The 60,948-nt window shown below is 38.9% G+C and overlaps 3 protein-coding genes across 4 annotated transcripts; 1 reads left to right on the top strand and 2 right to left on the bottom strand.

Annotated features, from left to right (window-relative positions):
• Nucleotides 1–3,572: 3,572 nt before the first annotated feature.
• B4GALT6 (beta-1,4-galactosyltransferase 6) lies at nt 3,573–34,182 on the top strand. Of its 2 annotated transcripts, XM_032124237.1 has the most exons (10): nt 4,159–4,218; nt 4,719–4,812; nt 19,664–19,780; nt 20,140–20,253; nt 24,380–24,504; nt 25,000–25,116; nt 25,930–26,117; nt 28,319–28,441; nt 29,226–29,327; nt 30,581–34,182. In XM_032124237.1, exons 3-10 carry the CDS (start codon nt 19,681–19,683, stop codon nt 30,726–30,728), a joined length of 1,017 nt encoding a protein of 338 aa, XP_031980128.1. In that variant the 5' UTR covers nt 4,159–4,218; nt 4,719–4,812; nt 19,664–19,680; the 3' UTR covers nt 30,729–34,182. The 2 variants fall into 2 exon arrangements, with proteins under 2 accessions (XP_031980121.1, XP_031980128.1); XM_032124230.1 differs by lacking the exon at nt 4,719–4,812 and having other exon boundaries at nt 3,573–4,218.
• Nucleotides 34,183–35,232: 1,050 nt separating this feature from the next.
• Nucleotides 35,233–42,252, bottom strand: LOC116451118 (transthyretin-like). Its single transcript, XM_032124252.1, has 4 exons — nt 42,108–42,252; nt 40,278–40,408; nt 37,585–37,720; nt 35,233–35,864 (listed from the first exon to the last, which is right to left on the bottom strand). Exons 1-4 carry the CDS (start codon nt 42,174–42,176, stop codon nt 35,757–35,759), a joined length of 444 nt encoding a protein of 147 aa, XP_031980143.1. The 5' UTR covers nt 42,177–42,252; the 3' UTR covers nt 35,233–35,756.
• Nucleotides 42,253–44,254: 2,002 nt separating this feature from the next.
• TTR (transthyretin) lies at nt 44,255–52,147 on the bottom strand. Its single transcript, XM_032124244.1, has 4 exons — nt 51,971–52,147; nt 51,060–51,199; nt 46,391–46,526; nt 44,255–44,546 (listed from the first exon to the last, which is right to left on the bottom strand). The coding sequence occupies exons 1-4, from the start codon at nt 52,037–52,039 to the stop codon at nt 44,439–44,441; spliced, it is 453 nt and encodes a 150-aa protein (XP_031980135.1). The 5' UTR covers nt 52,040–52,147; the 3' UTR covers nt 44,255–44,438.
• Between the last annotated feature and the right edge of the window lie 8,801 nt (nt 52,148–60,948).

The raw sequence follows: 60,948 nt of genomic DNA, 5'->3' as shown, positions 1-60,948 counted from the left end.
AACTCTTAGAAAAGTGCACCTAACAGTCCAAGTGATTAAACCAAATTTAATGTTGATGGAGACATGGCATCTGCCTTTACTTATGCAGAGACAGGCCTGGGTAGGGCACCACTTTATGTTCCTCCACACAAAACTTAAGGCCAGTCTTAAGATTTCTTGTACCATGGATCTCACTCCTGTGTCTGACAAGATTCTGTGAGTTGTCATCGTATTGATCTTCCAATATCCTTCCCTATGTTTACAGCATAGAAACAGTTATAAAACTGTATCAAAAACTCTAATAAAAGTGGAATGTGGGAGAATCAGGTGCCAATTAATACTCAGTTATTCCAGTTAGCAGAGTAAATCAATAGCTTTAATACATAAAAATAAAGTAGCAATAACGCTGCATCACATATAAAATAAATTTTACTTTAATGTGATATAGCAACAAGACATAGAGATACAGTAGATTTTTCCTTAATAAACCCAAGTTCATGTCCTATATTACTGCCAGCTAAAGCTTTAACTTTAAATCATATATGTAAATAACAGTTCACTGTTGTATTTCTGTAACTAGTTTTGCACTCTGCTCAATAAAATAAATGACATATATCAAGTTACATAGCTGTTACTGGCAATTCAGAAACAATTTTGTGACAAAATATATCACACAGACTATCCCTCTATCTGATGCTGTAGTGGTTTAACCTCACCCAACCACCAAGCCAAGGATGCTCTCTCATCCTCCCCCCAGCAGGATCGGGGGGAGAATCGGAAGAGTAGAAGCCAGAAAATTCCTGGGCTGAGATAGACAGTTTAGTAGGGAAAGCAAACACCATGCACACAAGCAAAGCAAAAAAAGGGAATTTATTCACTGCTTCCCATGGGCAGGCAGGGGTTCAGTCATCTCCAGGGCAGCAGGGCTCCATCATGTAAAGGTTACTCGGGAAGACAAACACCATCACCCCAAATGCCCCTCACTTTCTCCTTCTTCCCTTAACTTTGTATACTGGGTATGATGTCATGTGGTCTGACATATCCCTTTGGTCAACTGGGGTCACCTGTCCCAGCTGTCTCCTCCCAAGCTCCCATGTCCCCTCACCGTGGTAGCAGTATGAAAAGTAGAAAAGGCCTTGGTTCTGTGTAAACCCTCCTCAGCAATAACTAACACATCTCTATATTATCAACCCCGTGTTTAGCACAAATCCAAAACACAGCCCTGTACCAGCTACTGTGAAGAAAATTAACTCCACCCCGGCCAAAACCAGCACAGATACCCATTGCAATAATATCCATCAAAATATACCTGACAAGTCTCTGTTTCAGAGCTGAAGGAATAGAATTTCTCTCTCTTCTATGAAAACCCTTACTCAGAAATCCTTGTCTATGCTCTGCATCAAAGTGATCATCAGAGAAGCTCATGATGTGGCTATAGATTGTTATCGTGTGTACTGTTTTTCACTGCACAAAGAAATTTTCAGCATCCAGCAAGATTTTGACTAAGTAAGCATTTGATTTTGTTATTACTATCAGTTATTTGCATCACTACTTCACTGATTAACCAACCATTTTGCATTTCTAGCCCTGACGTTTACATGTCAACTGACTCGAGCTTTTTACATTTGTGGTACAAAAATACTGATATGTTAGCCTGCAGGGTGTTTGGAAGCAGTTTGCCTGTGACTGAAGGAAGTGATATGGTTACCTCGTCAGTTTAAAGGATAAACTCTACTTGACCATGAGCTGTGCTGGGTGAACAAAACAATTTGTCTCTGTTATTACTGAAACAAGACGAAGAGCATGTAGTGACAGGACAAGGGGGAATGGCCTCAAACTGAAAGAGAGCAGGTTTAGATCAGATATTAGAAAAAAGTCATTTGAGTGTGGTGGGGCACTGGAAGAGGTTGTGCACTGAAGTTGTGAATGCTCCATCCCTGGAAGTGTTCAAGGCCAGGCTGGATGGGGCTCTGAGCAACCTGGTCTGGTGAAAGGTGTCTCTGCCCATGCCAGGGCGGTTGAAACAAGATGGTCTTTAAGGTCCCTTCCAACCAAAACCATTCTATGGTTCTTTCATGATTACTGAAACAAGATGAAGCTATCAGTAATATCTATTGCATAAAAACCATAGTGCAAGTATAGCAACTGAGACAGAATTGTATTGTGGGGAGTGGGGCAATTCTGTGTCTCCATTCTTTTTGCCCTGTGTCTGACTGAACTCCACACACATCAACAACACAGACCTGGATTCTTGTGCAAATGGATCCCGCTGCCACATCAAGTGTGCCCAGGCATGATCTGGCCTGCTGCCAACTCCTTGGCACACATTGCTGTGACAGCATTCTCCAGTGGAACAGAGCGATTACTGGCTTAACCCTATCACCCAGCAACTTGTGGCAGCCAAGTTCATTGCCAAAGCAAGAAAGAGCAGCGAATTGATGTGGAGCTAAGGTTGCCGGCTTTTAAAAAATACCTTTTTAAAGCAACGGCCTTGGGAGTGAACTGGTAATGGAGTGTGTAGATCACCATATCTGAATTCAGCAAATCCTAAAGCACAAGTGTAGCCAAACCTTCAGGCAATGCCTCCTATCCTGCTCTATGGAGAACTGTTGGGTAACAGAAAGACGGAATCACATAACTGTTAGTGTTTGAAGGGACCTTCTTCCAAGGCAGGGTCGCCTAGAGCAGGTTACACAGGAATACATCCAGGTGGGTTTTGAACAAGTCTCTGGAGAGGGAGACTCCATGACCTCCCTGGGCACCTGTTCCAGTGTTGGGCCACCCTCAGTGTAAAGAGGTTTCTCCTATTTACATGTTGAGGTGAAACTTGTGTTTTAGTTTATGGCCATTACTCCTTGTCCTGCCGCTGGGCACCACTGGGAAGAGCCTGGTACCATTCTATTGAGAGCCACCTTTGAGATGTTTGTATCCCTAATGAGTTCTTCTCAGACTTCTCATCTCTAGACTAAGCAGGCCCAGCTCCCGCAGCCTCTCCTCATACCATGCTTCCAGCCCTGACTCCCGTTTCCAATTGCTCTGCATTAAAACAGCTGGAAGCACAACCGTGGCACAGGGGCAGCGCCGGCTGAGGAGGGGAGGGGAAGGACAGGCACCGGCGCTGGAAAGCGGGCACCGGCGGGGCAGGAAACCGGCCCCGCCGCGACGTGTTCTGAACAAGGCCGAGGTGACTGGGCACGGAAAAGGCACCCACGCCCGCCGGCCGGGCACAGCGGGAGCACCTGGCAAGCGGAGCGCAGCGGGACGCGGAGCCCGGGCGAGCGGCCCCAGCCGCTCCCTGCCCCCTTCCCGCAGCCCGCTGATACCAACGCTCGCGCGCGCCCCAGCCAATCGGCGGCGGCGGGCTCGCTTCTCCCTCGCCTCCCATTGGTCCGCGGCGGCGCGGGGGCGGGGCAGCCACGCGCGCGCCCGCCCGCCCGCCCGCCCGCTGCAGTCCCGCAGTGCCGCCGCCGCCGCGCCGGGGCTCGCGCGCGCCACAACCGCCGCAGCGGCCGCGGGGCTCGGCGGGGCGGCTCCTGCCGGTGCGGGGCGGCTCCTGCCGGTGCGGGGCGGCTCCTCCCGGTGCGGGGCGGCTCCTCCCGGTGCGGAGCGACGTGGGAGCGGCGGGGCCGGGCGGGGCCGGGCCGGGCCGGGCTGGGCGCAACGCGGAGGTGACTCTGCTCGCCCGCAGCGGGGATGCTGCTCCTGCTGCGGCCGCCGCCGCCGCTAGTAAGGGGACAGCAGGCAGGAGAGCGGGTGGCCGGGGCGCCCGGCGGCATGTGAGCAGCGGCGGGAGCGCTCCCCGAGCCCCGCGGCAGCGCTAAGGGGGCCCCTCCCTCCGGCGGCGGTTCTGCCCGCGCGGAGGCGGGCGGGCATCCCCTCTCCAGCCGCCCGCGAGGAGAGCAGGACCGGCCACAAAGCGCCGCCGCCCGCCCTCCTCCGCACGCCGCGGCGCTGCCCCTGCCAGCCCCGCTCCCGGGGAGGGAGGGAGGGAGGGGGCCCCGATCGCCCCCTCGTCACCTTCTCGCCGCCCGATCCATGGGAGGAGCGGGCCGCCTCCCCCTAGGAAGTGCCGCCGCGGCTCGCCGGGACTGAGCGGAGCGGCCGGCGGCCGGCGCGGCGGGAGGATGCCACTGCTGCGGAAGGCGCTGCGCGTCTCCAACCGCTCCATGCTCGCCTTCATCTTCTTCTTCTCCTTTTCCTCATCCTGCCTCTACTTCATCTATGTGGCCCCCGGGATCGGTGAGTCCGGAGCCGCACCCTCGGGGAGTGGGGGTGAAGGCGGTGGTGGGGGGCGCGCCCGCCTCCCCCGGGCTGTCACCTCGGCGGGGAGGGCACGGGCAGCGCCGGGCGAGGGGTGGCTCGGCTGTCGGAACGCGATCCCACCCGCTCAGGAAGGGTCGAGGCGGCCGGCGGGGGCGGCGGTAACGTGCGCGGATGCCGCATCTTTGTTCTGCTGCTTTCAAACGCTCTAGAAGGTTCATCTGCCATCGCGAGGTAGGTGGATGCTGCCCTTGCTTCTCAGGCTGGCAAAGAGAGGCACTAAAGCGGCTCAGCGTTTCGTCGTGTCACAATGGTAGGAACCGGGAAAGAACTGCAAAACTGCTGGAGTCACTTGAATGTATTAATCTTTCAAATTGTTAGTAGCTGCATTAATAATAAAGCCCGTGTGAACAAAAATTAGGAACCAGTTTGAATATTTGTTTTTTACTTCCGTTAGTGGGATCTCTCTCTCTTCACAGGTTTTACAGTTTGGTAACTTCCACTTCTGAAGGAACCACTTCAGAGGGAGACAAACCATTGATTTAGAAGAAGCTTCATAAAAAAACTGTGCAAGTTTGTGTCTAAAACAGGCCAAAAAAATGTGCTGGTTTCCTTAGTTCACTCTTCTGCTGTTACTGGGAGACCGTCAGGCTTTTTCTCAATAGATCATCCTTTTGGAACTGGTTAGCATTACCCCATAGCTAAAGCCAGTGGTATCCTGTATGGTGCTCTGTGGGATTTCACTGTGTCGGGTGTCTTTTGGTTAGGGAATGTTTTCCTTTTTTTCCAGGGAACGTTGCCATGTTTTTCTGCACAACTCCTGTCTTACCAGGTGCTACCTAAATACTTGCAAAATCGTCTCTCTCTTTGTCCTTAGTGCTTAAAACTCTTCTCTGCAGTCATTACTACAAAAAGTCCACACTGATGTGACCACTGAATCTTCAGGAATTGTTTCCTGTTGATTGTGTCTTTATGCTGTTTGGCTCCCTCTTGTTCACCATCTGTTTAACTTGTAAATACTTTCGAGGTGCAATTGCTGCTTCTATACTTAAATAGTTCTATATAGTTCACTTACTGTTTTATAGGTCTCCCGTTACTTATGTACTTCCTACATTATTGACAAGTCTGCCAATTACTCTTCTAGTTCAAATAAATACAAAAAAATATGAGAAAATATATAATGCATTGGAGTTCTGAACTTTCTTGTCTGTCAGTGTTTCCCTGCTGAAAGGGATGTGATGTAGTCTTCCAAGTGAGAATGATGCTGGTGCCCATTTAGACATCTTAGGTCTTTGAGATGCTTGTGCAGGATACATACATAAAGTAGACTTTAATTGCAAGTAACTGGTATATGATTTAAATAGCAGAGTACAGTTTCTACATCTTTGTAAGTGAAACTTATAACATCTTACGTAATGTATGCAGCTGCAGCTTTACTTTGTTATTTAAATGCTTCTTCCCAGTGGGTATCTTCTTAGGAAGTACACTGTCTCACTAAACAAGGTTTATGCAGTATCTTGTTCAGAATCAGAGCCTTTAGTGATGAAACTTTTAATTTCTGACTTCATCTTTCTGCTCAGCTATTGGGAATTACGTGTGTGTTCACTTTCCTTTGTACCAGGAATGAAATTAAATCAACAGTAGGTACCCCAAAACTGTTCTTGGGGTAGGTTAGTTAGGTCTGATCAACCTTGAGGGTTGATCATACTCAACCTAGTCTCTCAAGAATCATACTCAAACTAGTCTCTCTTGCTATCTCAGACACAAATATTGTAGTTGGCCCTTTCAAGATGTGGCTTAACAATGCAAAAATCTTGGGTAGTTACATGAGTTTATGAGATTACAGCTCTTTCCAGCTACTGGTCAATGCTGTGCTGCCCTAACTGTATCCAGTTATGTTGTGAACTCATCCAACTTAAGCCAAAACCCTGCAATATTGAACTTATTCCTTGTCTGTGGCACTTCTTAGGTCCAGCTTGAAACGCTACTGTGCTGTGCTGGTCTGAAGGATCCTGGGGAAGAGAATATAGGAAATGGTAAAGGGAAGGGCAGTAGGAAAGTTTTATGTCTCAGCCTATCAGCCTGCAGATGTGATGCCGATTTCCCAGGAATTTGCTCCTTAAAATGTTACTGTGTGGAATGGAAAGAAAGAAGGTCAGATATTATCTCAAAACCAACAAGCTTCCTGGCAGTATTCATGGTGAAAATATAAGTTGTAAGAACAGAAGATTTTCAAAGCACTCAGGAGCACCCAAGTTTACAGGCAGATGATTCATCTAATAATTCTATGCTGTTTGGTCATGGCACTTGCATACTGTGATAGAATATTTCACTGTACTTGCTCCTTTTTACTGAGTGTAATGAAATTGATGTATCTAAGTCAAGGCTGATTGTGTGTGTGGAGAGGAGGAGGGCTTAAGATTGCCTATTGAAGCTCAGCCACCTTACCTGTTAGCAGCCTTTCATGCAATCATTGGGATCTGTCATAATTTATGTATGCAGATATGTTTTACTGAAGATATTTTAGTTCACCAGAACATTTTCTTGCTCAACAAGCTACAAGGCACAGTGTCAGAGGGGAAGAAATTTCTAATTGTGTTGTAGGGAACTGGAGCTGCTCCCTGGCTGGCTTCTCTTTGTGGTGGTCAGAGGAACTGAAAAGAGAGGGAGAAGTTGGACTCCCAAATGTTTTACGGACCAGCAGTGTACTGGAAGGTGGAAGAGGAAAAATTGAGTGAGTTATGCAGCAGAATGGTTTCTTGAGATGTCAAAGTTGATTGAAATTTTGAATTCTTATGGGCTACTGGAGTGGGATTCCCCCTTACCAAGCAATTCCTGGGTTATCAAAGGGAAAAGATGTCTGCACAAGTAAGCTGTTAGCACTGGAAGTATTCTCAGAGGTCTCTATCACACCTCTGTCCCTCACACTATTTAGAAAATAGAGTTACTGCATTTTTTTTGACAAAATGGCAAATTTTGTAACAAATGCAGTTTAGGTCAACTTGAAATATTGACATTTTGATTAGAGGAAAGAAATCTTAATTACTTATTTTAAGGTATTGAATTATTTCTGTCTAATAATTAAATGTTTTCATTTGCACCGTAATTACAGATATTGCAATAATATCACTGCTTTTTTTGTTGTTTTGTTTGTCTTTGTTTGTTTTTTGAAGAGACCTCTCAAAATGTTAGTTCTTTGGGAAATGGAAGCTTTTATTATTCCATGTATTTCAGAATATGAGGGGAGGAAAAACGCATTTCATGTTTTCGGACATGGTTCTGTGTTTTGAGACTAAGACATATAATATTGCAAATAATATAAAAATATAGGATTTAAGTGGTTGAGAAGAATTCATGCACTATGTTGGGATTGTTCATGGGCCTGCTTTTCCCTTTTCTGTTAAGCACAGGTGATTGGATGTGGTAGAGGTGGTTGCAACCCTACCTCAGCACCCTGCTGGTCTTTTGATAGTCAGAGGAGCTGAAAAAGAAGAGCAGATTGATTTCTAACTATTAAATAGAGAAGACAACTGTTTTTCTAATTTTAGTTTTTCCTGTTTAATTGAATGGATGTTTTGGAGGAAAGCCTTGAGGGATAGGGTGGCAAGTTAAAATAGTCAAAAAAATTTCAAATGTTTAAAATTAAAAAATTTCATTTAAATGTTTAATGATACTTCTGTGTGATAGTCTCAAGTGTTCAGTGAAAGCAGATAAGAGGTGCTGCTTCTCCAGAATGACCTCTTTTGTGACAGTACTTCATTTGGTGCTCCTCTGGTAAAAGCAGAAACTGAAATTTCTGATCTTGCATTAATAGCCTGTGATTCTGAAATTTCATTGAAAGTTGTAAATATTCGTGTATTAGATAAACGCTGAAGAAGCTAGCTGAGAGCAGGAATATTTGGTACCAATATGGGGGTTTTTTTCAGTGTTGTAGATAACAGTAGTAATAAAAGGGACTCAAGTAATCTATGTCTGGTCCTGACAGCTATCCAGAACCCATATGAAGGTTCAAGTTTACAGGTGGAAAGCATCCAAAGATTAGGAGAATGAGACAAATTAACAAGACAGTGATGACTAAGGGAGAGCATTTGCTGGTCTAATTTCACTGCCAAAGCAACCTGAGTATTACAGGAGGCATTTTTTTCTTTTTTCCTTGCTTTTCCCATTTGCTCTCAGCATTATAACTGAAATTACATTGGATGACCTAACAGGTCTCAGAAAATGACCTCTTATTCATCCCTGGGTTATTCCTTTCTGTCTTATTCCAGCAGAGAACCTTTGCCAGACTGGGTGGAAGAGTACCTTAGAGTTCTCCATATTGTAGTCAATTGTGGTCTAGTTTTTCAGCCAGAGGGTTCTTGAGTACTGGAACAAGCTCTCCAGGGAAGAGGTCACAGCATCAAGCTTGACAGAGTTCAAGAAGTGTTTGGGCAACATTCTCAGGCACATGGTGACATTCTTGGGGGGAGTCCTGTGCAGGGTCAGTATGGTCGATGGTCCTGATGGGTCCTTCCCAGCTCAGCATATTTTGTGGTTCTAGCTTGTCTACCTTGGACAAGATGACCTATGCAGTTCAAATAAGAACTGGCTATGAAACAGTGCAGTGATCAAAGAAGATGCAGTCTGCTTTGACATCAGTAACTAAGAATCCTGAATGGTGAAATGAGATTGAGGAGAAAAAAACAGCTAATATTTTCTCTCTTATGGTCTCTTGCTTCTTTTATTAAAACCTTGCTCCTTCTTTGTCAGTCCTAACCAAAAGGCACCTGTGCAGCCTACATAGAACTTGGAAACATCTCTATTGGTTTTAGCTCACAATTCTTATAAATCCATTTCCTGTTCTGTTACTAGGGAGTAGTTTTCCTAATAGGAAAGAATGACTTTTTGAACTTGTGCGGAAATGGAGGAGAGTGCTGAAAATGCTGTCAGCAAGATAACCATTTGCCAGTGCTTCCAGATGCTGAGCCCATAAATATGGGCACAGCCTTTGTGCTGATATTCCTTGTTCCTGGCGTCTGTGGCAGTTGTGGTATTTCTAAAGACTTGTTGTTTGATTATAGAATAATTTAGATTGGCAGGGGCACCTGGAAGTCACCTGATCCAGCCGTCTGCTGAAAGCAGATCTTACTGGATCGAATTGCTCAGAGTCCTGTCCAGTTGAGTTTTGAATAAATCCGGGGATGAAGATTTTGCTGTCTCTCTGGGAAACCTGTTCCAGTGTCAGACAACTGTGAGAAAATTGTAATATGTAATCATAGTATCCCACCTTGTGTTCATTGCCTTGCGTCTTTTCACTGTGTACTTTCAAGTGTTCAGTTTAGTCTTCTCTATACAACAGTACTATATTGCTGAAGACAGCAAAGAAATGCATCCTCCTCTTAGCCATTTCTATTTAAGACTGAACAAACCCATTTCTTTTAGTTTCTGCTTGTACATAATATGCTTGATTTTGGAAGGTTTCCTCTGGGCTTGCTCTGGTATGTTAATGTTTGTGTCTTGGTGGGATCCCCAAACTGGACATGGTACCCTAAATACGGTTTCACCCCAAATACGGTTTCACAAGCTGCTGAAGAGACAGCAGTTGCTCCTATCGTTTTGCTGGTTATACTGTTGCCAATACAGGGCAGGATACTGTTGACTGTGTTTTTGCCACAATGATAGGTGGCTGGTAAATGCCTTGTCTGGGGGTTTTGTATAGAGCCTGTGTGTAGGTCTACTGCAACTCAAGGGCTGCAGTGAAAGAGGACTAAGACAATTTGCTTGTTTCTCCTGCTGTGTGGCAGTATCTGATAAAATTCTGATGAGTTTTGCAGGATGTGGTAGATGTTCATGCTTGAATTTCCCCCCCCCCCCCCCCCCCCCCCTTCCCCCTTTACTGCCTTCTTTTATTCCTTTCTAGGAAATTATTCTCATGGGACTCTTACAAGTTTCTTGAGTAAATGAGACTTGTCTGTCCCATTGTTTCATAATTTCTGCAGGGAAATGTCTGTATTACAGAACTGATTGTTGTTTGGGAGCTATTTTCAGCTATATTCCATTATTAAAGTTCACCTGTTATTAAAGGCTTCATTTGGAGGCAGGAGTATTTTCATTAGCTGCAGAGGTCTTCTTCTTGCTTGCATTGCAGTTTTTCATGTCAGTTCCACGAATTATCATCAAATCCTTTACCTGTGAAATTGTAGCCAACTTTCTGATTAATAGGGACCTTCCTTTTTCTCTTGTGCAAAGGGGAAAATGGGGTTTAAACACTCTCTGCTTGATCTCTGATTTCCAGTGATCAAACGTTCCTCAGCATTCTGAAATGCTTGAGCTCATTGAACCCACTTAACTCGGGCAGTATCATGGGTAAGTTTCCTGCCTTGTTCTGGGAGGTGCAAAGACTTTTCCATTATGTTGGCCCAGCACAGTCATTCCTAGCACCTGATGAGGAATAAATTACTGTAGTCCTGTCATTCATGACTGTCTCTCACTTTTACCAACAAATTAACTTTGAATAAACATTTTTTGTTTGTTTATTTATTTATTTCTATATCTATTTATTTTTTGTTTATTTATTTATTTATATATTTATTTCTGAATCAGTTTTGCATTTTTTTCTGATCGTTTTCCTAAAGCCGTTGGGTGTTAGTACTTATTAGTCAGGGAACTTGCCTGCATAAGATTTCAATCAGTATTCATTTTGTGATGTTCTTAGTCAGAAAACAGAAAAAAACCCAGGTACTTATGGTGTACAGCTAGCTTCACAAGGACAAAGTAATTATGAGACCTCATGTGAAGTGAGTTTTCACTTAAGCCAGCCAGTTATTTGAATGCATTCTTCTTGTGGGTTGAGAAGGAGAGATTGTGTACCCTGGAGACATTTATCTGAACTGTGGTGCTTTACTGACGTGGCCAAAGCTTTAACCATTTCCACATCCGTCTGTGGTGAAAGATAGCTTATCTACTGGCTTTTCATTAATAAGACTATTTCTACAAGTGACTACCTTTGCTTGCTTTTCTATGGCTCTTAGTCCTAGGTAATCTTTTGTACTCAAATTATGCAATGATATTATGGGGAACAGCATGAAATGGTTATGCTTTGTGTGGGATCCAGCGCTAGATCCCCGTGAACACAGTGCAGAGATTGGTTTCAGGACTTTAAAATACAAAAGATGATTTTTTGCAAGGTATTGCCAATGGTCAGTTCACTTTCTTAGATTTGCAGTTGTCCTTCTTTACCTTCAGTTCATTGTGCATTTATTGAATTATTCCACGGCTTACTGTCTAATCAACTAATAGCCTGAGAGGATAAAATAGTATCAAATATGTTGAAAATTATATTGAACATTGTATCCTTTATCATGCTTAAAACTACTGCTAGGGAAAGAAAATTTGATTCAATTTTTTTTTCACTGTGAATGGAGATCCCCTCATTTACTGTCTCCAAATAAACAGTGAACTGACATTTATCCAATTCCTCAGACTTGCAGTCAGAGGACTCATCCATTTGGCATATCCATTGTTGCAGTGAGTATACAGAGGCTGTTTGAAGTATTAAAACAATTTTGAAGCTTCTCTGTTGCAGCTGATTCAGATTTGTCCATCTGCACCATCTGAATGATCACTGTTAGCCTCCAGAAACACTGGTAGCTTTTGTTTTTATCAATAGATTGAGGTGATGTGTCTTTCTAAAATGTTTTTCTTGCAGGGAGGTGTACATATACAGACTCAAATGCAGTCTCACTATCCCTGTGAAATAAATTTGGATTTATTATTATTTTACAAATAGTGCAAAACTGCCATTGAATATACAAAAACAAATCAAGAAAGAATATATTTCAAGGCACAGTTTTTTTTCTTTATTTCATGCTTGTTGTATCTGTTTTAAAGACAACTTCTGATTAATAACAAATGTATAAAAATAAATACAATACTAAGGAAGTTGAACACTTACAATAGTATTTATTGATGTTTGTTGTAAATTTCCATTTTTGAATAGGAACCAGTTTACAGCAGTCTTACATTACTTGGCATATTGTCCTTCACTGCTGAATTGTTTAATGAATCAGTTTCACAGACTAAAGTCACTATCCTGTAGTTGTGGAAATATTCTAGCTCCTAGAATTGTAACTGTGGTGTTTCAGAAGCAATCTTCATCTGACCTCTATTTACTGTATATTTAGATTAATAATAGAATTTAATATTTAACACTTCTGTGTTAATTTGCCATGCATGAACTCTACAAATAATGTATTTCTAACTCTAGTATTGCTGAGAACAATATCACATAACCTTGAGATAAGAAGAGATCCCTGTGGGACTTGTTCTAGAAATGCCCCCATGAGATGATTCCCCGTTTACAATTACTAGTGGAGAACTTGCTGTTAACCTGTTTGAATCCATACCAATTCTTATGCAATATGTTGAATGTGCTCTTCAGAAGTCCTGTGAAGACAAGTGTTGACTAGCAGATGAGTAACTTCAGGGGCAATCGTCATTTGTCAAGACCTATTCTCTGTGAAGCTTGGTTTACTGCATTTGACTCTTGCAGAATCCGTGGATTCCCTACAAAGTATTTCCTATCTGAGTTTTTCAGCAATTTTTTTCCCCAGAAAGATCAGTGTATAATGTTGCTACAACTGCTCTGATGATAGATCTTCTTTTTTTTTTTAAGGTCCGGGCATGTTAACTTTTTGCTAATTGCTTTGAAAATATTCTTGACATAATGCTTTTTCTATGTTTGGGATTTTTTTTTTTGTTGTTTTTTTGTTTTTTTGTTTTTTTGGTTTTTCCTTGGCAGAATAAAAGCTGCATTTTAAAATCAGATCTGTGACCTCCAAGTTTGTTCATCTTTTGTTTGGCATTTAAAAAAATCATTTTTGGTAATAATTAGTACTTTTCTTTGTTTTTAAAGTAATCACATTTCTAACTTCCTAGTCTTGTTCAGAATGTCAGTCATTGACCCAGTTTCAACTTCACTTCTTCTGTTGTGTATTATACTACATTGGTTGCTTCTAAGTGCGTGGCATAGTTTTTTGGCTTTGCTTTGGTGTACGAGTACAGCATGATAACTTAGTAAGTTTCTATATAAAAATGAGTCTTGTGCTTTTCCTGTGAATTTGTGGGATGATAAACTAATGCAGTATTGTGAGAAGTGCTTTGATTTTTATTGTACTGCTTGGAAGGAGCTTGATTCCCTAATGGAGAGGGATCTGTGAATGAGACCATTTTCTTTAAAAAAGGTGCAAATAGTCTTCAAGTGAATATTTAAATAACAGAAAGCTACCTGATATAAAATATGGAACCATTTTTACAGATATTTTTATACTTTTAGAATTAATACATTGCCCCCCCAGGAGTCTAACACATAAAACTATTAATAACTAGTGAGCTATAAAAATTCGAGACAAAAAATGATCCATCTGATATTTTTAGTGTGTCCTCTGAAATACAGGATGATCCCTTTAATGCCCTAATGTGCTTTATCAGAATGAGTTTTAAATAATGCCCTAAACCCAGGACTTTTGATGACTGACATGTGGCTGTGTGTTCGTGATTGCTGATGCAGATTTGGATCAATTCATAGGAAAACTTCATCTGAATTAGTTATGAGCTCTGAGCTCACACTTGCGGTTGCTTGAGATGGAACACTGAGTATGGTATTGATTCCAAGGTGCCCTATATGGATGTGTTGTTTTATATTCCTCCCTGCACTTTCCATCTGATTACCTTGTAAACTGCATGACAGCCTGGATTCTATGTTCCTTGAGTCAGAAGTTCTCTTCCTTACTTATTATGAACCATGTACAGTGAAATAAGAAGCATATGAATAAAATTGCTTCTAGGTGGTTACATGGTTAGATGTTTTCTTTGGTTACGCCTGAAATTTTGCTTTCCCGGTTTGTGCTTTGGCTTGCACTGTGACAGTGATGGTTAGTACAAATGCAGAAAGACAAAAGTAGAAGAAAATCACAGAATAGTTGAGGTTGGAAGGAGTCTCTGGAGGTTATCTGGTCCAACCTCCAAGAAGTGCTCAAGAAGTGCCACCTGGAGCCAGTTGCCCAGGACTGTGTCCAGAAGGCTTTAGAGTATTTCTGAGGATATTCTCTACAACCACTGTGAGCAACCTGTGCCAGTGCTCCATCCCCCTCACAGTATAGAACTGTTTCCTGGTGTTCAGGTGGAACATCCTGTGTTTCAGTGTGTGCCCACTGCCTCTGGTTCTGTCCCTGGGCACCACTGAAAAGTGCCTGGCTCTTTTTTTTGCACCTTCCCTTCAAATACATTGTATACATATATACCCACCCTTTTTACACATTAATGTGGCCCCCTGAACTTTCTCTTAAGGCTGAACAATCCCAGCTCTCTCAGCCTTTCCTCACAGGAGCAATGCTTCAGTCCCTTTGTTTTCTTCATGGCCTGTTGTTGGATGCGCTTCAGGATGTCCATGTTCTCTATTCCACTGTGGAGCTCAGAACTGGACACTATTCCAGGTGTGGCTTCATCACTGCTGAGTGAAGGCTTTGAAGGATCACCTTGACCTGCTGGCAACATTCTTCCTAATGCATCCCATGATGCTGTTGGCCTTCTTTGCAGCACATTGCTGGCTCATGTTCCACTTGATGTCCACCAGGACCTCCAAAGACTCTTCTGTCAAAAAGCTTTCCCATTGGATTCGCTAAGCATATTTTGGTGCACAAGGTTGTTCCTCCCCAGATGCAGAAATTTGCACTGCTCCTTGTGAACTTCATGAAGTTCCTGTCAGCACATTTCTCCAGCCTGCTGAGGTACCTCTGGATGGCAGCATGGCCCTTTGGCATATCAGCTACCATTTTTGTGTCATAAATAAACTTTGTGAGGTTATGTTCTGCCTGTCAACCAGATAACTAATGAAGGTGTTAAAAGAGACTGAACCCACTATTGACCCCTGGTGTACATCACTGGTCACTGACCTCACCCTTTGGGCTTGGTCAGTCAGCTTTTGATCCAGTTCACCGTTTGCTCAGCTAGCCTGTACATCAACAGTTTGTCCATGACGATCTTATGGGATACAGGGTGAAAGGTCTTATTGAAGTCCTGGTAGACAATGCCCCCTGCTCTTTCCTTATCTATCTTTCATCATAGAAGGTTATCCAGTTGGTTGACTGTTCCTGATGATTTTCTTGTCATTCATGTACCTGAAGAATGGTTTCCAGGTTTAGCTGCTCCATCACCTTCCCAGGGATCAAGCTGAGGCTGATCAGCCTGTACTTCCCTGGGTCCTCCTTCTTGAAGATAGGAGTGACATTTGTTTTCCTCTAGTCCTCAGGCACTTCTGCCACTCATCATGATTGATCCAAGATGGTCAAGAGTGGCTGTGCAATGACATCTGCCAGCTCCCTTAGCACTTGGTACATCCTGTAAGGGCCCATGGACTTAACCCATGTCCTGTTTGCTGAAGTCTTCCACTGAGGGCAAGGGTACAATTTCCTTGTTCCAGACTGGTCTTAGGGACTTGGACTTCCTGAAGACTGGCCTTGTTAATAAAGTCTGAGAGACAGGTGACATTGAATATGGCAGACTTACCCATGCGTCTTTCTTGTTGAGCAGTGGGTTCACATTCTCCTGAGTTTTTTTCTTGTCACCTGTGTACTTACAGAAATGCTTCTTGTTGTCTTTGACATCCCTGGCCAGACTTAGTTCCATTTCGGCTTTAGCTTTCCTAGCTGTCTCCCTGGATGCTCAGATATCGTTTCTATATTCCTCCTGCATTACCTGGGCTTGTTTCCTCCCACTGTATTATGTTTGTGTTTGATTATTTTTTTTTCCAGGAGGTCCTTGTTCATCCATGGCCTCCTGGCGTTTTATCTCTTTTCATATTCATTGAGATGGATCTCTCATAAGCTTGAAGGAGATTATTCCTGAATATTACCCAGCTTTCTTGACCCTATCATCATTTAAGGGCCGCATCCCATAAGACTCCACCACACAGATGTTTGAAGACACCAAAGTCTTCTCTTGAAGTCCAGAGTTGTGAGCTTTCTTTTGCTTCTTCCTGCCCCTAGGATCCTGAACTCTACCATCTCATGATCTCTGCAGCCAAGGCTGCCTTTGGTCTTCCTATCCCCAGTGAACCTCTTCTCCTTGGTAAGTATGAGGTTCTGCAGGTCACTTCCTCTCACTGGCTCTAACACTTGTGTCAGGAAGTTGCCATCAGTGCACTCCTTCTGGAGTTTTATCTGGCTGCCTTCTGCTATCAGTCATCCCCCACCCCCTAGAAGGAAAACTGTATTTCTCTGTTGCACTTCTGGCCTGTGTGGATTGAATACTTTGTTGCTGTTGCTGCTGGTTGATGTGACATGTGAACTGTGCTCTTTTTCACAGGTCTTTGACAGTAGATGAGATTTATTTTTAGAACTAAATTAATATCTTTGATTTTTGCCTGATGTTTTAGCTTCTGACGTAATTAATTGGCTGCTCGAGCACCTGCTGCTACCTAAGCAGCTGCTGAATGATAGTGGAATAAACTGAGCAGATCTGTATTCCTTGTAACTGTGGTTGTGCCAGACACCCAGGGACACAGACTGCCCACAAAGGGAGAATGTTTTATTTTGCTTATGTCTTTCAGTAGAGTTGGATAGCGAGTTGACAAGCAGCTCACCCAGAAAGAGGAGGTAGACTAAAAGAATTACTTGATAAAAACATGGCAAGGTTAGATCTTCCTGGTAGCAAGAGCAGCTCTTGAATCCTTAAGAGTATTCAAGGTGGCAGCAGACTTTACCTGGTTGGGTTTTTTTTTCAATTACATCTTTTCATGATGTCTATTTTTGAGATAAATGCCTTTTCTAACTTTCTCACAAAGGTCTTGTGTGTTCGTTCAAATTTTTCTCCTCTATGTCAGAAGGAGTAAGCTTTACTTCACCAAAGGGAAGATATATGTGCTTTTGCAGAAAATCTTGTTTTTCCAACGTTTATGTCTACATTATCTGGACTTCAGTAACATTTCCCATAAAAATTAACATTTACATGGCTCTCTTGACTTTGTTGTGGACTTGTTTGAAAATCTAACTCTCAGTTCTTTACCACATCAGGTTCCTAAAACTTTTGCCCTTCATATTGTTTCCTCCATCTCACTTCAGGGCTGTGAGCAAGCAACGGTGAGGACTTAGCTGTTAGCCATATCAACCTACCACATTTGGTTTATGTGAACTAAGGTTATACTTCTATAAACCTGCTGAAAGCTCTATAAATCTGCAGAGTTAAAAATTCAAGTGACTTGGGCTTTTGGTATCACATTAAAAAGGAGAATAAAGCACACAGTCTTCTAGAGGTTATCTCTGAAATCAGTATTTACTAACATGTTTATATTAAAAACCCCACTTTATTTTAGTATTGGAATAGGAAGGTATTGAAGAGAAGAGCTGTACCTATGGGAGAAAAAAACTTTTATGGGGAAAAAGAAAGGTTGATACCAACTTAAAATATGTTAACGTTTGAAGAAAGAAATTTTTTGTTAATTAGGAATATTTTGTCCTATTTGGAAAGCAAAGATACACGTTTTACTTTCAGGAAAGCCTTGAATTTTGAAATTGTTTGTTTGAAGGTAAAGAATTGTTCTTGGAGGAACAGATCTAATTGCCTTTATGTTGATTCCTAAAGGAGGAGGTTTCTTTAGTAGGTAACTTCATATATGAGTTCACAAATTGCGCAGATTCCTTGAAATGCTTAGTAGAGACACCCTAAAAATCCCAGTATTTGAATGGAAAACTACAAATGTAATTAAATAATAGGAACCACATCATTACTTTATGTGAATTGGGTTAAAATGTTGAGAACTTTTTGTGTAGTTTTTCTGTAGGGAAATCTGAATGTTATCTGTTGTCTTAAATCCTGATAAGAATCTTTCTTGTGGGATTTCCTACCTCTGTCATCAGGCCAAAGTTGTAGTTTTTTGTTTTGTTTTGCTTCTCTTTAGTGGCCAGAAGGTGTTGAGACAATTTCAGGATCCTAGCAGCTGAGTAACTTTTATACTCATGTAAGCTCTTGTTAACCAACACAGCTAGTCATGCTGTCCAAGGGTTTGAGAATTACATGCCATGCATGGCACCTGGCATGTTCAGAGCCTCTCTTTTGGCTGTTAATATTCCTTGTTTTAATAAGGAGCTCTTCGAAAGCCAGGAGAACCCCTCCATTAATTCTTTTAAAAAATAAAGACATTGTTTTAGGGCTTTGAAATAGTATTCTTTGAAATATTATGCTGGTGTTTTTATCTCTGTAGGTGTCGGTAGTACTGTTTGTTAATGTGGTGGAATGAATTACTGTATTTTCCTCTGGAAATGCCCCCAGTCCATTACACACAGTTCTCTGTAGCTCTAGACTCTCTGCGTTGGGCTGGAAGAAATTACGAGTTGATCTGGAGTTACTTGTGTCATGCCACTGGTGGTGGGTCATCTGATGGAGTCCCTGAGATAATTTTCTAACTTTTCTTTAATATCTTTATTTATTTTTCACTCCTGATATGTTTAGTTATTTCCTACAAAGATGCAGAGCTTTTTTTTTTTTTGTTAGGGTGGTTACTAGTTACGGGGAGCCAAATATCCCCCAGACAACTGGGTGCTTAATGTTGGTGAAGTGGCAGATGATCCCTTTGACCCTCTGTTGCCTTCTGTAAAGGAAATTTATCCTTCCCTTTCCAATATTCTTTTAGGTCTTTGAGTTCTGGGTAGGCATTTGCTCACTCAGATACAAATGCAGCTTCATTTCTACCTTACTAACTTCTGCTTAATGCAAAGAAATATCTTGAGATCACATTTGGGGCTTGGGGTGCAAGATTGAAACAGAAATATTTCATGCTGTTGTTGTTAGTGAGTCACTTAATTACTCAGAATGTTGATTTACTCACCCTTGATGCCTATAATAAATATTTCATGTATAATTATAAAACATTAATACTTTGAGATTGGCAGTGATTTGTAGCAGTTGTATAACAAAGCAGCTGTTCGGAGTGAATGAATGGCAGTGCATTTTGACTGAAAGTTGTGTTAAAAAGTGAGTAAAAAAAGGGACCATTATATGGGACTAAATTATTTTTTTGACTTTTTTTTGTCCTATATTTCAATGATGAGATGTATTTACATAAGAAAATCTTTTTATTGGTAAATTAAATTTTCTTGTCACCCTCAGCTGCTTTTTGTAAATTAAAGAGAAATGAAAGTGTCATATAAAATTTCTATTGACATTCTGTAGTTTTTGGGTTTGTATAGAGCCGTGGTTATGAATCCATTTTAGTCTTTTCTATTGTTGCTGTTAGGTTTCATTGTGTGGACCTTCATCTCAAAGAACTATTGTTCACTGACCATGGATTCAGACAGAGTAAAAAATGTTGAACACATTGTAGATGTATATTAGAATAACTTGGAAATACATTATTTTAATACAAATTCAAAATTGATTTTTGTTTTACCAGCAAACACATATCTCTTTATGGTGCAAGCTCGTGGTATAATGTTGAGAGAAAATGTAAAAACGATAGGACACATGATAAGATTGTACACTAACAAAAATACTACACTGAATGGCACAGGTAAGAATATTTCTTACTTAATTTTTAAAAGGCCTTTTTAAAAAAAAAAAAAAAAAAGCCAATCATTAATGACATAGCTTGATTATGAAAATGTCGACCCAAATCCTACTTCTCTGTAATTGGAGTGAAGGTCAAATAGTTGATACTATTTATCAGTTCACTTTAATAGGAAATATATGTGGCAGCTGTAACAAAGATACTTCTATTTAATTATTATTCCTCTAATGCAATAAAATGCTTTTTAAATCATGCTGCTAGGAATTTGTTAACTAAAAATTAATGCTCTCACCTGCATGATGATATGTTACAATTATAGTGGATAATACAGGTTTTTACAAAAATCAATTCTTCTTTTTAAGATTATCCTGAAGGAAACAATTCTAGTGACTGTGTTGCTCAAACAACAATGTATCTTCCAGAGAACTTCACCTACTCTCCTTACCAGCCTTGTCCAGAGAAGCTGCCTTACATGAGTAAGTTTTAAACTGACCTTAATGTTTATCTAGTAAGTTAAATTGTATTTTAAACAAAACACAGTTATTTTAATATAAAATATAATTATAAGGAGTAATGAAATAACATACATCTGATAATGGACAGAAGTTTGCCTGTAACTAATGTGTTACTGAAGTTTTGGTCTCTTTACTAATCACCTTTACTAATTTGAAATCAAGTAATTAAACTACTGATTTGTAGGAGAGAAAATTTCACATAGTTTCTGAAGTTACTTGTGATGCATTCCAGAATTCTAACCTCTTGTCTTTTAGACACCTGACTTAATCTGTGGGCTGTCATTCAGCATAAGCAAGTAATTAAACATTCAATAGAGCAGTTCAGATCCATATCATACCAAAAATTGTTGCTGACAGCTAAACTGAATTCTGATCAATTTTTCTTTGAAGAAAAATAGTGGATTGCATTAGAATAATCTAGATTCCATTATAACCTTTCTAAAAATCTCAACTGAGAAGTTTATTTGTTGAAGAAAACAGAAACAGTGCATGTTATCTGTGTTTCTTTTCAATAATGCCAGTTTCTAAGCTTTGTTTCTTAGATTTTAAATATGCAGACATGGAGCCAAAAATATAGATCAGTTGCTGTTGCTTGTGAAACTAAACCATATAGAAAACTGTCTTAAGCCAGGTAGTAATTAGCCCCATGGTGTGATAATATCCTTATTTCAGCCTCTTTCCCTCCAGCCATAGGGTTTCACTTTCAAAATCATATTTTTTATATAATATTGAACATATAAACAAATAAAACCAAATTATTCCAATAGTAAATATTTTAGCTACTTTTGGAAACAAAAATTTCAGCAAATATCAAATCTGGATAATCAGAGAAACAAAAGTGATGATTTTGCTGACTGAAAAATGCATATAAATTTGTATTTTTAATGGCATTTTCAAGGGATCTGGCTGTTGGAATTCTGTCAGATTAGCTGAAAACTAAGTAATTCTACCAGTAATCTCTCTATAGATCTCCTTGATGCTGCTTTCCTTTTACCATTTTGTTTTTGTTGTTGGTTTTTTTTGTTAGTAATTGCTTTGTGCTTCTTCTGTCCTATTTAATTTAATAGAGAAATAATTTTAATAGAAAATTATTCACTGGATAAGTTGCTTTTCAACAAAGGAGTATGTGTTTCACTTTTTGGTTTTCATGTATACCGTTTTAATCATCATCTCTTTCTAATTATAGTCTAAATAAAGCATCTCTGAAGATCATTTAATTTAATGAAATGTTGTAGGAAGTGTGAGATAGCCAGGGAAGAAAGTGTTGAATCGTGTATACTTTGACATGCTTAATTAGTCTAAGGTTATTATAGAAGTCATCTTTTCTTCTTTACATCAACTTGCCAAATTTATGTCATGAAAGGGGTATGGTAAAATCATATTTGGTCCCAAGTACATACGCTCTTAAAATTGGAGCAGCTATTGCCTTTTTTGTGTAACTCAGTCTTACAGGTTATAACCCACTGGTTGAGCAATGCTGTTCTAATTCATAAGCAAATCTCCTCTTTGAGATAGAAGCAGTACAAGAATCTGTCTGTCTCTTCCTTTGTAGATAAATTGATAATCCCAGCCTTTCTAGACTGCATAGTTTCTAAAGCTCTTGTCACTCTTGATCTTTTTGCACCGTAGACTGTCTTAGATTTGATTTCTTTGTAAATCATCATAACTGGCTTAAATCCTGGTTACAAAACAATTTAGTTTTGTAAAACTTCTCTTTTTTTTTCTCATAGCAGCAGTTAATACATTCCAGGATGAGATTTTCTATTTTTGTACAAGTGCATTGCATTGGCTCATATTAATGCGCAATCCATTACAAACTGTAAAACTGTCTCTCTACATACTGCAGCAAAGCCAGGTATTGCTTGTTTTGCTGTGCATGCTTCATTTTTTCCTTCAGTAACAAACCATTCTTTTTTTTTTTAATTAATTTTACTTTATTGGTTTCTGTATCTGATTTGTTGAAACAATTTTTTTTTCTGATTTTCTTCTTCAAAATGCTTTTTGCTTTCTCAGCTCTCTTATTTTGCAGGTTGTATAAATGTGTTTTATTGCAGCCTGCTAGAGACTAATGGAAGTAGTGACTAGTAAGCCCAGTTATTTACAGAGACACCTTCTCCTGCTCCCCACCAGTGACAGGGAAAAAATGCTGATTTCTATTCGCTCATCTGTGTACTTTTGATAGTACCAATACTTCAGGTTTTACTAAAGCTGCTTTTTAAACACTCTGGATAGAATTTCATTATGTCCTATAAAGTTAGAAACACCTGCTTTATCTAAATACTGTTTTACCATTTGATGTTTTTTTTCTAATTTAAACTCTGTAAGGATCTGTTCACATCTGAACTTTTCTCAGAAGACTGAGGTATCTGAGTCACATCATGTGTTATTTGCTCCCCTTTCTGGTGTAGTAATTGGCCTTTATTTATCTTTATTTTCCTTTTAGATTCTATAATTGAAGTGAAAGGCTCTTGTTGCTTTTCTGTCTCTTGGTAGTTGAAATTGATTTTTTAAATTTCTTTTTTTTAATTTATTTTGTACATGTTTATATGCTGGTCCTTTGATTGACCTTGAATTTATATTTCTTAAGATTTCTTTCTTGGGTTATTGAAGAGTTTCAGACACAGCCATTATGATAATCTAAACTTATTTTTTAAATAATTATTTTTATTTTAAAATATTATTTAATTTTTTTTTAAACCTCTGTAGGATTAGCTTGTTCTAGTGTCTATCTATACAGGATTTTTAGCAACTGCCAGGTTTCCTTTTTTCCTAAAATAATTAAATAAATGTGGGTTTCTTTAAATCTTCTCTTGAAATAGCTCCATAGTGTACTGTTCTTTATAATTTTTCACCTATGATTTTACATTAAAAAAATAGTTACCTTCTTCATTTGCAAGTAGTACTATATTTAATCATATCCAAAACTAAAGTAGCTCTTGCAGTATCTTCTACCTTCTTCTGAAAACAATAGTTATTCCTAGTATGTTCCAAAAATGTCAATATTTAGAGAAGATTTAGATAACTAGTCAGCGACACAAAGCAACGTATTGGGCACAAATAGGATCTTTTGGGTATGGACACAGGGGAGAAAATCGAAGTGATTTTTTGACTGACTTTAAAATACCAACCCTCACCAAAATACTTAACTTTCTAGACAAAAATAAGAATAATATTTTATAGTGTTTGTCAGAAATTTCTTGCAAGATTTTTATTTGATGATTTAGAGTGTAGTAGTTGCTGAAGAATGACTTGAGCTTCTGGTTAATGACTGCTACATTAGTCTTCTCCCCAGATTTTCTTGATTCTTTTTATTGCTTTTGTGGGTATTTACTATGAATCATTATTTCCAGTTTTGAACTTTTTCACATGCATAAACTAATGACTGACATCTTCCAGCTATCAACTAAATGTTAATATTTTCTCATAGTAAGTACTAACCTGATTTTTTTTGAACCATATTGTGGTCCTTATTCAATTACTTACTGAATTCCACTCTAATGCCTTTTGCAAAAGCTTTTCCCATTGGGGTCATTAGTTCTACCAGTGGTAATTCTCAAATCCAGCCCATTGCTATGAATTGGTTTGAAGCAGATAGTGGTGGATTAGTGGATGAAGACTCTACATGAAACGTGCGTATCATCTAAAATTTAAATTGAGGAAGTTTGTTGAGTGTAGCGATGATGCATTTTCTTTTAATGTGAAAGTGGAGGAGGAAGGCACACAGAATTTGAGTAAAGGTTCAGTAGTGCAGATGATGTAGGATTGTTAACAGTGGTAGTTGAAATGAAAGGCAATCCAGATTTTCTGTAATAGATGCAGAATTCAAATTACTTTGCTTGTTCTGTGTCCTCTGAAATGAGTATTTTTTTAATAGGTTTTATGGAAGGATTGTTTGTTTTTGGAAATACTGAAATTCATTCTGTAAAAAATTAAAGATTAAGAGGAGAGTATAAATTGGTACTTTTTAGTCTGTAGGTAGTAGTGTAACTACAAATTTCTGATGCCATTTGTCCGTGATATCCCTTGTAGTGTTAGATCAGTTGTCTTAATTGAAATTAATAAATAAGGGTTTTTTTCCTCTCTTTAGGAGGCCTTATTGACGTCAATATGAGTGAAATTAGTTTTGATGAAATTCAGCAACTGTTTTCAAAAGATTTAGACATTAAACCAGGAGGACACTGGAAACCAAATGACTGTAAGCCACGGTGGAAGGTGAGATGCTGATTTTCTGTTTTGGTTTATTTTTTCGTGTTGATATGTAAGAATAGTTTGCCATTGCAGGCACTCAGTCTTTTGGTGCTATATATGTAGTATGTCATAGTATTTGTAGTATGCCATCTGTGCTCAAGAAGAAACTTCAGCTAGGAGAAAAATTTGAAATGGATCATCAAGAACTTTCAAAGGTTCGTTAGCTGTTGTTACTAAAGATTTCATCATATGCATGCAAATCTATCCTATGTGTCTGTTGCTTGAAGTACAACTAGAAGCAGGTGAACATAAAATGAAAATCTTGTTTATGTGTTACTCACATTTTTTTTCTTAATTACTTGAGCAAATTTCCAACACGCTTTCCTAGGGGGAACCAACATGTAAAACACTGAGCCAATATAAATGTAAAAGTTGAAAAGCCACAGGAAACTTGATTTTTATTGAAATCTTAACATTTTAAGATGCTGATGTAATAGCTTAATTTTTTTTTTCCTGAAGGTGGCTATCCTTATTCCTTTTCGGAATCGTCACGAGCATCTTCCAATTTTTTTCCGTCATCTGATACCTATGTTGCAGAAGCAGCGGCTGGAATTCGCCTTCTATGTTGTTGAACAGGTAACAGCATCTACTTGAAAAGTGACTTCTCAAGATTCCTTACTAAAAGGGATTTGATATTCTTACCAAGATTTGGATGAATCCAGAATTTCAAAATTGTTACTCTACTCTTCTTCTCCTTTAAATGGAAAAGGAAAGTTCACCTCCTTTCCCCAGTTTAAGCAGTGGCCAGATACATGATGCTTTTTTTCAAATATGGGCTGATATTTTGTAGGTAATAACATGGCCTCTTAGAATCTATTGTCATTGTAAGTTTTCAAGGCAAAAAAGTAGGTCAGCAGCAGTGTTCCTCAGGGCTCAATTCCAGGGCCTTACGTTCAGTGGATGCAGGAGCCGAGTGCACTGTCAGCAACTTTCTGATGATGTCAACCACACGTGTCAGTTGGACTTTTGAGTGGTGCCTTTCAGAGGGATCTAGATAAATTGGAGCATTGGACAGTGATTAATGGGAAGAAATTTAATAAGTCAAAATTGCACTCTGCACCTAGGATGGAGTAAAGCCAGGCACAAGTGTAAACTGGGAGAGGAGTGACTGGAGAGCAGCCCTGCACAAAGGGGTCTGGGGGTGCTGTTTGGAAGCCGGAACCAGGCTCAGTCCTGGCTCACAGGAGTCAGCAATGTGTGCCCTGCCAGCCAGGAGGGCAAACCCCATCGTGAGGTGCATCCAACCCAGCACGACCAGCCAGTCAAAAGAGGCATCACTGTCTTTTTTTTTTTTTTTTTGTGTGTGTGTTAGAGTATGTTTTTCTCATAGTATTGAAATTTCTGTCTCTCCTTGATTTTTACAATGTCTCCTTTGTTTTCTGTGTGAAGACAGGTACACAACCTTTTAATCGTGCAATGCTCTTTAATGTTGGCTTCAAAGAGGCAATGAAGGATGCTGTCTGGGACTGCATAATATTCCATGATGTGGATCACCTACCTGAGAATGACAGAAATTACTATGGATGTGGAGAAATGCCACGCCATTTTGCAGCAAAGCTGGACAAATACATGTACATGTAAGTAAAGAGTTTTATTCATATTTTTTTTAAGTACCCAAGAGTATTTTAAAAGTGTATGAATTTTGTGACACTAAATACAGTAGGTGAAAACAGCAAACCGACCTCCTGTTATGCTATTTACAGAAATGACTATTTAGTTACTAAAATAAAGATTTAAATTTAGTGTCTGCATTTGATATGTTACTAATTAGAAGATATTATTTATAATTTTCAATGTTGAGCTTGTTGCAGTGAGGTTGATCTTGAAAAAAAAATGGTTTGTGTGTCAAGGGGGAAAATCCTATCTAACTGACTAGAAATGTTTTCTGGCTACATAAACCCTTGTACTGGCTGTTACAAAAGAAAAGCAGATAATCTGCAGCAAAATATCACAGGAAAAATGTCTGTCTTTATTTTCTCATAAATGTACACTTTTATTTCTGTTTCATACTGCTTTTTAAACTGAAGATTTTCTTACTGCTGGACCATTTTGTATATTGTCTTTCAGTCTCTACATTTGGTGAATGTAGTGGGACCTGCAGTTTTCTTGCCTCCTTTTCTTCTTCCAGTTTACATTAATGATGTGCCACTTGCTTTTTAACACTCTGCTATCTCGTGATGTTCTTGGAATCATTTCACGTGAAGCTGTAGCTTATTGCTTGCTATGTGTAGGCATTTGCTATCCTGAACTTGTGAAGTTAATCAGGTTGACAACCTGGTCAACCAACAGATTAAAAGCAATGCCTTGAAACCATGGCTCTCTCTGGACATCAAGTTGTCAACCAATCAGCAGTTAAATGTTTAAAGATTTCATGTGTATTTAAAAATACAAAAGTTAGCACTCATGAATATAGATAAGAGATTTCATCTATCTTTATATGTACTTGTAAAACACTCTATGTATTTATATATACATTTATAAAATGTCTGAATAGGTAAGTATTTACAAAATTGATGAATGTAGAAATGAAACCAGATTTATAAAATACAAAAATAAATAAACCTCTAAACAGTTCTGTTAACTGTCATATTCCAGTTGGTTTTGGTTGGTGGTCTTGTTTTGGGTTGACAGTGGTTTTTCATTGGTTATTTTGGAGGTATGTATGTGAGGTTTTTCAGAGAGGGAGAGAGGGGGGTTAGAACACTTGCTACTTCAGTTAAATGTTGAAAGGCAAATATAGTTGCAACCTTCCCCAAATGCTTTTCAGATTTGGTTGAATCCTGTTTTTTCACAGAGATCAGAAATTGCATGGTTTTATATTTGTTTTTCTTTCCCCTTGCATTCTGGAGTTATTTGTCCTTCAGTGTGGCAATTGTGTCCTAAGCAATGGTAAATCTTTTTGTAGATAGTCTTAACTGCTTGAAGGTTCCAGATTTGGAAGTGTCTCCTGAGACACTTCTGTTTTATGGAATTGTGTGCTGCTTCTGAAAGAAAGCAGCTTTTCTGTAGCAGCTTCTGGCTTAAGGATGCCGGTTAATATTGATGGAAGTAAATATAGATATTTATTTTTTCTAGGTTGACAGAGTGTTTTGAGGACTAGAAATGACATTGGCTGGGGCATAGTATTTTGTATAGATATTGTGGCTGTTCATGTTGGCCAATTGCTTACTGCTTAATAATATATGTTAGCAATTACTGTTGCTTACTGAAAGAAAAGCATGTAGATCCTTTTGATTCAGAAGTTTATCTTTTAAAAACTGGAAAATGTTGTTTTAAATCAGTGTGCCATTCACTGTTTAATTGGTGCTCTTAAGCTGTTTCTCTCAAGTTTTAAGAGTTCTATAGAATATAGTAAAGAATTAAAATTATTTAATTGATGCGTTACTGATTTGTAATTTTTCAGTTGATTAAAGAGGTTTTTTCAGTTGAATAGTGTAAACATAAATAGTTTGAGGGCTTCACTTAACACTTCAGCTATGGGTCTAAATCAGCCATCTGAAATAGACTGGTAGACTGTTGTTTGTTATGGGTGATACTCTTTGGAGCTACAGTTTAAGAGCACCTTTTATGCAAATCAGACACTACTGCAAACCTTTTGTTCAGCTTGCTGTATGTCACTTAATGCTGGCAATCTGTGAACCAGTTTCCCTTAGTGAATACATTCAGCCTCTGTTCATGTCCTTAGTTTGGGGCTCTTGCTTTTTGGAAAGGTATTGTTCAAGAGAGGGCTACTTATCAAAGTTCAGCTAATGATACAGAATTTATCTTTTGTTTCCAGCCTTCCGTACAATGAGTTCTTTGGTGGTGTAAGTGGCCTGACAGTGGAACAATTCAAGAAGATCAATGGTTTTCCAAATGCCTTCTGGGGATGGGGTGGAGAAGATGATGATCTTTGGAACAGGTGAGTATTGAGTGCCTAGGTCTTTCTGTACCACCCACCCTTTGAGACCAGTTAGGTGTGTTTTCTTGTCACTTGTTACCTTTTCATAACTTGTTTTAAATGGACAAATTCTGCATAGTTTGCTTCAGAAATATCCGAATATACCATTTGAAGGGATAAGTATGATGTTCCTTTTTCTTGGCCTGGGTACAGCTAGCAGGTTTTTAAAAGCTAGGCCTTGTGACAAATAGCAGAAAGAATAACAGGTAATCACACTAAGCATGTTGCTTCACTCTTGCTGCTAGCATTATGAAATACCATTCCACAGGCATGTAGAGTAAGCATCAGTTTCATATCTTAGGAGCAGTGTTTGAGAGAGAGGTTAATTTGTGAATACATTGGTAGTCCCACACTGGACAATGGACAGCACTGCTCATGGCATTACCTACTGCTCCCAGTGAATGAGTCTAAACTGTTCTAACTGAGCTATTGAAAGGCTCTGAATGAGTTTCTATATAAAGAGATATCTTTTAAAGGAAGAATTTTATACTTTTTTCTTGCTATTTTCACGTTTTTATGCTGGAACAAGCAGGAAATATTAAATATGAAATTATTATTATTTTGCACTTTGCCAGCTTTTTCAGTTGTTGGGTTTGGAGTGTTGTGGGTTTTTTTAGGAAGAGAATGTCAATGAACATAAAGACTTAGTTTTAAAATATTTGATGTGTATTTTTCACTTTTGCTTTAACTCGTATGGTGAGCTGTAAGAAGATGTTTTTACAAATGTTTATGTATTTTATGGCAGGGTTCACTATGCTGGATACAATGTAACAAGACCAGAAGGCGATTTAGGGAAGTACAAATCCATTCCTCATCATCACAGAGGTGAAGTCCAGTTTTTGGGACGGTAAGAAAAACAGAGGAATGTTCAAATACTACAGCTAAAGATGTAAAATTTTTTTCTTGCATCCACACGTATGAATAAGCAGTCAGTTCTTATCGATGTTATTTCCTCTTTGGTGCTAAAATACCTATTTTTTTAAACACATTATATTTGCTGTTCAGATGTTTTTTATTTAACCATGAGAGAGACTGAGTTTGTGTGTCAGAAGACACTATCATCAGAATCTTTGATCCAGAATGTTATTGTTCCATAATAGTTTTGGCATTAGTGCTGGCAGGGCTCCATTAGTTGGCTATTTTGGATATTTTGCAAAAGGAAGCAGTGCAGCTAGGGCGAATGACTCCTGCATGAAAACAGACTTTAAAACTCCTCAAGGATTGGTTTCTTCCTTCATATTTTATTCTTTTCTGAGATACAAGTCTTCTCATTTCTTGCACACATTGACTTAAATGTTTTCTTTTGGGATTCTTTTCTTTTGCTACAAAGTTACAAAACACTTAAACTGGCCAGGAAGTTCTGCCTGTCCTGGGATTTGAATAGAAACCAGAATGCAGCAGATGACCTACATGTAAAACTTAGAAGGTGAAACACAAAGTAAAGGGTTTATGATATATGTTTTCCTGTAACTAGAAATACTGCTCAATTCTGTTATCAATGGATGTCTTTTTCTGGGAACATCCTTTTTTTCTTTTATTCATAATTTTGAATAGACACATGCAGTAGAGATGAGTAAATCTGTTCTATGAAACTAAAATGTATATGTGGGTAATATGGGGGATGGGAACTGTTTTTTAATCACCTCAAATTTAGATGTTTGCACATGCAGGAGTCTCAAGAGTGAAACGAAAATCAATTCAGACATTTAAATGTATAATGATGAACAGTGAAGATTCCCAAATCTTCCCTAGGCTCCTGAGTTTAATTTTATAGCAAAAGAACATGAAGAAATTGAATAATCTTTAAAAAGCTATTTAGTTTGGGACCATAAAAAGTTTACATATTGAATGCCTCCTTTGTTATTTAGTCTTAATGTTAACTTGTATATGCAACCATAAAATCTAACTGTAGTAAAAATCTTTAAAAGCTTGCTTTTAAAGCCTAGGTAGGTTATTTGGTAATTTCAAAGGTTTGAAAGGTAGTTTCAGAATTTAAGGTATATTTCAAAATTAAATGACTGTCACAGTATCGTGTCTAACATCAATTGAATTGTTTCTTGCAAATCTTTCTCATTTTTCTTCTTCCAACTCCTTCTGCAGATACAAACTTCTGAGGTATTCCAGAGAACGTCAGTATATTGATGGGTTGAACAATTTAGTATATACTCCCAAAGTACTTGTCAGTAGATTGTATAAAAATATAACTGTTAATCTCATACCAGAACTCGCTCCTGTTAGAGACTATTGATGGAAGTGGAATGGCAAGATATCCTACCAGAATAAACTTTTAACACTGGAAGCTACTGATAAACACTGTAAAACAAAACAAAACCAACAAACAGCAGCTTAGAATTAGAGTTTTTTCACCAATTGATGATGCATATTTGGGATGAGAAGTAAAGTGATTGTATGTACCATGCATTTTGTTCTGAAAGAAAAGCCAGCAGCTACCACTCAGATGTTTACAGCATGAGACTACTGTTCAAGCCTTCATTCTTCACACTCTCTATCTTAACTACTCAACTAAATAAACTGCAGAAAACAGACTTGTAGCTTCTCCGGAAATAAGGGCAGAGGCCTCTTCCAGGAATTTTTTATACTGAACTGCCCCTCCTCGTATTTAAATGAATGTTTTTGTTTCTTTTTAAAATGTGTTTTGTAAATATGTGATGTAAATTAATGTGTGTACATTGCTTTTCAGTTGTTCAATATTTTATGCTTCAGTATGTATTTGAGTGTGTTCTCGTTTGAATTCTATAGGAATGTTTTTATTAGCATGAAAGAACAAGTGTAAAATGTAAGTATGCTTATAAAAAGGTTATACCTTATGTGAAATGAAGGAAATATTAATTGTTGGCCAGCTATGACTGTAAACTGTTATACTAGTTTTGAGCTCTAGGCCTCCTGCATATCTATATAGAAAAATCACTTTCTTATATGAACCTGCTAGAAAGAAAGCTTTTAATTTTATTTATTGCCAGCAAAATTGTATGATACCCTGCCTGCCATCTGAATCGTATTTATATGCATATTGCATGTGTATTACAGAAAATCTTGCAGTTGTTGCATATTATGATCTACAGGAACTCTTAACTGTTTCCAAGTGTGCCACTAGTGTCAATGTCAGGGATTTTCATGCCTAAAACGATGTGTCTGGGTGCGTACAGTATTTTGGTATTGTCCTTTTTTTTTTTTTTTTAAAATTCTAGTGAACAGCACTTTTATTCCTCCAAAATCAGAAGAGCCAAAAATGTGTCTTCATTGGAAGAATATTAAAGTTAGATTTTTAAGAGAATAATAAAGCATAGTTCTAATAGTTCTAATTCTTGCCGTGTGGGATTTTCAGCAGCACGGCGTTGGTCACACTGTTCTGCTGATGAGGATGGTGATGACATAAGCGGAACAGAAAGCAGGCCAATCCCAAGTGCTTTTTGAAATTCCACTCCTAATATATTATTCAATATAGCTATTTAAGGGCCTATTCTGGTAGAGTGCTGAGTGCTTCTATGATGCACTGAGGATCCTCAAGTCGATGACTGTCAATGAGATTGAGGTTGCACAGTCCTGCTAAGGATTGGTCCTGTCTGTTTCTCTATTTTTGTGGTGTTAAACGTATAAGTAACTAGCCTCTTTCCTTATCTTCTTATTTTCTCTTTACTTGTAATGTTATGCTACCTGAAAGTATCCCACTGCTAAGCATTATTATCTTTCTTAATATTTTTTTACATTCCTTGTTAATACAAAGGAAAAGGACCAGGTCATTTATTTTCTATGTTAATGCAAAGATATTGACCAAGATATACTAAACTGTTTTGTTTGTCACAGTTACTCAACTCTTTAGGAACCAAAGACTGACTTCTGCTCCCATAATGAATGGAAAGCAGTATCTATAATAAGGATCGTTTACCCATAGAGTGTTCTGTAAGAGTGTTGACAAAGAATCCTATCTTTAAGTCATTACTGTATGTTGGTTTCCTGAATTGCTGCCACAGATGGTGTGGTGCTTTGTATATTTTAAGTTTGTTTGCCATAAACACGTTTCATTTCTTTGGCATCCCAGCAGCAAATTTTGCTCTTAGCCATCATTCAGTAATGTTATGAGCATAGCTGTAGGCATCCCAAATATTTAGTAGAAATATTATTATTTAAGTATTTGAGAACAATTATAAGGGATGTTTTTTACCATACTGGAATTACCTTAAAATCTACCAGTTAAACTAATATGCTTTAGGAATGATGTAATACAGTGGAAATAACTAAAAGCATAAAGTGAAGAAAACATCCTTCAAAAGCATGCTTAAGTGGTTTGATCACCTCCTGATAGATTTTTCTGTAACTGAGTGTATAGAACATTCAGAAGCATATGAAAAAGGGGAGATAATACACTCTATGTAAAATTAATTATCTTCAAAATAAAGATAGTCATTTCATAGCAGACTAATACGGTTCTTTAAGAACAGTAGAATAATTTTTTAAGTCCCTCATGTAATTTTGAAGTGATTTCTGGTTTTCAATACAAGTTCACCTACAATTTCACACCTAAGATTATGAAACATCCTTTGGTACCATAGGTCTGTACTGTTTTCTGAAGCATGCTTTTGTGCCCATTTCTTAGGCATTCTGTGAAATTCATGTGCAATTAAAAAAAAAAATCGAATGCATATATATGTATATATACTTACATATATACATACTATATTACACATATGCTGTGGCTGAACTGATATAACTTTACAGCTTTAAGTGATTGATCATGTATGGTCCTAGAAAAATGTGATTAAACCAGTATGTGAATGGATTGTGACATATAGCTGAGTTCTTTAAAACTTTACGTTTTGGTGCCCCAAAATGATGGATGTTAAATTATGAATTGTTGACCAACACTCTTCTCTAAATACCTTTTATCACTTTGTTGGGAAGTTTTAGAAGTTGCCATCTTAAATTACATCAAAATAGTGTTTGTATACTACCTGCTTGAACTCAGTACTCTTCTGTAGTGAATTTTAACATAGACAGTGCCTTCAAACAAAATAAATATGATGCAGAACTAAGAGTTGTGCACATTCCTTTGGATAATCTCATGGTTCTTGTAAAATGTAGAGAGAAGCCGATCACATTGGCTTTTGCATTGCTGACAAAGCCAAATAAAGGACGTCTTCAAGGAGTGAACATGGAGGGAGAAGAAGGAGGAGAAGAAGAAGTGCTTTACAAGATACTGAAGGTCTTGCAAATTAGCAAGTAAAACATTACTGAAATATTAAGAGTAGAATCTGTTTAATATGCTAAGATACTCTCAAGCCCATTTTCTATATTTCAAATTTAAGTAGGAGAATATAAAATATAAAGTCCATTTTGCAAATAGGCAGTGTACTGAAAAGCAAGTGCAAAATGTCCTTTTTATTGGATCCTGGCACTCTATTTTTCTATTGTTATGTTTACTAATGACTGTGTTATAGTGGATTACTAATGAGCCAGCTGTTTAAAAAAATTAAAAGGATCCATTGCATATCAGCAAGTGGAAGTGTACTTAAGATTATTTTATTTGTAGAGGTATGTAAGATAGGCTTAATGAAAAATGCACTGAAACAAATGCTGGGAATTTCCTGTGTACTATCATAGTTTTGGGGTTTTTTGTTGTTCATGAAAATGTTTGTACTTTTTTATCATTGTCTTTTATGAAATATAATGTTCTAAAGATTGTGTTGGTTTGTTTATTCTGAGATTTTGTGGAAAAGATACCATCTTTGTGTTTTGTTTCTAGACAAAATGCTCGTTTTTCTAGTGCTCGGTACCCCAAAGTAGCAGCAAAAGGAAGTGACACACCTATCCAAATACATCAGGTTGGGCTGTGATGGGATCAAGCCTTAGGCTAGCAGGGTGTTTTCCTTTTCTTTGTATTTATAGGCTTTCAGCTTTTGGTTTTATTAGGCTAAGTGACTCAACCTTTTTTGCATACTTTTCCAAGACAGGGTTGCTGTCGTGTTGAATCTCCTAATGGTTCTTCCCTATATAAGGATTACTAGAATGGGAATAGAAGGATTCATCCATATTTCTCCTGGTATTAAATAGGACACTGATTTTCTCAGGATTCATCAGTTATCCTTATTTTTATTTGCATTTTTTAGCTATTATGGAAGTGTCTGATGGTTTGAGGTATGCAAGAAATTCTGGGGAGTACTTTAACTGGGGACAAATTTATTTGCAGAATTTTCTGTAAATACCTGAATAAGCTTCTTCAGGTATGTTTGAGTGACATACTTTTCTGAAACAAAGGCTTCTGGTCTGTCTTTGAAAGTGTTGCCAGTTCTGATATATTGGAAAACAGGAAAGGAGGCATTTTAAGTGTGTGTAGCCTTCTTAGCATCTTTAAATGCTGTTCTACCATACTGTCACCTTTACCTTCTTTCACTTCTATGTCTCCAAAATCAGAATTGAGAGATGAGTTTATCTGATAATTGTGTGGGGCCCTGAGTTAGTAATCCCATGTGACTTCATCTGTTGTGGGCTTCATTAATAAAACACTGGAGATGGTAGTGGTGGATTGTATTTTCTGTGTGCTTGCTTTTCATGAGACACCTTTCACAGACACGTTTTGTTCAATTCCTTTGCAAGAAGAAATTTAGTTTATCAACTTCATGGAAGACTGGTTTATTCTCAGAGTCCCCGTAGTGGAATTTCAATAAGTTTTTTCCTAAGGTTAATGTGTTTTTTTCAACCCCCAAACTTACTCAGAAGGGCAATATGACAATACAGAAATGCAGAATACTTTTATTAGGAAGAGTATTTGAAAACAAAGTCAATACATGTTCTTTCTGAAGTTAACAAAGTGAATAAAAAACTTAGTGATATACTGTTGCAGTAAGAAGCGACGCAGAGTCCTCAGGCAGGTGCAAAAGGGAGCTCGTTTATTCCAAAAAACCAGGCCTTTCTAAGCAATTAGGCTTTTATCAGTAACATTCCACTAAAGCACAACAACCATAGCTCAACCAACGACCATAAGCCACGATGTAAACATGTGAGGGTTATATAAGTTGTTTTCTATGGTTATGTAACTTGTTTTCCTCCTCTATTTCAGCTAAGTCACTACCCAGAATCCTTTTCTAGTTAGCCAAAGTAGCAGAAGTGGGCCATGATTTTACAAGGCCTTCCTTTTATAAGGTTTTCTTATCTGCAACAATTTACTATGAAATCTAAAGCTGTTGATACAGTCAGATACTAAGTTCTTATCATTTATGGAAATTTTACACAACCGAATTTTCATGCTTAATGTCAGCTTCTATTCCACTGGCTCACTAACTACTGCTGTAGTTGAGTAAGAGAAGGGACTAAGGACAACAGCAATGGTGTGATGCCGATTAACAACATCATTAGCTGTGAAAACCACCTGGAAAAAAGAAAAATACGAGACAAATGAGAAGTGATCTCCAGATAAAGGCTTAGCTGGAACCACTGTGCTCATTTTATGCAACTTCACATGAAACTTCAGAAATATTCTCACTCTGAGCTGTGACTGCCTGTAACACACAGTTTTTCCACTGGTTAAATATCATTTGTTAAAAGTATAAATACCACATTATTCAAGACTTTATACAATTTATTTATTATCCAAACTGGCATTTCCTTGTTGGTACTCATAAATGGCAACAAGACGTTTTTTCTTATTTCCTTATTCCTCCCTTATGAAGGTCTAGTATGAACCCTATTCATTGTCTTTATTAATAAAAAAAAAAAAGCTAGCCCATTCTTTCAAGTGTTGGAATGTTTTTGTTGCTCATCATGTTCTGTACTTCAAGCAACAGAATTAAACAGTGCTACACATCATTAGCCAGAGTATAAAACAATGGGTTTCTTTAGTTCTACTTCAAAATCTAATAGTTAGAGAAGGACTGCATTAGTTATCTGGCCACAGCATAATAACTTTACATATGAGTGATTTAGCACAGCCCTATTAACATCTCCTTGACCAGCACATCCTGTCCTTTGATTTCTCACTCCACATAGTACATTATTTCGTGTTGTGAAATGAGAGGTGTCAACTTTTAAAATAGAGGGTTTAATAGCATTCTGTGATGCACAGCTTGTGCTCCTTTCAACATTAATAAGAAAGATGCATATGAAACAACCAGTGAACTGAGCAAAATGTGTTCCCTACTGAGGCTTATTTTGAAGAAAGAAGGCTCTTGCACTGTAGATTAAATTAATGTCCAGTCAAACATCATCTTGATATACAATCAATTTACTTGCATGTTGTAAATCTTTCATCTTCCCTTTTTTATTTCAGTTCTCACAGAAGGCAAGGCTATCCAGCATTAACCTTCATTATTGTTTAGTATAAGAATGTCATATTTCAGGTGTCTCTGGAAGGCAGGGAGAAAATTTAATCCAGGTGTTTGCCACCTTTTCTCCAAGAAAATAAGAACAGCTGAGCAGATCTGTCACAGTCCAGCCAACAATTAATATAGAACTGCTACTACTGAAAGGTCATTGGAAAGCACTGATGCTCTGGAGGGGGAAGGAGACAGTCCCCAGGGAGTCCCAAATCCTTCAGCAAGCCTCACTTGGTACCTGGTCTGGAACACCTTCCTCTAACCAATTTATTTGTCCCATGCAAATTAAAGAGGCACGTTGTACCTTTTTTTCCTGTTGTTAACTGGGGCTCCAAGCATCCAGAACACAGTACTACTTTTGTTGTCTTTAAAAATCTAAATTATGAACTCTGTCTGTAGCCGTACAAATACTGGCTCCAAAAGGCAGGTAAATGCTTTTCCCAGGAGACTTCAAAGAGTACTTCACTTGTTGTCCCTCAAACACTTAGAATAAGTACAGAAACGATCATGGGCTTAAGTAGAGGGAGAAGGATGGAAAACCTCTCCATAAGTAACACATCTAGGAGCTTTGGGAGTTATGGGGGAGCTAGTAACTAGGTTCTGTCATGACTATGTTGCTACAAAGCTTTGAGACTGTGGATTTTAAGTGTTAATGTGAAAATATTTTAAAGTGAAAATAAAGTTCAACATATGCAGTTAGTAATTGAAGCCTACACATATAAAGTATCTTTATTCTTTGCAACTGAAGTAGAGGAAGAAATGAAAATGAATACTCACATCAGCATGACGGTAGAAGGGATTCAAACCCATACTCTTCCAGTAAGAGGCTGTATCAAGCTCAAGCTTGTATATCCCTGCTACAAATTGTTCTTTAGTTGTAAGCTCTGGGAGCACTCCTCTGTCATTGGTTTGTCTGTGTAATGGTAGAAGAACACACTTTTATAGTTTGGCTAAAAGCCTGAGAAAGATGCAGTTTTTAGCAACTGAACTTGAGTGATGTGTGGCTTAAGTAATATGATGAATACTTCTATTGATCTGGAATGTCTTACGTCCATCTGTAGTGTGGATGCTTCAGAGCTTATCTTGGCATTTGCTACTTCTGCAGCGACCACAGCAGATGGCTACCTGCCACCACACTAACTCTGCATGGTTTGGGGGTGAGCCAAAAACTGGCATTATTGTTCATAGACTCTTGGCAGAGTCTTGGACTTAATTAAATGAACCCACTCAGAGGGAAAACTTCACCACTGCTGTAAGCAATGTGGAAGCTCTATGATGCACTCACTGTGCAACTAAGCAGGATCAAATGTCCTGATTTTTCCGTGGTTTTCTTTCTTATTTAAATGTATGGAGTTGTTTTATCAGTGTAAATATTTTTTACAGTTGGTTATTAGAAATTTGAGATCTGCTATTTGAAATGACCATAGGTCAACTAGCAATGTAGCCTCATGGAATTCCTTGTGGTTTATATTGGCCTGAACAAACAGGTGGTTTTGTTTGATTTGAAGATACTATCAGTGTTATCTAAAGCTCTAGTACTGGTTTGAAACCATACATCTTTGAGCACTAACCCATTTAGGGCTCCAGAAGCAATATTGAATGCTGTCTCTCAAACACGTCCCTTTTTTTGAAACATCTTTCTGTGAAATTGGTTTTATATTACTAGGGGTTTTTTATTAGGTAGGTTATCCTCAAATAACAGATCTGCCAGTGCCTGATTTTGGTATCTAAAATCCACTGTCTTTTGTTCTATCTACCAAATTTTTTCTGAATTTTACTCAAATTGCATGCAGAGAAAAATATTGTCACTGTCCAGTGCATTACTTAGGATTTTTTTTTTTTCATACAGCTTAGAAAATAAAGTATAGAACACCATTTATATCTTACAAGATGCTCTGTAGTCAGTTATCAGAGGTTTTATATCCATTCAATTTTCTCTATTTTTCTTTGTCATAGATTGATCATTGCTAGATAACTGGTCACTTCTCTAATAAGCTTTTCCAGTTAATACCAAACGCAGCTTCAGTTGAGAATATTACAGGATCTCTTGCTAGCATTCAATTATTTAAAAATTATCAAGCCTGGGGAGGTTGATTTCGTATTAGCATGACTTTTGCTTACCTTATCTTGAGGTTACTTTCCTCAAAGGTTAAACGTGTTTTTAAGGCTTCAGTCTTATCCAGCTGTTTAGATGAGTATCTTTATATAGAGTTGCTAAGCTCAGAAGTAAAGATGAGTAAACTGAACACTTACTGGAAAATTTCACGCATTTCCAGTGACAGAATATGTGTGAAATTGTCTTCTCACTTGAGGGTGTGAGGCAATTTAAGTAGCACAACATGAATAGATTGTTTTCCCCACATTGTACAATAATGTGTGGCCTTCACTGTAGCTATATTTTTCAAGGACACATATGAGAGCAGTGTTGTTTGTGCCAGCCCACTGCTCCACGACACCAAAGAGAACAGTTTCTACTGGAATTTCTAGAAATGCGTCTGAGTCTGGGATTCCACTGTCGAAGTTCATGGGCTATACCAGCTCTAGCCCTTGGGAGCCCTTCCTCACTTTTTTTTGGGTGGAATAGACTGTTAACATACATGGAAAGGTCTCAGGTGAGACTTTGCAACTATCACGAGGAGCTAAGTGTGCAAGTGGGATATTGCTTGGTGAATAAAAAATGCTCATTCTGTGTTTCACCTAAGAATTTTTCCAATTTAATTTCAGACTATACTTTAAATAAAGATTGCTTTTTATTTTTTTTAAGCATTAACATATACTAAAATAGAGGGCAATTAAAAAAAAGTCATCTACATTTGAAATTCTACAATTACATTTTTTAGAAGACATGGCAATATTTAAATATCTGGAGATTCTTTTTGTTACTTGAGATGTGATTTCTTCTCTGTGGAGGAGGAGGTGATAAATCTTTATCCCCAAATTTTCTCCTTTTGGGTAAGTCCTTTATCTTGAAGTAAAGAAGGCTATCAAATGTGATGTGGTATATGTTCAAAACAGTTTCTTGTTATAGCTGTGGTGTTGTAAGAAATGAAAATCCATTTAGAAAGATGGAAAATGGCCAGTAAAGGTAGGATTCTCAACCAGAGTCTTGGTTTCAAAATATAAGAGTCTGTCTGATTCTTCTGATAACAATGCAGCAGTTCATTGCTGGGTACTAAAAAGTAATAGAGACCTTTGCAATGAAATTAGAGAGAAGCGATGACTGAATTGAAGGATAGCTTAAAATACTTTCTTGTGTTCATAGGAACTGTAAAGAATTATAAAACCATTTTGGTAGTTGAAACTGTAGTACATTTAAAAGACTGTCTGCAGCAAGTTAATTCAATTGTATGCTATTTTTCCTCTGAGCAAAAAGACATCTCACATTAGAGAATGTGAAACTGGTCTTTCAACTATTCGGCCTCTTCCCATTGCCTTTCCCATCTTTCATTCATTTTTTTAGTGTGACTTACTTTGAATTTAACAGTTCCCAAGATCCATCTGCTGCTTCTTTATATAACTTAACTGGAACATTTGGAGCTGGACTTCCTCGGACTGAATCCACAACTTTTACGAAAAGAGGATGCTTGGCGTCAAGAGGGTCCTTCAATAGGATGAGAGAATTTTTAAGATGCAAGAAGGGTAAGTGACAGTACGTCATAAAGCACCAAGGAATATTATTCTTTAGATCTACAGTACAGACCATATTTTCCATGAGAAGACTGCTGTATACTGAAGAATCATAATCTGAAGCTTTCTGGGGGCTGGATATGGTTGGGCCAGGAAGGAAGATTTCAGGAGCTGTTGGGCATGGAGCCATATACACCAGGGAGGCACAGCAGGTGTGAGACCACGTTTCTATTTTTCCTTTTCATGGCTTAGCTACACATCTTCTCCAGCATGAAGTTGTAACTAAGTTGTGGCCTCAACAGGAAATAATTGCATCCTTAAAGGTAGTAGGACTGTTTAAAAATCTGCCAACTCCTCCTCTGTATTTTGGACCGTAAGTTTGAGCGCAGCTTTCTGGATTTGAAAGCCTCTGGTACCTTGTTGCCATAGAGTTATCTCTGTTGCTACAGAGTTGCATTTCTGCTGTAAACATGATAAGCACCACATACAGACTCTCTCCTAACAGTGTGTTGAATCGGATTTGTCAACCTTGGCATCTACACAAGCACAGGAGAGAAAAACCTTCCTTCAAATACAGGATGGCTATAGTTTCATCCCAACATATTCATCACAAGTAATGATTATGGCCTGATGTTTTACCTTTTCAAAAATAGAGTTGAATGAGGGCTTTGACCTTACCTAATTCTGCAGATGAAGAGTGAGAAAACAGAGCTTTATAGAAGGTGCTAATTGGGGATGGCCTCCAAATAGCAGTCACTAATATCCATTTAATCATTGTAAAATGAATTGTGATGTAGATGGTTAAAAACTAAGAGCCCTCCCTTTAATGCCCTCTTACAGTCTGGGATGTTCCTTGGGTCAGGAACCATGTCTGGTATCATACCAATCAGCACGTATCTGTAGTGCCTCTATGCCCAGATTCCTCCCGTTCCCTTTCTGGAAGGCAGGGGCTCCTCGCTAGTGAGGCCTTGCAGGAAGGCCACTGCTGATTTTTCCTGACTTTTACACCCTGGGAGCTCAATGAAAGTCTTATTCCTCAACAAGGTTAGTCAGGTATTATTTTCCCAAAGATCAGAGTTGAGAGGAAAAATGAGTAGTTGAGGAGAGAGAGACAAGGCTGTTGTAGGAGAATTTCAGGCTGAAGCATCTGTGTCTTTAGCTTGCTCTCCTGGGATTAATGAGCCCTTTGGAAGAAGGATCCTAACTTTGGCTCTGTTCTTTGCTTACATGGGGTTAAGCTGTAGTGGGTAGAGCAGTAAGGCAGAAGTCTAGAGAAGGCCTTTTTCCAGCATGGATTTTGCAACAGGAGATGAAATTCATCATGACACATCTTGTTCATTATGTTATGAATGCTCAAGGTTTTTTGTCTAGTGAATATGATAGTTTTTCCTTTCTCATCTCACATTGTTTTTCATGAAGTTTCTGTGCCTGATGACAAGTGCTACTTCTCTACCCATAAAGTCCTCTCACTAATGACTAGAGAAGGAGAAAGAAGGACCAGAAAAGAGCAGCAGCAGAGAACTACAGTCTGTACATACTGTAAAATCAAAATAATCAAAACAAAATAGAATAGTCTATTTTTTTTTTTTTGCTTACACTAATTAAAAAATAATAAAAGGAAAAAAGACATTGAGACTACATCAGTAGAATGACTTCAATCCTGAGACACTTACCAATGGCGCAGCTTCGGAGCAAAGTGCCAGGCCAGCTAAGAAAACCAGAAATACAGAATGAAAAGCCATTTTGCCTGCCACTAGAAAGTGTGTGTCAGCAAGCAGAAATGGGTAGGAGCTATGATTTTTATATCAAGGCCTCTGAAATGAAGCTACTTATCAGAAAACCCTTATGACTTTCAACACACAGATTCATACTGTTTACTTAGTAAATAATGAGAAAATAAGTAACCCATACAAACATGAACCTTGTCTGTGAAAATGTCTTTTCTATCCTTCTCTGTGGAAATATTGTGAACATTGCCTAGTTCAACTACAGTGTCAATTTTCTTGGAAACAATATCTATTCTGTTTTATTTTTCTCTTTTTATTGAGGAATGGTGCTGTATTGACCTCATATAATTGAGAGAAATACAATTTTTTTGTCAACCCAGCAATTTCAGTGAGAAATTCTCTGTGGTTATGGTTTGGTTCAATTGAGTCACCCATGCTTATACATTAAGAGATTTCTCTCTGTGTTGATCTCCTCCCCACCTCTAATAAAAGGTAGGTGGATAATTTGTGGGCTATTTAGTTTTCTTATGCATTCCCTAGGAAGAAAAATACACTACTTTTGGTGTTCAGCGTGACATCAAGATACCTACACACCGACTTCTGAAGCACAGTTAAACAGTATCTTAAGTTGTATCACTTGTCCCTTAGATTCAGTACAAGCTCAGGACTTTCCCTGTACAACTGCAAGTCAATTCCTACCAGAAGCATCTAGTTAATTTTAGGGAAATGTTGTTTATTGAAATGAAACTTTGTCTTTCTGATCTTTGCCTAGACATATATCCATATACTCTTTTACTACATCTCACCAGATGGATGACTGCAAGAGTAGGTTTTTTTGTTGTTGTAGCTGTTGGTGGTATTTTTTGGTTTGGTTTTTGGTTTTGGGGGTTTTTTGGGCTTTTTTGTTTGTTTTTTGCTGAGTATATCTATATGAGCAAATTTATGTCCTATTTTGAGGGCTTAGCATAACACCCTTCAAATGAAATCTACTGGTTTTCAAGCTCCAGAAACATGAGGATCCCATGAAATCTCCATACTTTATGATGAGCGTTGTTTTGAAACTGTTTGCACTGCTTACAAGAGTTGTGCAACTATGGTAACATCTAGAAATCCGTGAAAAAGTAACCAGATAGTGAAATGTTAAAGGCAAGCTTCTGTAACTTGTGAATTCACTTGCCATGCTGTCATCCCAGCAGGCTCTGGGTATAAACTCCAAGGTCAGCGGCAAATGAGTGCTGAAGGTTTCTGACTGGCATGATTTCAGTTTCTTTCTCTGTAATTTATTTAATCCAGTTAAAAACCAATTCCTCTGCTTCAGGGTATTTTAAATACAATAGGCCAGGGGTTTACAGAAATCACTGCTAAAGCCCTCAAAGTCATTAGTCAGTTTATCAGCAACTTTATTCGAATTACAGTCACTTTACAGCTTACTTTTTCCTATTTCTAAAAATATGAAGAGAATATTAAGATGATGGTTCTATTTTAGGACTTCTTTTTAATGACGGCTACAGATTTGACTTATTAGAGATTTAACTCAAATGCACCTGTGTAGGGGAGCAAGCTGTGTGATGTCAAATAATTACTTTAATATCAAAGATGTTAAAAAATGTGCTAATTGAAATTTCTTCAGTACTTCCTAGATTGATTGAGCAGCCAGCTTTCCTCTTGAAACATCAAAGTGTTGAGGTTTACCTGAAGTTTTAAGTAAAGGAACACAGATTTTGACTCTTTCAGCTCTGTGGACATACTTATTTCAATGGTTTCTGCATTGTTTGTTCTGCTGCTAGGTATTCACAATTTCGCCAATTCACCTTGTGACCTGGTTGATAGTGGGACCATCTTTTCTGTGTGTAAACTTGGAGAAGTACAGATAACTTTCTTATTTTGAGTAAATTTATTTGGTAATTTTTTTAAGGTAACACAACTATGTGAATTTCCTGGTTTGAGCCAATGTATTTTGGAGAAACTTCTTTAAGGTAGTGGAGGAAGATAAGAAAACTAAATCAAAAGTCATCCCACGTGTTTTTCAGCTATCCTTTGCACTTCAATGCAAATCATGATACTTTAGAAAACAATCACTAATGGAGTAAAAATTGTTTTAAAGAAGTAATATTTTATTGACTTGTTGGAAGTTTGCCAGGTTACAAAATGGAAAAAAAAAACCAACTAATGTAGCAAAAAGTTATGCATTAGCAGTAGGAAAACCTTCCTCCTAAAAGCCTATGATAGTTCTAGTGGAGGAAAGTGTTTGTGAAACAAACATGAAAATAAACATGTTTATTCCTTGGGATCAGTGACAACAGCAGTGGTTGAGTAGGAGAAAGGGCTGAGGAGAGCGGCGATGGTGTAGTGGCGGTGACCGGAATCATTAGCAGTGAAGACCACCTGGAAAAGAGAAAATTTGTGGTCATGACCAACAACATACAGTCAAAGCTACCTTATTAACAATTAAGAAGCACACCTCACTTCATCTGCAGAGCACTTTGTTCAATGCTTTTACCCTTCTGAAGGGTAATGCTTCCTGTTACTTTGTGATTGCCAAGTACTGAGTGCCAAGTATTTGTGGGATTTGGATCGAGGTCCACAAAGAGCCTCAGCTGCAGTGAAGCTGGATGGAGGTACCCACAGCTGAGCCAGGCAAACTGCTTTGGGATGTGGAATTGGACAGGGAGGTATCTCAAATGACCAGTAAGAAAGACAGGGGTGAAATTCCACCTGGCGAATTTAAATACAACCCCTGTGTGAGGTGTCCAAACAAGACAGGCTGTTGGAGCCCAAAGCTGCTTTCTGTGCTTCAGTGCCCCCTCCTGTTTTTAACACCACTGGTGGTGGGTCAGTTTTTGCATTGAGAACTGAGTGGCTAGGCTTGCCAGAAAAAGGACAGACACTTGCCGTAAGAAAATTCAAATCTGCTGCTCTCCAAATTGGTTGAATGGGACTTGGGACACCCGATTCCCAGGAAAGCATCATCACCTGGGTTAAGCTCCAGCTTTCTTTAGCCTGCTATTTGATCTGTTTTCTAAACCATGATGCACTTTCTACAAGTGGACTAGAGAGTTCTCTCCTATGACCAAAGTCTAAGCTGCTGCGACATGAGGACTGTAGGCTTCAGTTACCTTGTACACAGTCAGTCACCAAATTCTACCCACTTCCCAGGCTACCTTGTTGTTCTGTAGGCTATTATGTCAAGGAAAAGCTTCTTCAGCCTAGTTGGAACAGTCTCAGTCAGGCATTTTTAAGCACCTTTTGAGGTGTAGCCCTTACAACTTTCAGATATCCAAATGGTTAGGGAATATTTTTGAGGGTTCTTTTTTTACCTAAATCACCCAAACCACCTCAGACTTTTATGGACCTGGGACTCAGTCATTGGGTTTAATCTTCCACAGAGCTCCATGAACTTGTGGTTTAAAATGTTCTACAACAGTACCAGTAGCTGTTCCAGACTAACTAAATTGGGGAAACTTTAATGACAGATTAAGCCTGAAGAATTTAAACAGATTTTTGGGTGTGCTAAGCAAACACAATAGGATAGAGCAGACAATAAATCAGTGTAGGGCTGAAAGCAAAGGGAGAGACAGGACATGATTATATTGCTGGCCTGATTATGAAATTTGAGTATCACTGAAATAGTCAACTATCCCACTATGATTATTTCTTTACATTTTTATACCTTCTTTTATTTTAATTGCATGTTTTGGTGCTGAACATAATTTTAAAAAAGGCACACCAGAAAGAATTGTTTTTCTCAGGTAAATACATGTCATATTAGAATTCCGGGATTTTCATGTGACCAATATGAGGGAAATACCTCTGATTCAAGCATAGCTTATTTCCTATAAAATTAAGGTTTTCAAATCCCTCCATTCCTTCAGCAGCAGTAAAAGCAGTCTCTTCTTCTCGGTACATTTTTTTCTTGTTTGTTTTTATGAACACTCTCTACTTTTGAATAATGTAGCTCTTTTCGAACAAGATTCCCTACTGGTATGAGTGGGTGAATGGGCACAGCTACACTTTGGAAGAGCTGTGTCAGCATTTGCAGGGAAGTTGGCTCCTTCCTTTGGCTTAGCTGGCCATTTACTGCCTTTACTCGCCCGATGTTGTGTGGCAGTGAACCACTTCACTGTGTGATGATGCTCCTTCAGTATCAAAGGGCTGTGCTTGTTCTTCCCAGCTGCTGCTGCTGCACAGGCAGTGTGTACAGGTTATTAAGGATATTTGCCACTACTTACATCAGCATATTCATGGAATGCAGAAAGCCCAAGCGCCTTCCAGTAAGAGCTGGTTTCAAACTTCACCATGTATTTTCCCTCTACAAACTGTTCTTCTGTCGTGAGCTCATGAATCTCTCCATACTCTGTGGTTTTCCTGTAATGATTAAATATCTATGTAAATATTTTATATTGTCATTTAGATGCTAAACAGAAAAGTCAGTGTGGAATATTAATTAGTAGAGGTGCCAAATTCTACATTGAGCAGTTTCCAATCATCTGGAATAGTTCCATCTCTCTATGCAGTGTATGTTTCCATATTGCAGAGTCTGTCCTTGCTACCAACTCACCCATATACATCACAAATCAAAGCTGGCTGGTTTAAGGTCCTTCTTTTTAGTATCATGTTAACTTGTACCAAATGCTCTCTGGAACCAAAGGTTGCTGTCTTAGGAGGACTGCCATGATGACAGGCAAGATGCAAAATCTCAAAACCAAACTAAGGAGAGAAGAGAAATTTTATTGGAAAATCATTTTGTTCTCTAGTTATTAGCACTGAGGCTCTGGGGTTTACTCCTATACACTGATGTGATTTTATGTGACCCTGAGTGGTAATGCCTTGGAAAAGCAATTTAGCATCACAAGATTTTAATAATTTGATTTACAATGCCTTGGTCAAAGAGCAGGGGCCTCTTCCACTGGGTACCATATAAATGAGCAATAGGAATTCCCAGCTCAGAGATTATGTGCTCAGCTTGTAACAAAAATCTGTGGATAAAGAAACTCCAGCAGCAAGAAGGAAGTATAGCTGGCATTGCACCCTATTTGTTCGAAAAGGAAGTTGTTCAAGCTTTGTATGACAGCTGTTTAAATATTTACATACTTAGTTCCTAAATCCCATTTATCTCTTTCCCCTCCTTTTATTTAATTTCTGATTTTTTAACCTTTTTTGTTTGTTTGTTTGTTTGTTTTTGTTTGGGTCTTTTTCTTCTGAAAATGTTTATTTAACATGTATAGCGCTTCATAACCACATGACGTAGTTGAAGGAAAAATAAAGAAAGCCATGACTGGAAGAACTACTGGAACTTTCTTGTCTCATGGCAAGGAGTAACTGCCTAGGCAGAAAACAAACTGGAGGAGGAGGAGAGAAAGTGGAGAAAGCAGTGACATGTTGCTTATCTGAGATGGAATCAGCTGTGCTGTTGGGATTTTCTTTCCCGGTCTCTTTCTCCTCCTTCACCGTGTTTGTTATCTTTGGTTAATGGTGGTAAATAAAAATGACTGAAGGAGAGAGCTTTCGCTTAAATTAAGAGGTAACAGGATTGAAAATCCCATGCTAATTTTCTTTTATTTGTTAAGACTGACAAAATCGTACTGGTCCAGTACAAGTGTAATCAACTGTGTCCAGGGCAGACCAAACGTGCAGAGAATCCAAGTCCTATTTGAAACATGTATCACAGTCAATTTGTCAAGTGTGTGCATCTGCTTTCTCTTAGTTTAATTAGTAATTTCTGTTTAATCTGTATTGCTTTAATAAATGGAGAAGTAATTTGTTTCTGAGTGTCCTTGAAGCTGTGAAACAGAATTACTGAGATGCTGCAGAAGAGGTTAGCAATCCATGTACTTCTGCTTATAAGCTGGGTAGTCTAGACACAAACCAATTAAAAGGAAAAATGGTGTCTGTCTCAAAATCTTTGTTCAGACAAACAAATTAGTTTTAGTTTGAGGAAAATGTGGATGCAGCTGGAATGATTCTTTCCCTAAGGGGTGCTGCCCCAGTGGCAGATGTTAACCATCCAGAACAGCTGGGAAACTGGGAAGAAGAGCTCACTTGAAAAGGCATGCACACTACCAGAAGTTAATGGCACATTCTTTATTTTAGTTATTAAGTGGTAGCCATTCACTGCAAGTGCTCTCACAAGGAAACCTTTCAGCATTACTGCTGCACTGACAGCCAACAGGACAGTGTGTGATTCAGAGCCTGGAGGGGATCAGCACAAGGCAGAGGATGCTCAGCATTCAGCGCTGGTAGCAAAATGCTGCGATTGCTTCTGAACAGCGCTTGTATTTCTGTCTGAGTGGGGGAGTAAATATAACATGTTCCTTATTCTTAATAGGATGTGGACTGCCAGCATCTGCTGTAAGATGGACAGTTAAGTTTAAAAAGTGGTGCTTTTCCAGTTAAGTTACTCCAGTGCCAGCCTAGACTGCAATCCTGATCCTCTTTTTGCCTACCTGGACCTTAGCTGTATGTGGTGGCAAGGTTAAATCTACACTGTCTATACAATGATGTTTATTAACTCTTAGGACACGTACTGCATTGAGATAAACTGTGCTCTCAGATGCAGACTGATGAGGAAATATCTCAGGAGCATGAATTCTTATTTTGGAGTTAAAAGAAAAAAAAACGAGGGTTGGGGAACCACTTCAAATACACAGAAGCCTTTTTGATTACTTGTAACCTAGGTCACATAAAAACTATGTTTGGTGACTGCAACTCTTGAACCACATGATAAGACCTATATTTCCAAAAACTTGTGAGGAGCAGAAAGGTCAAAGCTAGTCATGGGAGAAGCTCATATAGAATCCAAATCACATGCTCTGTGCCCTAAACCCTTCCTCAGTATGTGTCTCAGCTCAAGTTATCTCTTCTTGTGTATTTTTAGCTGGAGTCATTTTGAAATAAGCCTCTTAGTAAAGTAATCTGCTACTATTCCAACTCTCCCACTGCCCCTTAAATACCATTACTCAAATTCAACAGTTGCCAGGTACATTTTCTTGATTCCATAAAGTGTGCTTGCAAAGTAAAAACAAGCAAACACAGAGGTGAAAAAATAACTACAACAGACATTTGTACAAAATGTAACTTTCCCATATGTATCTGCTAGGTACTGTAACTTCAAAATATTATGCACCTGACAGGAGTATTTACATATTGCATTCCTGGACTGCATTCATATTTTCAGCTGTTTTAACACAGGGAAAGTCTGGCTTCTCCAAAAGAGTAAAATTGTAAGCACATATGAAAATCTGGTTCAAACAAGAGTCATCAGCTAAAGTCAATGGTATCACCTGAAAGGAAAGCAGCCTTGATTAAGATGCAAGTCAAGGAAAAGGTCAAAATCTTTACCTGCAATAAAAATTGTGATTTAATGTTCCTTCACTGCCATCACTTGCCTAGGGTTAATCTTCTCAATTTATATTTAAGAAGAAGTGATTTGATTTTCTTGAGTGTGCTAACCTAAAGTTTCAACAGAAGTTGCCCAACAACTACAGGATTTGTCTCCTTGGGCTTGTTGAAAGCAGCATTGCAAACTAAACAAGAAAACACTGTTATGCCCCCCAAATAAAGGGGATTTAACAATGACATTACATTTATCTTAGTCCTCTGTAAATTGTATTTTGTATTAGATGTTACACAGCACTCGATGAAACATTTGAAATAATTTGATTTCCTAATAATGAAAGAAATGCTCACTAGGGATAAGACATTATCCTTGTCTCTTGAAAAAAATGTGTCATTTTTCATGGAGTTTCTCTGTTCGTTAAAGTACATAAATCCATTTTAAGAGGCTTTTGTTCCTAGGTTAACACTCAGCATTTGGGAGCGGAGTTGTTTGTTTCTCTTTCAATCTTGCAAATTTTCTTGCTACTTTTCAGTGGGGAAAAGTGTTTTTCATTTTTCATTATATAAAAAGAAACCATTCAGATGGAGAGAAAAGTATCTCTCCTTATAGTCTTCTCCTCTAGAGTTTTCTTTCTTTCTTTTTTCTGCAGGTTTATGTAAATAATGCTATAGAAAATCCTAGTGAAAGGCAGTTAAATGTGCTGTCGACTCCTGTCCATTCTTTTGCTTCTTATTCAGTGCTTGAATATTCTGCTGCTACTGGAGGCTTCTCTTGAGTTATTTAAAAATCTGATTCAACAAGTTGTTGCAATGAAAGGTAAATGTCTGAATACCTCAGCTATTTGAATTTTAGTAAACTGTGTTCTTCTGTTACTCATCCACTTTTCACAGACCGAAGGTATTATTGTCTGACCCTCTGTGATGTCCTAAGGACACTAGGTATTTGTAGGTATTGGGCTGTCATTCTAGCAAAGACATTCAGAGCTATAGAAATGGCCACAAACAAATGCTGAGATTCTGCCTCTGTGTTGTGTTACAATGGGACTCTCTAAAACTTTCTGGTCAAGGAGTTTCTTCCAACCAGCACGTTTGGTACACAGCAGAAGATGAATAATGCACTTATTATTTGTATGTGTGCAGACAAATCTTACAGAGAGGATTTTGTATGTGACTGCTTCAAATAAAGCTCTATATCCATTGCATATGAATAGAAGTTAGTCTGGATTACCTACAAAATGCTGGTAAATAGGCTTTTCCTTTTTCTTTTTTTTTCTATAGGAAGGGAAGATAATACTGAAGCTAGGAGAAAAATTAAGTGTTAAAACTACTCCCTTACAAAGATAAGATGAGCACCTGAACATATTTTTGCAATTAGCATTTCAGTCATGGATAAGTTCCACTTAAATCTAATGGATTTTAGATCAGAATTCATGTGCTGTTAACACTGATAATGTGACACGTCAGAAAACACATTGCTGTTTTGATCAGAGCTCTGTTCCATTAACTCCTCAACTGTTTGGCCAAGGCACCTTGAAATTGGCTCCAGAAGAACACACAACTTACCCAGCAGCAAAGTCCTGCCAGCTTCCATCTTCAGCCTGTTTAAAAACTTTAACAGCTACATCAGATGCAGGACTTCCCCTGACTGCATCCAGCACTTTCACCATAAGAGGGCATTTGGAATCAACAGAGCCATGGGAGACCTTGGGGAAAGGAGGAGAAGTTGTATAGGAGCTGTCCACCAAGCCTGCAAAAACCTTCTCCCAAAGGAAAGATGGATTCTAATTGCGGAATTACCGTTCACTTTAAGTTCTTTGCGAAATGCTATTCAAAGCTAATTTACAAACATCTATTTCTTAAGCAGAGCATCTTAGAGCTTTATACTGATAACTTTACTGCACACACACAGACTTCTTGTTCAATATTTAGAGCTGCATATAGCTCTAGGAAAATGTTATAATATTATACCTTTATAATGAGATCACAAATAAGAAAATAGTAAATTCTTGTAAGTGCAGACAAAGTGTGTTAGCTAGGGAAACCAACAAAGAAATACATATGATATCCTAAGGCTGAAAGAATATCCCTCTCTTAGGCTTCATTACACTATAAGGAATCCTTAGTCATGCTTAAAAAATATTTTTTAGTGCTTCAGAGAAGCACTTGTTTGGCAAAGCTGCCTCTTTTTTGAGGATACGGGATGTGAGTCATGAACAGACACAAAGGAAGAGAAAGAAAGGTCACACCACCTGGGTCCTTGACCCTTCCATAATTCCTTAAAATAGGTAGGTAAATGGCAAGAAAATAAAAAGTTTTAAGAATTCTGAAGATGCTACTATAAAAAACCACCCAGAAATAGCATTCTGGCAAAGCCTAATTGTTACAGAATTTCATGGATGAGGAGGATGCTAGTCATCTAGAAAATCTAGATTATCATTCTTGTAATGATTGAGTTTGAATACAAAGAGACTCACCAGTGGTGCAGCTTCAGAGAAAAATACCAGTCCAGCTAAGAAAACAAAGAGTGCAGACTGAAAGGCCATTCTGCTTGCTGTTAGTGAGCCTTGGTGCCAGCAGCCAGGAGCTGAGGGGATTTGGGATTTTATAGCCAATCCAACAACAAAACAGGCTGCTTATTGGGTGCCCATATGACTCCAAAACTGCTGATTCTGATTATTTGCTTAGTAAATAGCCCAATCCTAGAGTCAGTCCATGAATAGCACTGCCATTGAAGTCAATGGAAGGACTGCAGGATCGCTAGAGCAAAGAAAATATGTAACGGACACAAACATGACCCTTGCCTGGGGAGATTGCGCTCATAGAAAGCCCTCCACAAAATAACACAAATGACCTTTGTTTACCCAGAAATCCAACCAGTTCTAGGAGAACTCCTTTACCTTGCCCTCAGGTTGGGCATGATAATGCCCCAATGCTTTCTTTGCACCTGCCCCATGTGTCTTCTCAATATATCCAGTGCTTTCTGAGGACCAGATCCCACATACGGATTCAGGCTCAGTATATGGGTGATGGAGTTTGTTCATTGTCTGGCTCAAGCAGTGCTGGATTCCCAATCAGTCTCCCTGCTTGTTGGAAAGGAGAAATGTCTCTGAGACACAATTTAGATGGGATCTGACACAATCTGCCTCTCACCGCAAATTCCTAATGATTGATCTTGCCCAACCTTCAGTTAGACACTGAGGTCTCCTCTTAGTCACTGGGAAAAGACCTGTAGAGATGTGTCCCCCTGGGAAGCTAAAGGTCTCAGAAAAGTGGAATGAGCCCTCTTTTGCACCGTGCACCCCAGAAGGAGCCAAGGCAGCCAGCAAAGGCTGGTAGCTTTTGTTAAGATTTGGCTAAGGTTCTAGTAGCCAAACCCCTATAATGCTGGGAACGTTACTGTTACATCTACATTTCTTCATTTCTACATTTGTAAGTACAAATGTACATTTCAGAGGTTTTTCAGGGGTGAACCCAGCCCCAGAATAAGTTGGGAGAAGACATCTGGGGGAGATGGCAAGGTATAGCTGGTTTTCTTCAGCTGCATCACATAAATTGTCCATACTGTACCTTGTGCTAGCTGAGAGACAAAGAAACTGCCCTGTTTAGCTGTTCCTTTTCCCCACATCCTAAACAACCTCGAGCCCACACTTCTCAGGAGCTGGCACTCATTTTTTACTGATTTCACAGTATTCTAACATAAAGCAGTTTTTCCCCCTTAACTTGAATAGGATATGATGAAGGTCTTAGAGAGAGATCATGGATGATATTCTCCAGAGACTTTCATACCTTCAGGCTGCTCTATGCAGTTTTTCTCTCTAGGCAAAGTTGGTTTTTGAGAAAAAAATCTATAATACAGTAACCTCCTGCACTGGGATCAAAGTGCCCTTTGTCCTTACAGCAAAGCAAGCTGATAGGGAGGTAACATTCTACACACACTTTGTCTGCACCTAAAAGTCAGTGCAAGGTGCCCAGCAGTGACAAGCCATGCTGCAATCTAGTGCTTGTGGGTTGTATTCAGATCCTGGAAAGTTAAATACTGCTCCTAGATCTGTGCACCAACACATTACTTCATTATTTTGTTCTCATTATTTGTGAATATTTCTCTGAAGCAATGCAGCTTTGAATGTCTGGAAGAGAAATTACCTGTATTCTAGGGCAAGTAGGCTGTCTTGTGTTTTGCTGTCAGCTGTTCTTCAAGGAAATAATGCCAAGGAGTTAATTATATTGGCACTTGTCTGCATCACAAATTGCTCTCCTATGGGAAAATTACTTAAAAAATAATGATTTTCTTCTGATAGGTTTCTCTGCAAAGTAGCAGTTTCTGAAAAATCAGGTCTACAGGGATAGTAGATTTCAGCTGTCCATATTATCTATTTTGCTTCCCTCTTATAACATTGACCTTTGGTGGCTGTTTTTCAGACTGAACAATGAGCACGAAAAATTCTAACCCCAACATGATTTTTTTTCCTTGTCCTTCATTTGCTGTTTTTTTCAGCTCTCAGCATCCCATACATAACCCAGGCAGTGAGTCTTTGACTGCTAACAGGGACACCAGTCTGAGTGGAAATTAGACTTTGTGTGTTTGTGAATCTCCATTCACACATTTTGCAACTAGATTATTTGTATACATTCTAAGATACAGGTGGACTCAGCAAGAAAGTAAAAAAACCCCTATCTACTAAATCTCTGATTCTTTTAAAATCCCATGTGAACCTAATTTTAAAATTACTACAGCCTAGTGAAAGCAATGCTAGGTAAACCTTCCTCCTTCCATCGTCAGCCTCAACCTAGTACCACAGTATGGTAATATTTTCCATAAAATGTATGTGAAGGCTCAGGGCTTCAGAACAGCTGGCTGAGAAGGATGATTCTCCCTTGGTAGAGAATCGAAACTTGATTGTGGGAGGGAAAAGGAGAAAGAGGATGGGTAACTGCTGAGCATCCAACAGGTGCTGACTGACTGTTGTCTGTCTGTTGTTGTTAAACCTTTTCTGTGCAATGGGATTCTGAAGCTTATAAACCAAATAACTTACTTGGATTAAAAATAAGAGAAGGTGAAATGAAAAGGGACTGAGCTCTGAGATGTAAGTGGGGCTGGGAAACTCAAGGCTTTCTGAAGGAGCAGGGAAACTGCCATGAAGAGCAGGAAAGAAGGCAGTTTCCAGAGACTGCTAGCAGGATACATGCTACAAGAAAGGTGATCAACTCGGAGCCTTAGCACAGAGCAGAAGCATAAATGCCCTTTTGTAAGAAAAGAGTAAACAGAGTTACTGACAACTCAACAGAAAGAGATTTTTAGGAATCCTGGTGTGGAAGATGCTGTAGGGTTACGTAGCTAAAACAGAGATAGTATAAGGCTAAGTAGTGCAAGTACCTGGGATCTAGGGGACACATGAAACCCAGGAGAGAGGTGGTCACCCAGCATACAGGGTGATTAGGGTGCTGTAGAAGAGAATGGCCAAGAGCCCCTGGTGTGCCCAGTAATCACCTCAGCTTTATGGAAGCCAACAAGTGTGAGACCCCCAGTTATGAAAAAATTTAGATAATCTTCAAATATGTGAATGCTTTAAGGCTTATCTGAATTCCAAATCAATTGAAGTTCATCTCTGAAGAATTAGGATTAATGCCTATTTCTAATGAAAGCATGTTCCCTGCTTGGAAGCATTACAGTGTTCAGGTCAAGAGCAAACACGTCCCATTAATACTCTTGTTTATGTCAGGGATTTTTCCCACTGTGCTACAGTGTTTTTCTCTCTCTTCTGTGTAGTCTCACACACTTAGGCTTGTTTCACATAGATAAGCTCCTTATTCTCTGCTGCATTCCCTTCTATTTGACTTTTTTTAGAAAGCCAACTGCTTCAACATGACAAAATGCTCAGACAGCCTGGAATACCTGACTTTGACCGTAAAAACCTGTAAGCTTCTCCTGTGACACTGGAATGAAAGGGCCTGATAGATGGTAAGCCATTCAGTAATCTGGATAGAATACCCTAGTACTGTTCAAAGAATTAATGAATTCCTGGGCTCTGAAAAAATCCTTTCTATAACATCGAGACCTGAATGTGACACCTCTTTTTCACTTCTCCGGAGTAACATTCCATAGGGACTTACAGGAAAAGACCTGAGATTTACGTCTCAAAGGAGTTTGCCTGAATTTTCTGAACTAGAGTCAAGAACTCTATGAGTTTTACTTCAGGTATCTGCCAGCTGAGTTGCTGTGGCAGAGCTCTGGCACACAAGGAGAGTGCTCAGTGCACTAACTGCCTGAAGCCAGACGGAAATTTTCTGTTGCTTTCACTATTTGCTAATTATGTAACATTTCCCCTCTCTGCAAAGCCAGGGATAATGCTTTTCTAATTAATAAATGTGCTCAGGGAGGTTCATGTTTGAGCTTGAACTTCAGTTTGTAAAGAATGGCATTAAAAATGGTGGCATTTCAGGATTGTGTGGTGTTTGCATGTTTATCAACCTTTTTAATTTTCATTTTCACTGAGGAGTATGTCTGTATTTTGAGTTTTAATGATCATTCTCAGATTTCTTTGTTCACAGGACAAACACTGCCTATTTTAATTGGAAGTATGGAAACACTACTGATCTTATGCAGAAAAATAAGAAAAACATCCTTATTTTGTATCTTAAATCAAATCCAGTTAATTCAAATATGCGGAAGTGGATACTGCTAGCAAACAATTTTGAAGACAGATGGGCTGGGTTGGTATAAAATCACAGGGGTTTTTATCATTTCCAAGGCTGTGTCCAAGGAGCATCCTGGGATATAGCTCAAAGTGCAAAAAAAGAAAAATATGAATAGATGATTCTTGCTTTAGGGTATTTGTAATGTGTGAATTCACCTGGCACCTGCTCATCTCAGCAGGATTTTGCTCTGAGGTGTTTAAACTCCAAGGTCACTGGGCACTGATCATTACTACTTCATAAACTGCCCCTATAGGTCTTGTGATCACTCAGAAACAAACTTCTGTTATTCAACTTTAACATGTATTCATGTCTACATACTAATCTATCAGTCTAGACAAGTGATTTAAAAAAAACCAGCCCTAATTCAGTTTATGCTCAAAGCTAACTGAATATCCTTGCGCCAGCCTTAATATTTCCTGTGTCTGAAAGATGCTGGAACTTGCCATGAGGTCAATGTTTCTAAAGGTCAATCTATTTATTAGTAAAATGATTAGGTGGTTTATATTTTAAGTTTATTTTTTGTGCCATTCTTTGTGAGACATCCATAATAAATCTACAACATGACGAAAATGTTTCTGATAGCAAAAAAAACCTTAACAGAGGTCACTATTTTCCTAGGGTCTTGTCTAGACTCTCCTGGGAGTGTATGATATTTTTAAGTGAATTTCCATCAATTATCAATTTGTTCTCAGTGGACTGCAGATGTCAAATGATTAATTAGGAGCAGACATGACAACAAAAATCTTCCTCCAGCTACAAAGACCAAAAGAGGTTCTGAAGGGTTAAATTATGTTCTTTTCTTAGGTTATAGATATTTGCTAAGCTATTGCAGCTATGTACTTTGTTCATCATCTTGCAGTTTAAGATTGTAAAATGCTGAGTCTAGGGCACTTCATTCTGGTACCCGAATACAAATAGGTGTGAGGAAATGCCTGTTTTTCCACCATGCAGGGCCACCTGGGTAGGCTCTTGAAAAGCTTCTGCAAATATGCACAGGGTCAAATTAGCCTCAGTTAATGGCTAATCATCCTATAGCGTCACTTGAATTACTCAAGTCTCTGTTTAGTGGAGGTCATTGTAGATACAGGTAGATCGCCACATGGACTCACATGGACGCAGCTTCTATGTGAACTGTGGCTGGTGTGCCCATGAGTGCCTTTGCACTCTGTCATGTGTCCTGGGCCACCAGACCACATCTCCCTCCTGTCCATCTGCCCCACCTTGTAACAAAATCCCCATCTGGCCTGCAATAAAATCCCCTGGGCATGTTGTTGAGTGGGAAGTTACCAAGTGACTGTGACAGTCACACATTTATGCCTTTCTTTTTATTAATTGAACTGGTGCCTGCTTCCTGCCAAGAGCTCTGAGGAAGTGCTATACTAACCATTTTATCTCATAAACAGAGTTCCTGTATCCGCCATGGGCTTCACTGAACTTTGGCATCAGCTTCCACGCAGATTTACCAGTGTCACTGGCCTGACAAAACCAAATGAATGCCTCATGAAAATAGATTTGAGAGGAAACAGCATTGTATCTTGTAAGGGATAAAAAGAAAAAGGTATTTCAAAAGGGAAGGGACAGAACAGATCACGACCCTATGTACAATACATTAATAACATCTGTATTTCCTTTTTTCTTTTTTTTTTTTTTTTTGTTCTTCCTCAAATTTTAAAGACAAGACTAAAAGTATACTACAACATTTCAGGGAGAAAAAATTAAGGGCTAGACATCTTTGTGATGTGGAACCAGCAGAAGAAAAATGTTAATAGCTATTGTAGAAAAGCCACTGGTTGTAGATTTTTTAGCTTCTCTGAGCCAAAAGCTCTTGCTAGTTCTGATTGTAGCAGATGTGAAAACTAGGTCTGTGATCCAGGCAGGAAACACTTGGTGAAGGTGTACTAAAAAAAATAGGAGTAGCTTTGAGGTAGTGCTTCTCAGCATGTTACGCTGAGCTAGTTTTGTACAGACAAAAACCAATTGTATGCTTTGAAATGCAGTGGGGTACATGAGTCAACAGGAGATTAACTGGCTGTTATTCCTTGGTATATTGCAAAGGAAAATCTTGCTTGTGTATGTAAATACACAAACTCTCCGGTGCCTTTTCCCCATGAACTGCTGCCTGCCTTACATAGCGGCAAATACAGATTGCTGCTTTAAATGGATGGACAAAGGCAATATGTATACTTTTCCATGATTAAACCTCTGTGGTTTTATCCCCCTTTACCTCCTGCCAGCCAAGCTGGGAGACTGAATTCCAATCACAGCAGATACATGCTCAGGTTTATAGAGTGCAAGCTTGTGAATAGTTCAGTGTAACAGTTGCTGCAGACAAAAATAGCAATTTCTTTTCTCACTATCTCTGCACTAGGTGCAGAACACCTCCTGTACCACAAAAATAAAATAAATATCAGCTGAGCCTACAACTTAGCTGTATCTATGGCTGTTGTGCCACTGTTCTAGATCTACAATCACAGCTATTACAGAATCCGCTTTTTGCAGTTGAGGTGAGTTTTATCACCGCCCTGTGTCTGTGTATATTCATTCTGGGGGGTATTTAGCTTCTCTTTCTTGGCCTGCATAGCATATAGGCCCCCACACACCATTGCTGAGAAACTGGTCTCTGGGCTGATGCAGACTTTTTCTGCATCCAGGTGTGCTTTATCAATACTGGTAGCAAAGCAGAGGCTGTTGTGTCTTTAGGACAAACTCAAGCAGAACAACAACCATCTTATCCAACTCTATGTGTTATGCAGTGTGTAGTGTCCAGGGGGTGAAACAGTAGCTGGCTTACAGCAGCCAGTTTGGTCTCTGCTAGAGTTAAGAAAAGTGATCATTGCCCATACTCAAGTCAAGGAGGTAGGAAGTTTGAGTTCCTGACTCCCAAGAGCTTGCTTTACAAACGTGGAGTCCACAGAGTGATTTTAAGAATTTTATAAAAAAATCACTCTGCAAGTGGAGCGATCCACAGTGCTGGATGAGTACGGAGCTATTGGGGAATTATTCCCACTGCTCACTCTCATGAGGTGTAGAGGTCAAATACGAACTGAGATTGCAGTACTGCCCTTCTAACAGCAGTTCCCAGACTAGATCACTCCTGCTCCTCATCACCCCTGCCTTCATGCAGAGCTGATCTGGACTGAACACGAGGCCCTAAAGAGGCCAGGAAGTGCCCTCCCTGTTCGTAGAGCAGCACTGTGGTCCCTTCGCTACTACACAATGCAGTGCACAGCATCCCATGTCTTCCTGAAAGTCCATCACAGCCCATAATATTGGAGCCACTGGAAACCAGCTTAGGGAAATATGTACTGGTAAACTAAATTCATTTAATCCCCTTCATCTCTGTGATTTTCTCCTGTAAGCGTGATTCAAAAGAATTTTAATCCCTCTCATGTAGGCCAGAGAAGGCACCGAGGCCAGCAGCTTGTCCACACCTAGCAGAACAGTTGCCACACCTTACGTTCACATTCTGCCTTAACAAACTCTCAAGTATGGCCAAACAGACAAGTCCTTAGAATTGCCTGGATGCCTCAAAAGGCTTTGAAATGTCATACCAAAATCCTTACCCACTCTTGCTAACTAGCATTCTCCCTCAAGAGAGGACAAAAGACTCATGCACTCTGAATGACTTGCTTTATTCTGCTCTCCTTCTTGCAATTTAAAAGATTCCCTCAGTTCTTGTTATTGGACTTCACTACACTGTTGGCTACTGCTTTGTACTGATGATTTCCAATGAGCTTGACACCATTAGCTATTGGGCTCCTGGCAGCAAGGAAAAGGTAAATTTTAGCTTTTTCTTTAAAGATGACACTCAGCAAGTAGGTGCTTTAGTCTTTGAAAAATGGTGAAAGAAGCATAGCCTGAGGTGGGAAAAACCAGCAAATAACTCCAGCCCACGACTATTATCTGGGGAATATTTGACTATAGACAGAACTGTAGATCTTTTATTAGTATCAGCTTGATGAGTCTATTGAAGTTCCTCCACAAAGTACAAAAAGTCACATGAAAAGAGGAACACATACTAATTTTGCTCTTTCTTTGTGCTGTTATGTGAGGAAGGCTGTAAATAGCCCAAGTGTGTAATTGCTAGTCACACTCCTTTCTGTTGAGCAATTTGTCTTTTTTTTTACACCCAGGGTTGCCATGCAGAAGTTGGGGAGATCTTGGTGCAGGAAAGCACTGAGTTATATATCGCTTATGAGACTTTTTACCCCCTCTGCCTGAAGCGCAAGCACATCTGTGTGCTGCATACATCCAGCTGGTTTGTGGATGGTGGATTTATTTCCTGCACAAGTCCGTAAGTGCTCTCGTAACTTCTACCAGCACAGGTGTAATTGCTTTGAGAAACCACCCCCTGGGCGCTTTTGAAAGGCAGAACTCCTCTGGCTGTTCTTTGCACACAGCTGCCCAAAACAGTAGAGAAGAGGTAACAGAGTGCCTGCCCATCGACTCCTTCCTGAGGGGACACTGTCCCATGGCAGGGCACCCAGCAGCCATGGAATTCTGTAGGCCCCTTGAACAGACCCCTGCCACCGTGTTTTGCTTGGCCTAGGAATGAAGAACTCCAGCAATCTGGAGCAGAGCCATGTCGTGGTACAAAGAGGCAGCAACAGCCTCTCTTAAACAGGGTGCATGGGTCTGCATAGGAAGGTCTTGCCTGCTCAGTTTCAGAGCAAAACATTACTGTAAAAACAAAACAAACAAAAAAAAAAAGCCATGTCCTTGGCTGAAGATAAACCCAGCAAAGCAAATTAAATCC

This window comes from Corvus moneduloides, chromosome 1 (assembly GCF_009650955.1).
Source record: "Corvus moneduloides isolate bCorMon1 chromosome 1, bCorMon1.pri, whole genome shotgun sequence".
Lineage (NCBI taxonomy): Eukaryota > Metazoa > Chordata > Aves > Passeriformes > Corvidae > Corvus > Corvus moneduloides.
This window is presented reverse-complemented; position numbering and strand designations above follow the sequence as displayed.

Excerpts from the sequence above, each read along its gene's own strand:
- LOC116451118 (XM_032124252.1), bottom strand. The coding sequence starts at position 42,176 with ATGGCTTTTCATTCTGTATTTCTGGTTTTCTTAGCTGGCCTGGCACTT. Across the intron at positions 37,721-40,277 it reads TGGGAACTGTTAAATTCAAA|ACAAACCAATGACAGAGGAG; the intron begins GTAAGTCACACT and ends ACCATTACACAG. Across the intron at positions 35,865-37,584 it reads CCTTCTACCGTCATGCTGAT|GTGGTTTTCACAGCTAATGA; the intron begins GTGAGTATTCAT and ends TCTTTTTTCCAG.
- TTR (XM_032124244.1), bottom strand. The coding sequence starts at position 52,039 with ATGGCCTTTCAGTCTGCACTCTTTGTTTTCTTAGCTGGACTGGTATTT. Across the intron at positions 46,527-51,059 it reads TGGCAGGACTTTGCTGCTGG|GAAAACCACAGAGTATGGAG; the intron begins GTAAGTTGTGTG and ends TAATCATTACAG. Across the intron at positions 44,547-46,390 it reads CATTCCATGAATATGCTGAT|GTGGTCTTCACTGCTAATGA; the intron begins GTAAGTAGTGGC and ends TCTCTTTTCCAG.
- B4GALT6 (XM_032124230.1), top strand. The coding sequence starts at position 4,104 with ATGCCACTGCTGCGGAAGGCGCTGCGCGTCTCCAACCGCTCCATGCTC. Across the intron at positions 19,781-20,139 it reads TACTACACTGAATGGCACAG|ATTATCCTGAAGGAAACAAT; the intron begins GTAAGAATATTT and ends CTTCTTTTTAAG. Across the intron at positions 24,505-24,999 it reads ACTGTAAGCCACGGTGGAAG|GTGGCTATCCTTATTCCTTT; the intron begins GTGAGATGCTGA and ends TTTTTCCTGAAG.